We start from the raw sequence: 72089 nt of genomic DNA on the forward strand, positions 1-72089 counted from the left end.
CACCCGCCCCTGTTCCCTTCGGGCTGTTGTTCTTTTGTGTACACATGTTGTTCATGTTGAATTGTTCCTTGGTTCATGGTCTTCAGTTCTCCGAACATCCTTCGGATTGAATTTACCTTAGACCAATTTATAAGTTTCCTCCTTCCTGCTTTGGCACCAAAACTGATGGGCCCGTGATGCACGGGAGGGTGTATAGCAGAGGGGAGGGCCTACACTTTTTAAAGTGTAATACTTTGTGTGGCCTCCGGAGGCAGAAGCTATACACCCAATTGTCTGGGTCTCCCAATAGGAGCTAGAAGAAAAGGAATTTACGGTAAGTAAACAAAATTCCCTTCTTTTTTTCCTGACTGTTTTGTCAAATACCTGCGTATATTTGCAGCAGTTTTAAAAGTGTGAGCATGTCAATTCTTTGCAGCGTTTTTGCATTAAAAAAAATACTTTGTAGAAAAACCATTGCAAAAATGCACCAAAAGTGCAGATGACTCCAAGGAGATTGGCTGTCAGGTTTTGGTCAGGAAAAAAAGCTATGTGCACATGCTGAGTATTTAATTACAGAAATTCTGGCACCAAATCTGCATTTCTTGGCAGAAAAAGTTATTTTTCTATGCATTCTGAGGTGGAAAAACGCTGAAAGGATTTGACATTCTGCAAATCTGCAAGGGGAAAAAATGTGCACAAATTATCGGCATTCTCTACCTTTTGGCATAAGGATTAGCATGCAATTTTGTGACAACTGTACTCAAACATATCAAACACGGTGTGCACATAGCCTAAAACTGCCCCTATGTACAAGAATATGACTACTATAATACTGCTCCCTGTATACAAGAATATAACTACTATAATACTGCCCCTATGTACAAGAATATAACTACTATAATACTGCCCCCTGTGTACAAGAATATAACTACTATAATACTGCCCCTATGTACAAGACTATAACTACTATAATACTGCCCCTATATACAAGAATATAACTACTATAATACTGCCCCTATGTACAAGAATATAACTACTATAATACTGCCCCTATGTACAAGAATATAACTACTATAATACTGCCCCTATGTACAAGAATATAACTACTATAATACTGCCCCTATGTACAAGAATATAACTACTATAATACTGCTCCCTATGTACAAGAATATAACTACTATAATACTGCCCCCTATGTGCAAGAATATAGCTATTATAATACTGCCCCTATATACAAGAATATAACTACTATAATACTGCTCCTATGTACAAGAATATAACTACTATAATACTGCTCCTATATACAAGAATATAACTACTATAATACTGCTCCCTATGTACAAGAATATAACTACTATAATACTGCTCCTATATACAAGAATATAACTACTATAATACTGCCCCCTATGTACAAGAATATAACTACTATAATACTGCCCCCTATGTACAAGAATATAGCTATTATAATACTGCCCCTATATACAAGAATATAACTACTATAATACTGCTCCTATGTACAAGAATATAACTACTATAATACTGCATCCTATGTACAAGAATATAACTACTATAATACTCCTCCTATGCACAAGAATATAACTACTATAATACTGCCCCTATGTACAAGAATATAACTGATCCGTTATCCCCACAGTCTTTTTTTTTTTTTTTTTCTTGCCGTACTGACATATGAAGACATCTAGACAGAGTCCAAAGTGGCTGCAAACCTGAGATTTAATAAAACCATTAACATGTCTGAAAGATGCCAAAAATCTTCGGCTTCTATGACCTAAAATAGATTTTATTTTCCTCTTTCTATAAAACACAAACCTGTTTTGAAAAAAAAAAAAAGTGACAGAAAAGGGAGAAGAGGCTTCAGTAAAATAAATTAAGTAGATATGCACACAGATGCTGACGTTGTATGCAGCAGGAGTAGAGAAGAAAAGTAGGGGGTGCGGGAGTTTGATCAGAAAGGATTGATTTGGGGGGTAACAGCTCCTGTATTGGGGCAGGGGGAGTTCTACAGTCTGGATCCAATGCGCAGCTGATGATATCTGGGTGCAGTGTGTACAGCAGCCACCAGGTGGCAGTGTTTGCATTTTGCTTGTAAATGGGGCTTCTGCAGCTAGTAAGTGTCACACAGCAAATCCAAGCAGGTGCCTGGTATGGAGGGGGGATGCTGGTGCAGCCCTGCACTGGTGGGATAAGACGCTAATCAGGGTATAATCAGGGGCATTGATAAATGGACTGTGAGGGGTGGGAGAGGTGAGTTTAGGGGCCCCTGTCTCCGCTGCATGAAGTATCGTGCAAAAAATTCAGTTCCAGATTTTCAGGAAACTATCCCACGATCCGGTAGCGACCGCCATCCCATCCGAGGTGACGCCGAGGCAGCTGACGCGGTTATCGTGCCCAGAGAGCACTCCTGTAAAATTAGAGAGAGAAAAAAAAAAAGTAGAATTAAGAAGTAATTTAGCGACTTCTTGGTTATACGGTCATGACCGAAAGTGCTAGCACCCTTGAAATTGTTCCAGAAAATGAAGTATTGCTCCCAGAAAATTATTGCAGTTACATCTTTTGTCATACATGTATACTTCTTTGTGTGTATTAGAACAGCACAAAAAAAAACGGAGGGGGGAGGGAGAGGCAAATCGGACACAATTTCACACACAACCCCATAAATGGTCAGAACAAAATTGTTGGCACCTTTCCAAAATTATGCATAAATAACGTTGTTTCAAGCATGTGATGTTCATTCAAACTCAATTGTGGCAAGTAACAAGTGTGGGCAATATGAAAATCACACCTGAATCCAGATAAAAGAGAAGTTGACCCAATCTTTGCATTGTATGTCTGTGTGTCTGAGGACTTGAGAAATAAAATTGTTAAAAAATATCAACAACTAAAGGTTAAAGGTCCATCTCCAGAAATCTTGATGTTCTTTTGTCCACGGTGCGCAACATAATAAAGAAGTTTACAACCCATGGCACTGTAGCTTGTACTCCCTTGATGTGGATGGCAGATAAAAATTGATGAAAGGTTGCAATGCAGGATGGTGGATAAGCCGCCACAATCAAGTTTTAAAGAAATTACACCTGTCCTGCAGCTCAGAGGGCATCAGTGGCAATGCCAACTATTCGTCCACATCTGAATGAAATGAAATGCTATAGAGGAGATCCAGGAGGACCCCACTGCTGACACTGAGACATAAACAAGCAGAACTGTAGATTGCCAAAATGTACGTGAGTACCCATAATCCTGGCAAAGCGTCTTGTGAACAGATGAGACCAAGAAAGAGCTTTTTGGTAAAGAGCATCATTCTACCGAAAATCGAATGATGCCTACAAAGAAAAGAACACGACGCCTACAGTCACATATGGTGGAGGTCAGAGATGTTTTGTGGTTGTTTTACTGCCTCTGGTACTGGGGGTCTTGACTGTGTGCAAAGCATCAAGAAATCTGAAGATTACCAAAGGATTTTGGGTGCCAATGTAGTGTCCATTGTCAGACAGCTGGGTGTGCGTCCTAGATCATGGGTCTTCCAGCAGAACAATGACCCCAAACACTTCCAAGTAGCCCCAGAAATGGATGGAAACAAAGCGCTGGAGAGTTCTGAAGTGGCAGCAATGAGTCTGTATTTATATCCCATTGACCCCTATGGAGAGATCTGAAAATTGCTTTTGGGAGAAGAGAAGAAGCCTTCAAATATGAGAGATCTGGAGCAGTTTATAAAGAAGAGTCCGAGATTCCAGGTGAGAGGAGGAAGAAGCTTGTGGACGGGTATAGGAAGCGACTGATTGCAGTTATTTATTCCAAAAGGTAAAGGTTAAAGGGTGTACAGCCAAATATTAAGTTGAGGAGGACAACAATTCTGTAAGGCTCATTTTTGCAGTTTTGTGTAAAATTATGTCCAATTCCCTTTCCTCATTTTACTTCTGTTTTTTTCCAATACACACAAAGGAAATAAATGTGTATAATAAAACTGTGTAATTGCAATCATTTTGTGGGAGAAATACTTCAATTTCTGGAACAATTTCAAGGGTGCCAATACTTTTTTTCGGCCATGACTTTATATGGTCTAATAATAATGCTGTGGGGGAGACATGGATTACAAAAGGTGAATGGTAATTTAGGCCTTGTACTGCATCTGGCCTCCATTACGGTGGCGTCCGTCCTTTGGCATAGTCCACCATGCTATTGTTTCCACCTTTAAAAATAAGTTAGACTCTGCTGAAGCGGAGGCCGGACGCTGTACAAAGTCTATTTCTAGTGAATGGATCCCGTTTTAGGAGTTACAAATGTCTGAACCAAACGTGAGGTGAACAGGCCCTCATTGCATCATGGTTTCCATTGGCAGCCATATTGGTTTCCCAAAATGAGACAGAACTAGGGGTAACAATGAGTGAGGTAAAGTCGCTGTCGAGTATCTGGTGGGTTCTTATCATTGCTTTTAAGGGGGACGTTAGCTCATTCCTGTCAGATTAGTTGTGAAATTGTTACCTAGCAACAGCTCTGGTAAGAACAAGGCCTATCGTTATTTCCGGCAGCGTTTACCGAGTCTCCAATATGGCTAATTATTCCATAGACTCGGCTAAAGTTTACCCACATTCTCAATGGGTAGCCATTATTGTCGTCAGCGTAAAATGAGCTTGAATAGAATATGGACCTGCCGTCTCCAACAAAACCTCATCGAGGATTGTTACCGAATACGATACGTTCATTATAAGTAGAGAAACCAGTTTATGAAGTAATAGGAGACATTGGTCTTCTCCAAATGAGCCAGGAATGGCGGTCACATACACAATAGGCCTCATATTAAAGATGTCTGACAGAAAATGTTACCCATGGCAACCATCCGGAGTCCACCATTCATCCACTATTTGGGCAGCAGCAGGTTGGATAATGGAGGAACAATCATCGATCGGGTGTTTGTCATTGGCCATTACAGTAGTTGTTAAAATTGATGTTTATGTTGCACCCCATTTTTTTGTTTTTGTTTCTCCCCATTTTGCAAGGGCCATAACTTTTTTTTTTATTTTTCTGTCCACGTAGACATAGGGAAGTTTTAAATTACAGTATTCATGTTACCCTATAATGTACTGAAAATCAGAAAAAATATTCAGTTTCTCTCAAAATAGTTAAATAAAAAAGTTCTTCCGCCATTGTTTTTTTTTATTTTTAGAACATCTATTGTGTGCTAAAAATGACTTGGAATATAATTTTCCAGGTCATTATAATTCTGTAGATTACAAAATTGTATAGTTTTTTCTTTATTTTAGTCATAAAAAAAATAAATAAATCTGAAAAAAAAAATTGCCTTATGTCGCCATTTTAAGAGATCCCGTCACTTTTTTTTTTTCCTGATGATAAGGGGATGTGAGGGCTTGTTTTTATGTGTGTTGTACTTTTTATTGGTACTTCCGCCATTGTTTCTTGTTTTTACGCCCTTTGTTTTGCAGTAAAAGTGACTTGGAGTTTGATTTTCCAGGTCGCTACAATTATGGAGATACCAAACGTGTATATTTTTTTTCTTTAAGTAATAAAATAAAAATCTGAAATTGGTAAAAAAAAAATAAAAAATAATTTTGAGTGCTAAGGTTGTAGTTTTTATTAATAGAATTTTGGATACCTACAATGTTTTATTACTATTAATTGCATTTTTGTTTTCTTTGTCGCTCCATTGGGAGACCCAGACAATTGGGTGTATAGCTCATGCCTCCAGAGGCCACACAAAGTATTACACTAAAAGTGTAAAGCCCCTCCCCTTCTGCCTATACACCCCCCGTGCATCACGGGCTCCTCAGTTTTTATGCTTTGTGCGAAGGAGGCTGACATCCACGCATAGCTCCACAGCTTGGTCAGCAGCAGCTGCTGACTAGGTCGGATGGAAGAAAAGAGGGCCCATAACAGGGCCCCCAGCATGCTCCCTTCTCACCCCACTGTGTCGGCGGTGCTGTTAAGGTTGAGGTACCCATTGCGGGTACACAGGCAGGAGCCACATGCTGTTTTCCTTCCCCATCCCTTACTGGGCTCTGGGTGAAGTGGGATCCTAATCGGTCTCCAGGCACAGGGACCGTGCTCCCTCCGCAGCACCTGGGAATCTGCTGGATAGGAGCCGGGTATCGTCAGGGACAAGGCCCTGCTACTGTGAGGTACTCTGTGTCCCCGTGGGGACCGCGCATGGAGCGCTTGTGCCATACACATTACAGCACTGCTGGGTGTGTTAGTGCGCCGGGGACTACCGCGCATGGAGCGCTTGTGCCACACACATTGCAGCACTGCTGGGTGTGTTAGTGCGCCGGGGACTACCGCGCATGGAGCGCTTGTGCCATACACATTGCAGCACTGCTGGGTGTGTTAGTGCGCCGGGGACTACCGCGCGGCCGCGCTTATTGCCGGCCGCGCTTATAACTTTAGTCCCCGGCTTCTGCGGCCTAGTGTCGTATATTCCCGCCCACAGGCCTGCCAGTCAGGGGAAGGGCGGGACGCTGCACAGATCGTCAGCGCTGAGGGCTGGAGCATACATTAGTATCCTCCTCCCTCCTCACTCAGTACACTGGGGCACTAGATTCCCGCACTTTTCTTGGGCACGCCCACGGTCCCCTCCTCCCCACAGAACGCCGGCAGCCATTCCTGTCAGCGATTCAGACGCTGGAGAGGAGAGACAACACAGGGAGACCCAGGCAGGGAATCTGGTGATCACGCAACCGCTCTGAGCGGTCGGTAAGCAGCACCTGTGGTGCTGGCCCCACTGAGTGCCGAAGTGTATATATATATATATATATAGGCTTTTAGGCTATACATTTGCACTGTACGGTCGTTCTGTTGTCTTTTGGCTATATACCCTCCTGGATTGTTCTCAGAGGAGACAACAGCATGTCGTCCGCAAAAAGCAAGGGTGCCAAAGCACAGGCGTACTTTGCAACCTGTACATCATGTACGGCTGTACTGCCGGCAGGTTCCACTGACCCTCATTGTGTGCAATGCTCGGCCCCTGTGGCACTTACTCAGCCGGAGCCTCCGCTACAGGTGGCCCAGGTGGAACCACCTGCTACCACTGTCCAGGTGACAGGGACGGAGTTTGCAGCTTTTGCTGACAAACTGTCTGAGAGTATGGATAAATGGTCTGCTAAAATACTAGAAGCCCTACAGTCCAGACCGGTGACTCAGGCCCCGGGCACTGTTCAATCTTTGACCCCTGGTCCCCCTCAATTGGAACAGCAAAGTGCCCCTGGGATGACCCATAGGTCCCAGGGTGAGGTCTCTGACACGGACCGCAGTCCCAGACCGCCTAAGCGGGCTCGCTGGGAAATTCCCTCCACCTCATCACACTGTTCAGGGTCTCAGCAGGACTCTCTGGAGGATGAAGCGGAGGTAACAGATCAGGATTCTGATCCTGAAGCCGCTCTCAACCTAGATACACCTGAAGGTGACGCCGTAGTGAATGACCTTATAGCAACCATCAATCAGGTGTTGGATATTTCTCCCCCAGCTCCTACAATTGAGGAGTCAGCTTCTCAGGAGAAATTCCGTTTCAGGTTTCCCAAGCGTACATTGAATACGTTTCTGGATCACTCTGACTTCAGGGAGGCAGTCCAGAAAAACCGAGACTGTCCAGACAAGCGTTTTTCCAAGCGCCTTAAGGATACACGTTATCCCTTCCCCCTGATGTTGTCAAGGGCTGGACTCAGTGTCCTAAGGTGGATCCTCCAATCTCCAGACTGGCGGCTAGATCCATAGTTGCAGTGGAAGATGGGGCTTCACTCAAAGATGCCACTGACAGACAGATGGAACTATGGTTGAAATCCATCTATGAAGCTATCGGTGCGTCGTTTGCTCCAGCATTCGCAGCCGTATGGGCACTCCAAGCTATCTCAGCTTGTCAGGCGCAGATTAATGCAGTAACACGTACATCTGCCCCGCAAGTGGTGTCCTTAACCACTCAGGCGTCGGCGTTTGCGTCCTACGCCATTAATGCTATCCTGGACTCTGCGAGCCGTACGGCGGTAGCATCCGCCAATTCGGTGGTAGTCCGCAGGGCCATGTGGCTACGTGAATGGAAGGCAGATTCTGCTTCCAAAAAGTTCTTAACCGGTTTGCCATTGTCTGGCGACCGCTTGTTTGGTGAGCGATTGGATGAAATCATTAAACAATCCAAGGGAAAGGACTCATCCTTACCCCAGTCCAGACCAAACAGACCTCAACCACGGAAGGTACAATCGAGGTTTCGGTCCTTTCGGACCGCGGGCAGGTCTCAATTCTCCTCGTCCAAACGGCCTCAGAAAGATCAGAGGAACTCCGATTCATGGAGGTCTAAGTCACGTCCTAAAAAGACCGCTGGAGGAACCGCTCCCAAAGCGGCCTCCTCATGACTTTCGGCCTCCTCAAACCGCATCCTCGGTCGGTGGCAGGCTCTCCCGCTTTTGCGACGCCTGGCTGCCACAGGTAAAAGACCGATGGGTGAGAGACATTCTGTCTCACGGTTACAGGATAGAGTTCAGCTCTCATCCTCCGACTCGTTTCTTCAGAACATCTCCGCCCCCCGAAAGAGCCGATGCTCTTCTGCAGGCGGTGGGCACTCTGAAGGCGGAGGAAGTGGTGATCCCTGTTCCTCTTCAGCAACGGGGTCACGGTTTTTACTCCAACCTGTTCGTGGTGCCAAAAAAGGACGGATCCTTCCGTCCTGTTCTGGACCTAAAACTGCTCAACAAGCATGTGAAAACCAGGCGGTTCCGGATGGAATCACTCCGCTCCGTCATCGCCTCAATGTCCCAAGGAGATTTCCTAGCATCAATCGACATCAAAGATGCTTATCTCCACGTACCGATTGCACCAGAGCATCAGCGCTTCCTGCGTTTCGCCATAGGGGACGAACACCTTCAGTTCGTGGCACTGCCTTTTGGCCTGGCGACAGCCCCACGGGTCTTCACCAAGGTTATGGCAACAGTGGTGGCAATCCTACACTCTCAGGGACACTCGGTGATCCCTTACTTAGACGATCTACTTGTCAAGGCACCCTCTCAAGGGGCATGCCAACACAGCCTGAACATTGCTCTGGAGACTCTCCAGAGTTTCGGGTGGATCATCAACTTTCCAAAGTCAAATCTGACACCGGCCCAATCACTGACATATCTTGGCATGGAGTTTCATACTCTCTCAGCGATAGTGAAGCTTCCGCTGAACAAACAGCGTTCACTACAGACAGGGGTGCAATCTCTCCTTCAAGGCCAGTCACACCCCCTGAGGCGCCTCATGCACTTCCTAGGGAAGATGGTAGCAGCAATGGAGGCAGTTCCTTTTGCGCAGTTTCACCTGCGCCCACTTCAATGGGACATTCTCCGCAAATGGGACAGGAAGTCGACGTCCCCCGACAGGAACGTCTCCCTTTCTCGGGCAGCCAAGGCTTCCCTTCAGTGGTGGCTTCTCCCCACTTCTCTGTCGAAGGGGAAATCCTTCCTGCCCCCATCCTGGGCGGTGGTCACGACGGACGCGAGCCTGTCAGGGTGGGGAGCGGTTTTTCTCCACCACAGGGCTCAGGGTACTTGGACTCAGACAGAGTCCTCCCTTCAGATCAATGTTCTGGAGATAAGGGCAGTGTATCTTGCCCTAAAGGCGTTCCAGCCGTGGCTGGAAGGCAAACAGATCTGAATTCAGTCGGACAACTCCACAGCGGTGGCATACATCAACCACCAAGGCGGGACACGCAGTCGGCAAGCCTTCCAGGAAGTCCGGCGGATTCTGCTGTGGGTGGAAGCCACAGCCTCCACCATATCCGCAGTTCACATCCCGGGCGTAGAAAACTGGGAAGCAGACTTTCTCAGTCGCCAGGGCATGGACGCAGGGGAATGGTCCCTTCACCCGGACGTGTTTCAGGAGATCTGTTGCCGCTGGGTCATGCCGGACGCCGACCTAATGGCGTCCCGGCACAACAACAAGGTCCCGACATTCATGGCACGGTCTCAAGATCACAGAGCTCTGGCGGCAGACGCCTTAGTTCAGGATTGGTCGCAGTTTCAACTCCCTTATGTGTTTCCTCCTCTGGCACTGTTGCCCAGAGTGTTGCGCAAGATCAGGGCCGACTGCCGCCGCGCCATCCTCGTCGCTCCAGACTGGCCGAGGAGGTCGTGGTACCCGGATCTGTGGCATCTCACGGTCGGCCAACCGTGGGCACTACCAGACCGACCAGACTTGCTGTCTCAAGGGCCGTTTTTCCATCTGAATTCTGCGGCCCTCAACCTGACTGTGTGGCCATTGAGTCCTGGATCCTAGCGTCTTCAGGGTTATCTCAAGAGGTCATTGCCACTATGAGACAGGCTAGGAAGCCAACGTCCGCCAAGATCTACCATAGGACGTGGAAGATATTCCTGTCGTGGTGCTCTGCTCAGGGTTTTTCTCCCTGGCCATTTACCTTGCCCACTTTTCTGTCCTTCCTTCAATCCGGATTGGAAAAGGGTTTGTCGCTCGGCTCCCTTAAGGGACAAGTCTCTGCGCTCTCTGTGTTTTTTCAGAAGCGCCTAGCCAGACTTCCACAGGTACGCACGTTCCTGCAGGGGGTTTGTCACATCGTCCCTCCTTACAAGCGTCCGTTAGAACCCTGGGATCTGAACAGGGTGCTGATGGCTCTTCAGAAACCACCGTTCGAGCCAATAAGGGATATTTCTCTCTCACTCCTTTCGCAGAAGGTGGTCTTCCTAGTAGCAGTCACTTCACTTCGGAGAGTGTCTGAGCTAGCAGCATTGTCGTGCAAAGCCCCTTTCCTGGTGTTTCACCAGGACAAGGTGGTTCTGCGTCCGGTTCCGGATTTTCTCCCTAAGGTGGTATCCCCCTTTCATCTCAATCAGGATATCTCCTTACCCTCTTTTTGTCCTCATCCAGTTCACCAATGTGAAAAGGATTTGCACTTGTTAGATCTGGTGAGAGCACTCAGATTCTACATTTCTCGTACGGCGCCCCTGCGCCGCTCGGATGCATTCTTTGTCCTTGTCGCTGGCCAGCGTAAAGGGTCACAGGCTTCCAAATCAACCCTGGCTCGGTGGATCAAGGAACCAATTCTCGAAGCTTATCGTTCCTCGGGGCTTCCGGTTCCCTCAGGGCTGAAGGCCCATTCTACCAGGGCCGTGGGGGCGTCCTGGGCCTTGCGGCACCAGGCTACGGCTCAGCAGGTGTGTCAGGCAGCTACCTGGTCGAGCCTGCACACTTTCACGAAACACTATCAGGTGCATACCTATGCCTCGGCAGATGCCAGCCTAGGTAGGCGAGTCCTTCAGGCGGCGGTTGCCCACCTGTAGGACGGAGCCGTTTACGGCTCTATTACGAGGTATTATTTTACCCACCCAGGGACTGCTTTTGGACGTCCCAATTGTCTGGGTCTCCCAATGGAGCGACAAAGAAGAAGGGAATTTTGTTTACTTACCGTAAATTCCTTTTCTTCTAGCTCCAATTGGGAGACCCAGCACCCGCCCCTGTTCCCTTCGGGCTGTTGTTCTTTGTGTACACATGTTGTTCATGTTGAATGGTTTCAGTTCTCCGATATTCCTTCGGATTGAATTTACTTTAAACCAATTTATAATTTTTTCCTCCTTCTTGCTTTTGCACCAAAACTGAGGAGCCCGTGATGCACGGGGGGTGTATATGCAGAAGGGGAGGGGCTTTACACTTTTAGTGTAATACTTTGTGTGGCCTCCGGAGGCATGAGCTATACACCCAATTGTCTGGGTCTCCCAATTGGAGCTAGAAGAAAAGGAATTTACGGTAAGTAAACAAAATTCCCTTCTTTTTTGAGACGTGTAATGATAAAAAAAGAGTGCGATTATGAAGTTGTTTTTTTTTTTTTTTCTTGACGATCTTCACCCGGCAAGTTTTTTTTTTTGATCAATTGAATATTTGCAGAAACAGCCATTTAAAAAAAATATACAGTGTATGTGTATATATATATATATATATATATATATATATATATGTATATATATATATATATACAGTGTGTGTGTGTGTGTGTGTATATAGATATATATATATATATATATATATATATATATATATGTATATATGTATATACACATACACACACACACACACACACTTTTTTCCTGTAATTTACATTTTTTTTATTTTTGTATTATAAGAGGGGGGGATGTAAACTTTATTTGGCTTTTTCTTTCATAATATTCCTTAATTTATTTTTTAATTGAATTTTACTTAATTCTGCACACGGTGTAAAAAATAATTAGGCAAGTTGTATTTTAGAGGATTTTTTTTATTATTGATCAACACCTATGTTCTCAATCAGCCCAAAAGACTCATAAATATCAAAGCTTAATATTTTTGGAAGTTGGAGTGTTTTTTTTTTAGATTTGGTTATCTTAGGAGGATCTGTTTGTGCAGGTAACTATTACTGTGCAGAATTATTAGGCAACTTAATAAAAACCAATATATTCCCATCTCACTTGTTTGTTTTCACCAGGTAAAGCAATATAACTGCACAAAATTTAGAAATAAACATTTCTGACATGCAAAAACAAAACCCCCAAAAAAGTGACCAATATAGCCCCCTTTCTTTATGATGACACTCAGCAGCCGACCATCCATAGATCCTGTCATTGCTTGATCTGTTTATGATCAACATTGCGTGCAGCAGTCACCACAGCCTCCAGACACTGTTCCGAAAGGTGGACTGTTTTCCCTCCCTGTAGATCTCACATTTTATGAGGGACCACATGTTCTCTCTGGGGTTCAGATCAGGAGAACAAGGGGGCCATGTCATTATTTTTTCATCTTTTAGACCTTTACTGGCCAGCCACGCTGTGGAGTAGTTGGATGCATGTGATGGAGCATTGTCCTGCATGAAAATCATGTTTTTCTTGAACGATACCGACTTCTTCCTGTACCACTGCTTGAAGAAGTTGTCTTCCAGAAACTGGCAGTAGGTCTGGGAGTTGAGCTTCACTCCATCCTCAACCCGAAAAGGTTCCACAAGTTGATCTTTGCTAATCCCAGCCGATACCAGTACCCACCTCCACCTTGCTGGCGTCTGAGTCGGAGTGGAGCTCTCTGCCCTTTACTGATCCAGCCTCTGGCCCATCCATCTGGCCCATCAAGAATCACTCTCATTTCATCAGTCCATAAAACCTTTGAAAAATCAGTCTTAAAATATTTCTTGTCTCAGTCTTGATGTTTCTTGTTCAAAGGTGGTGGCTTTTCAGCCTTCCTTACCTTGGCCAAGTCCCTGAGTATGGCACACCTAGTGCTTTTTGATACTCCAGTAACATTGCAGCTCTGAAATATGGCCAAACTGGTGGCAAATGGCATCTTGGCAGATTCATGCTTGATTTTCCTCAATTCATGGGCCCTGTTTGCCCAGCACGCTTCTTGCAACCCTGTTGGCTATTTGCCATGAAACGCTTGATTGTTCGGTGATCACACTTCAAAAGTTTGGCAATTTCAAGACTGCTGCATCCCTCTGCAAGACATCTCACAATTTTGGACTTTTCAGAGCCCGTCAAATCTCTCTTCTGACCCATTTTGCCAAAGGTAAGGAAGTTGCCTAATAATTAAGCACACCTTATATAGGGTGTTGATGTCATTGCGCCACACCCCTCCTCCTTACAGAGATGCACATCACCTGATTTACTTAATTGGTAGTGTACCGCCCCGCGGGCTCGGCTGCGACCGCCAAGCCGCTCGGATCCGTGCTCGTACGGTGGGTGGCTCGAGCTCCTCACGGACCCGGTGGTCACGTCGCTCTGCAAGGAGGGATGGCGCTACACGCAGGGACTTTGGTGGGGAGTTCCATGGCTGGAGCCTCGGTGGTTTGTAAGGGATGTAAGTTCGTGACGCCACCCACGGGTTGTGAATGGATGCCGTTGACTAGGCCTCCCGGGGACGGTGTTGCGCAGCTTGGTGTTGACCCCTCCGTGGGTAGGGGAGTGATGGTCCCGGGGACCCGAGGGAGGTGCTGAGGCGTGGGGACGGGTGCATGCTGGATGCTGGTGCGGTGCGGTGCGCGGCCCGAAGGCACTGGTGTACTCACTATGACACAATACACTGGAGTCTCTGGTAAACCAAACGGGATGATGAACGGGGCCCGCAGCCGGCTGCAGATTCTCCCTTAACAGGTTGGTGGTTTCCGCCTTTCTCCTGCACCTCATTGTGTGAATGTTTTGACTCCTATGCCTAAGCAATGGTAGTCCGCTCCCCGGCTTGCTGGGTGTCAGGAGAGCCCTGTTTTGCCCGCAGACGCTGGCCCTTTGGGTCTCTATGCCTTGGCGGTGGCTTTACCCTGTATGGTTGGGCTGTTGTCTTCTAACGGGTCTTGTGTGGGAAAGGTCCTTAAGTCCAGTCCTCAATCAGTTGATTTGACTCGGCCCTGTTGGTTTGGGGCTTCGTACTGGGTCTGAGTACCCCTCCTGGTGCTCCGGTTTCCAATCTGTTCCCCGGTTCGGTACCGGCAGGCCACTGCCCGACCCCGGTCCCTACGATTTCACCGGCTGTAATCCCAGCTCCTGCAGGCGGCCACCACCGTCTGCCTCCTTGCCAGAGGTGACTGGGCTCCAACCCAGACACCTGAGTATACTATGGCAGGCCTGGTCACAGGTCTGCCCTTGAACTTGACCTCACTCCTTCACTGTCAAAACTCATCTACCCTAGAACTTGTGTCTTTTCCCGCGTCCAAGCCTGTGAACTCCTCGGTGGGCGGAGCCAACTGCCTGGCTCCACCCACCCTGGTATGGACATCAAACCTGGAGGGTGGTGACAAGGCTTTGAAGTTTGGCTGCTGTCACCTTTTTAGGGAGGGGGTGTGTGTGCATAGGACTACCTGGGACGACCTGACTAGTCCAGGGCATCACAGTAGTTGGCTCTCAAGCCTATACAGCTTGGAGTAGGACAACATGTATAAAAAGAAAGTATCATGAGATCAAAATACTCATTTGCTTAATAATTCTGCACACAGTTTAGTTCTCACCAGGGTGATTCAATTTTTATTTTTTAAGTTTCTTTTTTTATATATATATATTGTGAGACTGTGACCGGGGTTATCTATGACGGCCGGTATGTCTCGCCCCGGTTGTGCTCACTCCATGATAGAAAGTAACTCCACTCCAGGGTTAATCCTGTTTCCCTACAGGCTGAAGGAAGGGTTAAAAGGAAACAGGAACAAGGGCGGGTGTGCTGGGTGTGAGGGAGTGAACACAACTCCCTGAGTTCTCTGCCGGAGAGGCACATGTGTACTGTTGTGGACTTTTGTTTGGATATTAAACCGTGTGCTGTGACCCTTGGTGCCTGGATCCCGTGTCTTCTGCTGCGCAGCCGACCACGCTACCTCACATATGGTGGAGAATGCGGGCATGCCAGCCCGGTGAGGTGTAGCTTCCATTTCTGGTGACCCGGTAGCACATGTCCTGGATTCAAGCGGCTATACTACAGCCCAAACCCGGCGACGCCATGGAGGAAATACTAAAGCAGCAGCAACAGATCAATGCACACCTGCTCCGGTCGTTAGATCATCAGCAGCAATCTTTGAAATTGCAGGAACAAAGGCACCAAGAACAGATGGTTCTCCTGGCCAAGTCGATCCGTGCCGGACCGGCAGCAACAACCCCGGGACCGGGTGACGACGGCAGCGTCCGGAAAGCGGTGAGACAAGCGTTGCAAAAGATGATCCCGGGGGATGATGTGGAAGCGTTCCTGGCGGTGTTTGAGCGGGTGGCCGAGCGGGAAAAGCTGCCGACCCCCCAGTGGGCTGAGGTATTGTCGCCCTATCTGACGGGGGAACCCCAAAAAGCGTACCTGGACCTCTGTACCGAGGACGCCATAGAATATGCGACTTTGAAAGCCGAAATACTGGCTCGGTTGGGGGTGAATACCTATGTACGGGCTCAGCGGGTAAATCAGTGGTTCTATGAGGAAGCCAAACCCGTACGCTCCCAGGCCTATGACTTGTTGCATCTCGTAAAAAAGTGGTTGCAGCCTGACACTCTGAGCCCGGCGCAAATGGTGGAAAGGGTAGTAGTTGATCGTTTTGTGCGCACTTTACCCGTCACCATTCAACGGTGGGTAGGACAGGGCGACCCGAGTACCCTGGACCAATTAGTGTCCCTGGTAGAGCGGCATGTGGCTACGCAGGACTTGATACGGGACACTGAGACTTTGCGTACCGCCCGTCGGTCCGGCCCCTCCAAGCCTAGGGCCAAGGACCCACCGCTGACACCGGTGCAGGAGTCCGCTACCGTCCCGTCTGAGGCTGCGCCCGCCGTCCCTGAGGTCCGGAAGGTTCTGTACCCTAAACGACAACTCGTCAAGGGGGTTTCCTTCCCTATTAGATGTTGGTGGTGCCAGCGGGTGGGACATATGGAAGCCCAGTGTCCACTCACCACGGAGCCCATGGATTGTGGAGTTACCCGGCGGGGTTCAATGTATGCTCAGGTGGTGTGTACCGCTGACCTGGTCTCCCCAGAGACTGAGCCCCACTTGTGCCAAATACAGGTTAATGGATGTCCGGTTACAGGATTGTTGGATTCCGACAGCTTAGTGACCCTTGTGCGATCAACCTTGAGGGCTAAAGTAAAGGCCACAGGACGTACCGTGGGGGTGGTTTGCATACATGGGGACCGCCGAGACTATCCCACGGGGATTGTCACCATCACAGCACCTTGCGGTCAGGTGCAACATGAGGTGGGACTTATTAACACTCTTCCCTATGACGTGATCCTAGGAAGGGATCTGCCCTATTTTTGAACTTTATGGAAGGGACCTCCTAAGTCCCCTCAGATATTGGTCAGTCCGGGACCTGAGCCCTACAATCCTGAATCCGGGACGCCTGCCGTAGGGGTCCCCATGATAGGGACAGAATGTGAACCCGATAGGTCGCCCCTAGAGGTATTGGCAGGAGAGGCTGAGACGGTCGAGCCCATCCCGGAGTTGGAGGCGTCCCCGGATACATTTGGGACAGCCCAACTCCAGGACCCTACATTAATACATGCCCGGAGTCGGGTGACAGTAGTTGACGGGGTGGCACAGCTGCCCGGTGCCCAGGTAAGGTACCCCCATTTCGCTCTTAAGCAGGATTTACTCTACCGGGTACATGAAATACGGGGCGTGGGAGTAGAGCAGTTGGTGGTGCCCCAGCCGTATCGCCGGCGGGTCCTCGACTTGGCTCATAAACACCTGATGAGTGGCCACCTAGGGGTCAAGAAAACGCAGGAGCGAATATTGCAAAGGTTCTATTGGCCCGGGGTCTTTGGGGAGGTAAAACGGTTCTGCGAAACCTGCCCGGAGTGTCAGCTTACCGCACCCCTGACCCACTTTCGCAGTCCGTTGGTACCGTTACCCATTATAGAAGTCCCTTTTGAATGGATAGGGATGGATCTGGTGGGGCCCCTCGTAAAGTCTGCTCGAGGGCACCAACACATCCTAGTGATCGTTGACTATGCCACCCGGTATCCAGAGGCGATACCTCTCAGACATACTGCGGCGAAGCTTATAGCTCGGGAGTTGTTTGCTGTGTTCTGCCGGGTGGGGTTGCCCAAGGAGATCCTTACGGATCAGGGGACCCCATTCATGTCTAAAGTGACCAAAGAGCTATGCCGGCTACTCCAGATCAAGCAGTTGCGCACGTCTGTGTATCATCCTCAGACGGATGGGTTAGTAGAACGATTCAATAAAACCCTGAAAACCATGCTCAAAAGGGTGATCTCCAAAGACGGGAAAGACTGGGATATGATGCTTCCCTATTTGATGTTTGCCATACGAGAGGTGCCACAGGCATCCACGGGGTTTTCGCCTTTTGAATTGTTATACGGGCGACATCCCCGGGGATTGTTGGACCTGGCAAAGGAAACATGGGAGCAAGAGCCCACCCCCCATAAAAGTGTGATTGAACACATTTTGGGTATGCAGAACCGCATAAGCGCGGTCATGCCAATTGTGAAGGAGCATTTACAGGAGGCTCAGGCCGCGCAAAGCGGCCGCTACAATAGACAAGCCACCGTGCGGACCTTTAAACCCGGGGATCGGGTGTTGGTTTTAATCCCCACGGCGGAGAGTAAATTCCTGGCTCAGTGGCAAGGCCCCTACGAGATAAAGGAAAGAGTCGGGGTGGTCAACTATAAAGTATTGCAGCCCGGTAGGCGGAAACCTGAACAAATATACCATGTCAACCTATTAAAACCTTGGCAGGAACGGGAAAGCCTGATGGTTGTTTTTTCCCCATCTCCCTCCTCTTCGGGTCGTTCACATCCGGCTCCAGCGACCTCCGGAGAGGACGAACCGGAAGTAAGGATTGGAGAAGCCCTCACCAAGACACAGAGGCGAGAGGCCAGACGGCTGGTTCAGCAGAACCCCGATGTCTTCTCCGAGCTGCCTGGTAGGACCAGTCTGATACGACATGATATTGTCACCGAGCCCCACCTGAAGGTACGCCTGAAGTCATACCGCGTGCCGGAGGCTCGAAGACAAGCCATATCAGAGGAAGTGAAGACAATGCTACGCCTGGGGGTCATTGAAAAATCCCGGAGTGAATGGGCTAGTCCCATTGTCCTAATACCAAAACCCGATGGCTCCTTAAGGTTCTGCAATGACTTTAGGAGATTGAACGAAATATCCAAGTTCGATCTCTACCCCATGCCCCGAGTGGATGAGCTGATTGATAGGCTGGGACAGGCGCGATATTTTACCACGCTCGACCTGACCAAGGGGTACTGGCAGGTGCCACTGACGGAGTCCGCCAAGGAGAAAACCGCTTTTGTTACGCCGGAGGGTCTCTTCCACTATGTTGTCTTGCCTTTTGGGTTACATGGCGCTCCAGCCACGTTCCAGAGGTTGATGGACTTGGTACTGGAACCCCACCAGGCGTATGCATCAGCGTACCTTGATGACATCATTATTTACAGCTCCGAGTGGCAGATCCACTTGGAACAGGTACAAGCGGTGGTCGACGCGCTTCGAACAGCCGGATTGACAGCCAATCCCAAGAAATGTGCGTTGGGTCTCACGGAAGCCCGCTACTTGGGCTACGTGATAGGCCAAGGAGTTAAGCCCCAAATTAACAAGGTTGAGGCGATCCAGAAGTGGCCTAGACCCCTGACCACGAAGCAGGTTAGGGCCTTCCTGGGTATCGTGGGGTACTACTGGAGGTTTGTAAAAGATTTTGCGGGACTATCAGCCCCCTTGACGGACCTTCTCAAAGGCAAGAAGTCCGTCATGGTGCGCTGGACTCCGCAGGCCGAGGACTCCTTCCGGGCCCTGAAGGGGGTCCTGTGCGGACAGCCCGTTCTTGTAAACCCTGATTTCCGGAAGGAGTTCATAGTACAGACTGACGCCTCTGAGGTCGGCCTGGGGGCAGTGCTGTCTCAGGTGGTTCAGGGGGAGGAACACCCCGTCACCTTCTTAAGTAGGAAGCTCACCCCTCCCGAGCGGAATTATAGCGTAGTGAAGAAAGAGTGCCTGGCGATCAAGTGGGCCTTGGAGTCCCTACGCTATTACCTGCTGGGACGGCAGTTTCGCTTGGTGACGGATCACTCTCCACTGGTCTGGATGAGGTCCGCCAAGGAACGGAATGCCCGGGTTACCCGGTGGTTCCTTTCTCTGCAGAACTTCCGGTTTATGGTTGAACACCGGGCCGGTGGGTTGCAGGGCAACGCCGATGCCTTGTCCCGCGGCCCGTGTTTGATGGCGGGAGTTCAACCCCGCACGCTTGAACTGAGGGGGGGGGGTATGTGAGACTGTGACCGGGGTTATCTATGACGGCCGGTATGTCTCGCCCTGGTTGTGCTCACTCCATGATAGAAAGTAACTCCACTCCAGGGTTAATCCTGTTTCCCTACAGGCTGAAGGAAGGGTTAAAAGGAAACAGGAACAAGGGCAGGTGTGCCGGGTGTGAGGGTGTGAACACAACTCCCTGAGTTCTCTGCCGGAGAGGCACATGTGTACTGTTGTGGACTTTTGTTTGGATATTAAACCGTGTGCTGTGACCCTTGGTGCCTGGATCCCGTGTCTTCTGCTGCGCAGCCGACCACGCTACCTCACAATATATATATATATATTATATTTAAATTGTTTTATTCCATCTTTCTTTACGTTTTAGGCCTTCTGGGGGAAATTGAACATCTCTTGTGAAGATTTGGCTTATGCCTGGGCTTTATAGGAGTACTAAGATGGCTGCAATGGGGGTCTTCAGCAAGCTGCTGACTGCTATAACAGCCATAGGGAACCTGCAATCGCATTTCAGCAGCTATCCTATTGTAATTCATTGCAAAAATCAAGCAAATACTACAGAAAGTTGCCTATCCCTTTCAGTAAGCCAAAGCAAACTAGAGTGGTCACCAAAAAGATATTTTGACTGGCAAGTAAGTTGTCCTATTAATATGGAGGACTCATTCAACTCAACTAATGGCATCAATACAGATCAATCAGTTAAGCATTTCCCTGGTGCCACTAATCTCAGCGGAAACTCTCATTTTTGGTTATTTTTGATGCTGACGAGATGTTAGTTGATGGGATTGTCTATCCATGTGCATTAAATATCCATTGGGCATCCCAAGATACTACTTTCAGGATTCCAATCACCTGGCAACCCTGATTTGGTGCAGACCATCGGTAGTTCTGAACTATTAGGAACCCATGAAATTATAGGGTACTAATGGGACTCACCAACTCTTTCACACTTTAGACAGTCCCATATGTTGCAGTTGAAGTCATCGTATCCTGCCAGGAGGAGGCGGCCGCTGCGGGAGAACGCCACCGAGGTGATGCCGCAGATGATGCTGTCTTGAGAGTAGACGCTGATCTCCTGGTCAGCACGTAGATCAAACAAGCGACACGTGGCGTCATCAGAACCCGTGCAGATGGCCTGGCCACTGGGGAAAAACTGCAGGGGAAGGGGGTTAGACCACCTTATTTTTTTTTAATATTACCTTGCACCTTTACATGACTCCCCGTAACTATACTCACACAGATGGCGTTGATGTCTGACTCGTGCCCGATAAATGTCTGTCTGCATTCACCCTGTCGAACGTCCCACAGTTTGGCGCTTGCGTCACAAGCCCCAGAAATGAAGAGGTTAAAGTCGGGAGACACAGCCAGGCTCATACAGTCTCCTGTGTGGCCTATAAACACCGTCTTCTGCTGCCCAGTCTCAATGTCCCACAAAGCACTGAGGAAAGCAAAGAGGGGGACAATTACAATGTGGAGGGCTCGGGTATGGGTCACAGGGGTTGTGATTGGACAAAATCCCTAATATAAAAACACTGCAGCTGTCTCTGCTTTGGGGGTACTGGGACTAGATGGACCCCCATTACTGTTCCTTTTTGAGGAACTAGGCCCCTTACTGGCAGGCTGATTTCTTGGGGCACTAGGGTTGTCAATGTATCTTTCTCTGGAGTCACTAGGGTTTGACTATTCTGATATAAGGGCATTAGGACTTTCACTGTTATGATGGCACTGGGTTTGTTAATGTACAAAATTCTTAATATAAAAGCACTACAGCTGTCTCCGCTGTGGGGGCACCAGGACTAGATGGACCCCCATTACTGTTCCTTTTTTAGAGGAACTAGGTCCCTTAGTAGAAGGCTGATTTTTGGAGGCACTAATTGTGTCAATATATCCTTCTCTGGAGTCACTGGGGTTGTTATTGATATGGAGGCACTCACTATTTCTGAAATGAGGGCTTTACGGTTTTCATTGTTATGGTGGCACTGGGGCTGTGAATGTACAAAATCCCTAATATAAAAGCACTGCAGCTGTCTCTGCTGTGGGGGCACTGGAACCAGTTGGACCCCAATTACTGTTCCCTTTTTGAGAAACTAGCTCCCTTCCTGGTAGGCTGATTTTTTGGTGCAGTAGGGTTGTCAATGTATCTTTCTCTGGAGTCACTAGAGTTGTTATTGCTATGGAGGCACTGACTATTCTGATATAAGGGCATTAGGGCTTTTATTGCTATGAGGGCACTGGGGTTGTGAATGGACAAAATTCCTAATATAAAAGCACTGCAGCTGTCTCTGCTGTGGGGGCACTGGGACTTGTTGGAACCCCATTACTGTTCCATTTTTTTGAGGAACTAGCCCCCTTCCTGGCAGGCTGAATTTTGGGGGGCGCTAAGGTATTTAGGCCCCTGTTACTGTTTCCTTTTGTGAGGAACTAGCTCCCGTCCTGTCAGGCAGATTTTTTTGAGCACTAGAGTTGTTAATGTATCTTTCTCTTGAGTCACTGGAGTTGTAATTGCTATGGCGGTACTGACTATTTCTTGTTGTGGGGTCACTGGGGTTGTAAATGTGCAAAATTCCTATTATAAAAGCACCTCAGCTGTCCATTGTGATGGCACTGGGACTAGTTGAACCCCCATTACTGTTCCCTTTTTTGAGGAACTAGCCACCTTCCTGGCATTGTAATTTTTTGGGGGGGCACTGAAGCATTTTAGGCCCCCATTACTGTTCCCTTTTCAGTTTCTTGTGTCCTTCATTGAGGACCTCATTAATAACATATTTATGGGGGCATTGGGGCTGTCAATGTCCCTTTCTCTGTAATGGAGTCATTGGGTTGTTATTGCTATGGAGGTACTGTGACTGTTTCTGATATAAGTGCACTGCGACTTTCATAGTAATGGAGATATTTCAGTTATTACTGTTATGGGGACACTATCATTTTTATGGGTTACTTATAGCTGACATGATTATTGGGCCCCTGTGTCTGTTACACATAGCTGTTGTGATGGTGGCAGTGTGGATTTTACGGTTTTATGTGCCTTGTAGATGTCATGATTAAGAAGGAACTGGGGATTTGATCATTATGGGGACACCGTTGTCAATGTAATGAGGTTCTGCAGCAGTCACTGCTCCTGAAGACCCTATAGCTGTCTCTTTTTTGGGGCAACTGGAGTTGTCGCTATTGTAGATGTTGCTGTTATTTCTATACTTTAGGATATATATGGCTGTCACTGTTATAGGGACACTATAGCAGTGTCTGACATGGGGGGCACAGAAGCTGCCACTTAGAGCATTGTGGATGTCACTATTTTAGGAGCCCAAGCTCTCGAATGGGGTCACTGCGGCTCTCAATGTTATGGGGGAAGAAGGGAAAGGGTTTGACCGACCCTCAGCACTTACCAGGTGGTGTCTCCTGAGCTGGTTACAATCTGGTTATCATCCAAGAATCTACAGCAGGAGAGATAACCTGCGGATGACAGCAAGAAAGGAGTGACGATAATCTGCATCACTAAAACCTAAAATAACTGCAATTCAAGAACTTTCCCATTCATTGGGATCAAGCAAAGATTTTGTAACTGGTGAGATATTGAGAAAATGAAATGCAGAGTTACAGAAGTGTTTTGGTGGTCTGGATAGGCGCTACATTTTTCGATTTTGGGAACACCCCTTTAATAATCTAGTACATGGAGTATAATGGGGGGGGCACTGACCTGTGTGAGCCGCCAGCTCCCTGCTGACCCGAACGTTTCCCTCGCGCGTCTTCAAATTGTAGATAGAGCACATGTTATCTAAACCACCGCAGGCGACAAAGTTACCGGAGGGTGCATAGGAGCAGGTCATCACCCAGGAAGATCGCAGGGGGATAGCGTGGACCTAGAAGAGGGCGGAAGCCGTGATGAGGTTTGGGACGGGCGCAGCTCAGATGGAGCAGAATGGATGGAGGTGCACGAAAAAACATCAACATTTACGGTAAAATACCGTTCCAATCAGAATGACAACATTTGGAAAGTTCCCCAACTTTGGTATTTACTTTGTTTTAATTCTTCATTGGATCTGCCTGGGACTGGCGTAAAATCTCCAAAAGTTGTACAGTTTGTGAATTTCACAAGCTTTTTTGTGACTTTTTAAGCAGTTTTATGCCAAATCTTCTGAATTTTTTTGTTTTACAGGACACATGGTCTAGTAGAGAAAGTATAGACCCTAGCACCCTAGCCTTTCTACACATATGGTCTAGTAGAAAGGCTGGGCGTAGTCTGTTGTGAGACCGCGCTCCAAAATCGTGGTGGAAATTTCTGGTCCGTAAGTAAGTAAGTAAGCCAACTAATAAGTGTAGGGATAAATATGCACCAAAGTATAATAGACAGTTTAAGGACTTATTTATATACTGATTAAACTTTATTAACCGAAAATTGGAAAATCCTTTAAGCTTTTTTCCTCTTCTAGGAGGATCGCTGCGATAATCTGGAACATCTGAAAATCCATCAAATATCAGGTCCCGTGAGTTATAAATTAAAACGTTATTCCCGTCTTCTCAGATCGGAGAGCTTGTAAAAACAAGCACATTTGCAATTTACTGCTTATTAAAATTTTGAGCCATTCTTGTGTTTACATTTCGTTACCTTGGAGACCGACCGCTGTTGCTAGACCGCAGAACATGCACAGCGCTTACTAGCTATTTTCTACCGAGCTTGTAGCACTGTTTTTAAGCTGGCCAGGATCGGTGTGGTGCTTACAAGCTAAACAGAGGTGGTCGGTCTCCTTGGCTACGAGCAGTAAATAAAAGTGTTATTTCATTAAAGATTGAAAAGTAAAAAATTTTGATTCTGACCCCATAGTAAGGACTTTGGCCCACAAGGGTCTATGAGGTCCACCAGAAGCCTCCTTTGAAGCTCATCACTTGTCATCTGCCATCTTTCAGTTTAATTGTAGAGGATGGCACCTATCCCAGACTCACCTTGTTTGTTGTGTATGTGTCCCAGACAATAAGTTTTCCATCCTGGGAGGCGCTGACCAGGAGCCTGTGTGACACAACAGACCATATAGTCATATATAGGAACTGAAACAAATCTATTATCCCCTCTTTATATAGAATACTACAACCCCCAACACGCGCTGACCACTAGAAATGACCATTAGTCAGTACCTTGAGTCAGTCGACCAATGCATTGCATAGATTTTCGCCAGGTGACCACGCAGCGTTCTTCTAGTGCGTAACTGTATACGTCCAACCACCTCCAACCCGGATGTGATCTGAGGGGAGAAGTTGTAAGAGTTCAGTACTTTTTACTAGGGGAACACAACAGAAATGGGTTTTCCCGACCCAGAAAGGACTGACCTGTTCCAGGGTGGTGTCTGCACATTGTTTTCTAGCATCCTGAAAGCAAATAATAAAGCTCTATGAGGACAACGGAGACAGAAGAACGACCTTACTATTGCAAGTTGTAAGACTTTAGGCAGAAGATTAGTGTCCTTCTACGGATCCAAATAGTGTTATCCCATATGGTGATGTACTTGTAAGCACAGGTCTAGTGTTGGCCAAGATCCTCCATCAGATGAGCTAATGAGTAGTCACTACCATGCTCAGGTGCTCGGTACTTGTAACTAGTGATGAGCGGGCACTACCATGCTCGGGTGCTCAGTACTCGTAACTAGTGATGAGCGAGCACTACCATGCTCGGGTGCTCAGTACTGGTAACTAGTGATGAGCGGGCACTACCATGCTCGGGTGCTCAGTACTCGTAACTAGTGATGAGCGAGCACTACCATGCTCGGGTGCTCAGTACTGGTAACTAGTGATGAGCGGGCACTACCATGCTCGGGTGCTCAGTACTCGTAACTAGTGATGAGCGAGCACTACCATGCTCGGGTGCTCAGTACTCGTAATTAGTGATGAGCGAGCACTACCATGCTCGGGTGCTCAGTACTCGTAACTAGTGATGAGTGAGCACTACCATGATCGGGTGCTCAGTACTGGTAACTAGTGATGAGCGGGCACTACCATGCTCGGGTGCTCGGTACTTGTTACTAGTGATGAGTGAGCACTACCATGCTCGGGTGCTTAGTACTCGTAACTAGTGATGAGCGGGCACTACCATGCTCGGGTGCTCGGTACTTGTAACTAGTGATGAGCGGGCACTACCATGCTCAGGTGATCGGTACTGGTAACTAGTGATGAGCGGGCACTACCATGCTCGGGTGCTCAGTACTCGTAACTAGTGATGAGCGAGCACTACCATGCTCGGGTGCTCAGTACTTGTAACTAGTGATGAGCGGGCACTACCATGCTCAGGTGATCGGTACTGGTAACTAGTGATGAGCGGGCACTACCATGCTCGGGTGCTCAGTACTCGTAACTAGTGATGAGCGAGCACTACCATGCTCAGGTGCTCTGTACTGGTAACTAGTGATGAGTGAGCACTACCATGCTCGGGTGCTTGGTACTTGTAACTAGTGATGAGTGAGCACTGCCCGATCATTGTAGTGCTCGCTCATCACTACTAATGAATACCCTACTTAGTGTAAGCCCACAGATCTTAGAAGGAGGATTTAGTTACACGTTCTAGATATGGCCAAGTAGACAGGGTGAGAACCATGCAGGACAGGGGCAGACACAGACAGAACAGGACCTGATATTATATGGGTCCTTTGCAGTCCAATAGCGCATCACAATGCACAAACCTTTACCTCTTAGGCCAATGTGCGGCTACACAGGATGTATCAATGGTGTCTCTACCCCTGAGATAGGACATGGAATTGTTGGGAAAAAGTCTTAAGGCCCTGTCACACACACAGATAAATCTGTGGCAGATCTGTGGCAGATCTGTGGCAGATCTGTGGCAGATCTGTGGCAGATCTGTGGCAGATCTGTGGCAGATCTGTGGCAGATCTGTGGCAGATCTGTGGCAGATCTGTGGTTGCAGTGAAATTGTGGACAATCAGTGGCAGGTTTGTGGCTGTGTACAAATGGAACAATATGTCCATGATTTCACTGCAACCACAGATCTGCCAAAGATTTTTCTCTGTGTGTGACGGGGCCTTTAGACTTGTCATGTTTGGGAATAATTTGGTATCTAAAAAAGTCAAAATTTAACTTCAGCCGAGACCATTTAATCATTTTTATGCTGCACTGATCCAGAATAAAATATTTGACTAAAAGGGAATAAAAAAATATTTATTTTTTTTTTACATATCACATTCTTTCTAAAAAACAAATACATAATAAAAATCTTGTAGTTTTCAGACTGGCCACTGGGGCTTTTATAAACTCTAACTTCCTGTTGTTTTAGGAAACAACACATGTGCATTAGCAGAAATAGACTGACCCCCTGATCCTATCTGTTGCATTGCAGCATCTAATGTGCATGTGCAGATGTCATTGTGATGGGAGGGGGAGGAGGTAAGCTGTGATATTGCCTTCTGAGATCGGTAATCCCAATATACACACTCTTAAATTTATTTTTTAGACTGTCTTGTCCCTTCCCTCCACTAATCTAACTCTTCCCTGTTCTTGCTTAATAGGTTTTCCTGCGAATCTGGTCCCTTTTATCATTTGCTCCTACACCCTCCATGCACTCGGTAGCACTTTGCATCTTTTCTTATAGATCCCGGCTGATGGCCATTGTTATGTGAATGCCCCTATATAGTATAATAATGGCCGGACCGTACACAACAAGCACTTTTTTAATCTTTTTGTCTTCCCCTATTTCCTCAGACTTTCCGCTTGCGAGCTGGAGCCTCACTCCTCTTCTAATTATGTAATTATGTTTACTCTGTAATGTCTTATTTTGCTTTGCCCCTGAATTGTAAATTACTGCAGAATATGTCGGCACTATAAACAAAGATATTATTATAGTTACACAAAGTTTTGCACAATCTTTGCCGATTGTCATGGCCGCATTGGTCTCTGTTCAGATTGCAGATTCTGACACTCTGTTCGATAGTTTCTCTGGTGCCTGGGATCTACACAGGCAGACTCAGGCGTCGACCGGCTGTGTGCTGATTCATAGGCAGGCTAGCAAGAGTTAATCTGTGCAGGTCTGCTTGCTCCTTTAATCACATGTTGTGGGAAGACGTCTCACATCTCCTTCCCTCCTATTTATGCTGGCTGAATCCTTCTACCCATGCCAGCTATAGTTTATTTTATATCAGTCTGTGAGATGTCCCAGACTCTCTGTTGAAAGTTGTGCTTAATTGTGCCTATTGTTCGGAGCTGTTGTGGCGTTTACTCATGTTGTATGGTGACTTCTTGCTCTTGTTATTCCTCCTAATCCTCTTATTGTCTTTACCTTTGTGTGTGCCTGCTGTGTTTTCCCTTGTTTGCCTTTATCTGTGGTTTTCAACTCACTCCAGTCCCATCCCTTCCTGGGGGGAGGGGAAATCAGATCAGGACTGGTCAGAAACAGGGCCATGAAGGAGACTCAGGCTTCTCCACCATCAGGAGTATCCTTGAGGTTAGGGATAGCATAGGGCACCTTAGCTTGAGGGTTAGCTTAGGTTAGCTATCCCATAGTGATTGTAGTGCCGGCATTACTTCAGGCACCCCGACTTATTCACAGCCCCGGCTAGGTCGCGTCCGCCCCCACACTCCCCGGCCGTCCACGTGTGTTGCTGTCATCTCCTCTCCCTGGGGCTGTGCACACGGCACAGGCTCTCCAGGAACGTGCCTTGTACGTGTGCACTGACCCTCCTCTTAAAGGACAGGCACGCTATTTCCAGGAAAGGCCCCTTATCTTATGGCTGAGAGGCACTGTGTATTTAAGGCATCCTCCCATTAGGGAAGGTGCCTGTGTAACGTTCCCAGTTAGTCAATGTCCTGTCTGTCTAACTAGTTGTCAAGACCCATTACCCTTGTGTCACTGTCCTGTACTTGAGTCTGCCTTCATATACCCCACTGTCCCTGCTGTGCCCACCATACCTGTCCGTGTGCCCCGGTTACCTTACCGGTAACCGCCTGCGCCTGTGTCCGTACCTGAGTCCGTCTCCTAACCAGGGGGTCAGCTTCCACAGTCCCGGTCACTACCACTACCCTAATACTTCGCCTCTCGGTAGGCATTAAGTTAAGCCCCTCCCACTGAATGGTAAGCCCGGGTCCCCTCATGGGTCAGTAATCCCGCTCGCTGCCCTTACGCCGGCCGCAAGCGTTACAGTGATTGTCACAATTATTATGATTATTATTATCAGTGGATCTTGTGTTTTCAGCTGTGAATAGAGGTGTTGTCTATTATTGTAATCCTGCCTCTGATGATAACGAGCATGCTGTAAACTCTTCCTGAAAAGACAGTTTGTATGAGACTAAAAAAGCCCTAGTTTGAAGGAAAAACAAACAAAACAAAAGCGATGTAGCCTCAGACAAGGCGGGTGACCTACCGCAATTTGCTTCTTCAGAGCTTCTGCTTCCTGACGTAGCTCCTCAAGCTCCCCCATCTTGACAACTCTGCGGAGACAAAGAGGGAAGGAGACTGAAAATATTGAGAGGTCAGGGAAGGTGGTGACAGCAGGCCTCCGCGAGGAAGCAAAGCTCTCATCAGGCCTGTCACGAACCACCGGGGGGGTCACTCAGAAATCCCCCGCGCTGGCTACCAGTACGTCACAATCGGGGGGTAACAAGTGGGGGTCACCCCTCCTTTATACCTCCCGACCGACAGACAGAGCACGTGACGCGCTCTCTAGCGCCCCTCTTATAGTCAGGCCAATTATGGAATTGCCCGACAATAAGCAAGGAGGCCGCTATACTACTTATGCCGATTATTGAAGGGTCCCCGGTGAGAGTAGGGTATATATTCCCCCGACCTCCGCGGGCGGAATATATAAAACCTCCCCGAATCTCACTGGCCTCCCCACAATAATCCTTGGCACAAACTCGCTGCCACCAACCGCTTCACGGTAACTATTAGCCGAACACACAGACGTGGGATTCAAGATCGAGATAACAGAACAGCCCAAGATTAATTATATAATTTAATCAGCCTAAAGCACACTAGAAACTACAATATATACAATAGGGAATCTACAGAATATACATATGTCAGAGTACAGTTACAAGCAAAGCATGGGTTACAAACAGGCATACACAGTTCCAGCAGTTACCTTGTGCGTCTGGCCACAGGGGGGCGCTGTAGGCCAGGTTTCTAGGATCCTTCCCACAGATGTTTCCTACACGTGACCCCCAGCGAAAGAACACTGGAAAATGGCCGAAGTAGGGTTATCAACCTGGGCAAATCCAGGTCCCCTCCTACCTTAGTGACCTCAGAGGGAGCACTGCTCCACCCCTGGCTGGAGTTATGGACAAAATCCACAACATGGAATATGGCCATAACTTGGCCTGGGAGCGTCGTAGGCGGACGCCGATGCTCTCATTGTGACAGCTATGAATTTAGCTACGGAACGAGAGGACTCATGACTTGTCTACTAGTTCCCCATTGGCTGATATCACGCCTGGGGTATTTCCCCAGGTCCTGCTCCCATAAAAAGGGTGTGCCAGCATCGTCCGCATGCGGAGACACCATTTTTATGGTTGCCATATTTATCGGAAATATGGCTTGCGAGATATGAACCATTTTTTACTGGAGTCGTTCTGTCTGGATACTTCCATAGCCTTGCTAATTAGATAGCAGCCCCTACTACAGGGTCACGGCAGGGAGTCATCCTGTGTCCATTGTTCCCACATCATCTCATTTCCATATCACAGGAGATGGCTGTTGGAGGTGTAAGTGGGATGTGACACCTTCCCAGATGGTGGACATTGAGAACAAGAAGGGAGGGGGCACTGCCATGGAGTGATGAGAGATTATGACTGGAAGTCATAATTCATCTTCATATCCCGGGATTTGCCTCACACCTCCCCCCTTTTGAGGGCGCTAGGGGGCAGCACACTCCGGTGTTCCCCCGTGCGCCCGTCCGCGACCTCTCCTTGTCGGGACAGCCCGTCTGCGTTACCGTGGTCACGGCCCCTTTTGTGGCGAATGGTGAAGTTGTATTGCTGGAGCGCAAGGCTCCATCGCAACAATCGCCCATTCGTCCCAGAGACGGTGTGCAACCAGCTGAGGGGATTGTGGTCCGTCTCCACGATGAAGTGGCGCCCGTATAGATAGGGTTGCAGACGCTGCAGGGCCCACACTATGGCCAGGCACTCCTTCTCCATCGTGGAATAGGCCACTTCCCTTGGTAACAGCTTCCTGCTCAGGTACAAGACTGGGTGCTCTTGGCTCGCAGAGTCCACCTGGCTGAGTACCGCACCGAGGCCGAAGTCACTGGCGTCGGTCTGTACTACAAACGGCCGCGTGAAGTCGGCTGCCTGTAGCACGGGCGGGCTGGACAGGGCGTCCTTTAGGGCCCGGAAGGCTGTCTCGCAGTCCACTGTCCAATCGACTGCAGAGGGCAGCTTCTTCTTGGTGAGGTCCGTCAAGGGCTTTGCCAGGCTACTATAGCATGGAACAAACCTCCTATAGTACCCAGCGGTCCCCAAGAAGGACATCACCTGCTTCTTGGTCCTGGGGGTGGGCCAGGATGCGATGGCCTCCACTTTCTCAGGCTCGGGCTTCAGTGTTCTCCCACCTACCCGGTGACCGAGGTACTGGACCTCGCTCATGGCCAGCTGACACTTTCTCGGCTTGATGGTCAAACCTGCCCGGTGGATCCGCCTGAGCACCTGTGCTAGATGCTCTAGGTGGTCCTCCCAGGTGGGACTGAAGACGGCAATGTCATCCAGGTACGCGGCCGCGTACCCTTCAAGTCCCTTGAGCAGGGTGTTGACCATCCGCTGGAAGGTGGCAGGGGCATTCCTCATCCCGAATGGCATCACCGTGGACTCGTACAGTCCAAATGGGGTAACAAAGGCAGAGCGTTCCCTGGCCTTGCGAGTCAGGGGGATCTGCCAATATCCCCGGCTCAGGTCCATGATGGTCAGGTACTGAGCCCCGGCCAACTGATCGAGCAGGTCATCGATGCGTGGCATTGGGTACGCATCGGCGACCGTGACAGCATTGAGCCCCCTGTAGTCCACGCAGAACCGAGTGGTTCTGTCCTTCTTAGGGACGAGGACTACAGGCGAGGCCCAAGCGCTGTTGGATGCCTGGATCACCCCCAGCTTCAGCATCTCGTCAATCTCCTGGCGCATGTGTTGCTGCACCTCCAGGGAGACCCGATATGCTGAACGCCGGATCGGGGGATGATCCCCAGTGTCCACGTGATGGACAGCCAAGTTAGTCCTTCCGGGCTGGTTGGTAAACAACCCCCGGAAGGGGTGTAGGGTGGCCCACAGCTGGGACCGTTGGTCCTCCAAGAGCTGGTGGCCAACCTCCACATCCTCAATGGATCCGCCTGCCCTAACCTGGGCTAGCATATCCAAGAGGGTTTCCGCTTCTCCCTCCTCGGGCAGGTTGCACACGGGGAGCGCACATGCCTCCCGCTCATGATGTGCCTTCATCATGTTCACATGGAAGGGCTTCCGCCTTCCACGGGCAGGGTCCAGGGTGACCAGGTACGTCACAGGGTTGAGCTGCTGGTACACGAGGTATGGGCCTTCCCAGGCTGCCTGAAGCTTGTCCTGTGGTACGGGGACCAGTACCCACACCTTTTGACCCACTTGGTAGGTCCTCTCACAAGCGTTCTGGTCGTACCAACGCTTCTGATCGGCCTGGGCTTGAGCCATATTGTCGTGTACCAGTTGCGTCAAGGCCTGCATTTTGTCCCGGAAGCGCATGACATACTCGATAACCGACACTCCAGGGGTGGCCAAATCCCCTTCCCAAGCCTCTTTCACCAGAGCCAGGGGGCCCCGCACACGTCGCCCGTACAGGAGCTCAAACGGTGAGAATCCTGTTGAGGCCTGTGGAACCTCCCGGTAAGCAAATAACAGGTGTGGGAGATACCGCTCCCAGTCACGCCCATGGGAGTCGACCAACATCTTAAGCATCTGCTTTAAGGTGCCATTAAACCGCTCGCACAGGCCATTAGTCTGTGGATGGTACGGGCTGGCCACCAGATGTCGCACCTGGACTTGCTTACAGAGGGCCTCCATCAGCTGGGACATGAATTGGGTCCCCCGGTCAGTGAGCATTTCCTGGGGAAAACCCACTCGGGAGAAAATCTCCAGCAATGCGGTGGCCACCTTGTCAGCCCGAATGGACGACAAGGCCACTGCTTCCGGGTACCGGGTGGCATAGTCCACTACCGTCAGTATGAAGCGTTTCCCGGAGCTGCTGGGGATGGCCAGCGGGCCGACCAGATCCACAGCCACCCTCCTGAAAGGCTCATCGATGATTGGCAGAGATACCAGTGGGGCTTTGGGGTGTGGCCCCGCCTTCCCCACTCTCTGACAGGTTTCACACGAACGGCAGTAGGCAGCCACATCGGCCCCCATTTTTGGCCAGTAGAAATGCTGGTTTAACCTGGCCTTGGTCTTAGCGATCCCTAGGTGTCCGGCCATCGGAATCTCATGTGCGATCCGCAACAACTCCGTCCGGAACGGATAGGGTACCACCAACTGTCGGTCCCTGGGCCACGCCTCCGGTGAACCCTGCTGGACCGTGGCCCGGTACAGCCGTCCTTGGTCCCAGACCACTCGCTCCGGGTCCGAGTCCGAGGGAGGCTGTGCCGCCTGCTCCTTAAGAGCTTTCAGGCTGTCGTCAGCTTCTAACGCTGCCTGAAACCCCTGACTAGATGTGGCCAGAATCGACGAGACTGTCACATCTTCGGTCAGTACCCCGGGACCTGTGTCCTGGCCTCCACCTGACTCGGCTGCCACTGGGTCAGAAGGGGAAGAGCTATCGGACCTCTGGGAGGCCCCTTGGCTTCCAGCACTCCCACTGCGGGTGACAGCGGCCACAGCCGCTGCGACCGTGGGTCGTGCCTGCTCCTCCTCCGTTCCTGACCAAGTCGCCGGTTCAGGCAGACCTACCTGGCTTCCTGACACCCCGGTTGTGGGGGAACCATGCACCGAGATCTTACCTGGGAGCACTTCCGCTCCTGGACCGGCCCCAATCTCACCTGCCTGTTCCCCTCCTGCAGCAACAGAACCCCGCTGTGAAATCTCTGGGGACCCCACATTTGCTGTGGTAGCCCCCACCCCACACACTGGTCCTCCCCCTGCAGCACCCTGCTCTCTGCTTATCCCTGCAGAGGGCAACAGATCCCAGCTCACTGGCTGATTACTTGTAGAGGCATTGTCACACCTTTCTCTGACCCCCTCCCCTGTCACAGCTGCAGCTGTGTGTGTGTCTATGGTGTCTATGCAAGCAGAAATATCAGAGTTCACTCCCTCCTCCCTTACATCATTCATAGATAACACATTAACATTGTCCGGAGGCATGTCAGTACTGGCTGAAGGTTCAGCCCTTGGTTGGGGCCCAAACTGGGAGGTTATCTGCCCCAAATCTGTCCCAAGTAGCACGTTTGCGGGGATCCGATCAGTTACCCCCACCTCCCTCACCCCTCGCCCTGCGCCCCAGTCCACATAAATGTCAGCAACAGGCAGCGCCGGGTCAATGCCTCCAATCCCGGAGACAGCGAGGGTTTTTCCAGGGATCAAGTCTTGGGGGGACACCATCTCAGGCCGCACCAGAGTCACCTCCGAGGCGCTGTCTCGCAGTCCCATGGTCACAGACCGGCCGACGGTGACAGGTTGGAAGCTGTCCAGGGACCTACCACCACCCCCACCCACACAATACACCTTGGGCGGCCCTTGGGACGGGGACGGAGCCGGGGCCTTGGGACGCTGAGGGCACATGGCCTTGAAGTGTCCAGGTAGGTTGCACTGGTGGCACCGTCTTGGTTCTGCCACGGGCCTGGAGAGGGGAGTTGAGGGGGACACCCCCTGCAGTCTAGGGGCAGGTGGGGCAGTCGCAGAGTTCATCTTACCCCCTCTCCAGGTGCTGCTGGTGGCTGCTCTCCTGGCCTCAGGAGCCCGATTGTTGGTGTAGTCATCGGCCAGGGCAGCTGTAGCCGTGGACCCCTTTGGCTTCTGGTCTCGGATGAACTGGCGGAGATCCTCAGGGCAGTTCCACAAGAGTTGCTCCGTGATGAACAAGTCCAGGATCTCCGGTCCGGTGGAAAGCTGCAGGCCTTGGGTCCAGTGGTCGGCAGCTCGGGCAAGTGCCCGCCGGTGGTCAGCCCAGGAGTCCTTTGGTCCCTTCTGTAGGCTCCGGAACTTCTTGCGGTAGGACTCTGGAGTGAGGTTGTACTGTTGGATCAGGGCCCGCTTGATGGTGTCGTAGCCCTGATCTGCCTCAGCAGGCAAGTCCCCAAGGATATCCAGGGCCTTACCCCTTAAACGGGGGGTCAGGTATTTGGCCCACTGGTCCTTGTCCAGATGGTGCTGCAGGCAAGTCCGTTCAAAAGCAGTCAAGAAAGAGTCCAAGTCTCCGTCCTTCTCCAGCACTGGGAAGTCCTCAACACGGACCTTTGGAAGTTTGGTGTCTTGAAGGTCACGTGTGGCTGATGAGGGCCGGAGCTGAGCTAGCTGCAGCTGGTAGTCACGCTCTGCCTGGCGCTCTTCACGTGCTGCTTGCCGCTCCGCAGCCTCACGCACTGCTTGCCGCTCCGCAGCCTCAGCGTCACGCGCTGCCTGTCGCTCACGCTCGGCCATGAGTATCTCGTAGGTATCCCGGTCTCCAGCCTGGAGAAGGGCCATAGCCATTTGAAGAAGGCTATCCGAGCCTCCCAGGCTCGGTGGAATGGCACGTGGTGATCTGCGGCCCGCTGCGGAGCCTGGTGCTTCACTGTCCATTGCAGAGCGGAGGGCTGGCATCTGGCTCGTTGAGGACCCTTGGGTGAGCTGCTCCTCATCTTGTCCATAATTGCCAGGTTGGGCGCTGTCCTCTGCAGAACGGTTTTCTGGCGTCGAGCTCCTGGAGGGCTCGTGGACAACCTCCTCATCGTCTCTGGCCTGAGCATCGGCCATTCCTTTGGCTTTGCTCCTGGTGCTCTCAGCCATTGTTGCAGACTTTGGTCACTGATACAGAACTGACACCTGATGCCTCCACACACCTTACAGTATCTGCACTCTGACACTCTAGTGTTGGTCTGGTCTGAAGACCCCAGCAGCCACAGCTGCTGCAGGCAGTCTTTAGTGTCTGGGAGTATGGGTCTCACACTCACACACACTATTATCTCGATCCCACCGCTTGCCACCAATATGTCACAAACCACCGGGGGGGTCACTCAGAAATCCCCGCGCTGGCTACCAGTACGTCACAATCGGGGGGTAACAAGTGGGGGTCACCCCTCCTTTATACCTCCCGACCGACAGACAGAGCACGTGACGCGCTCTCTAGCGCCCCTCTTATAGTCAGGCCAATTATGGAATTGCCCGACAATAAGCAAGGAGGCCGCTATACTACTTATGCCGATTATTGAAGGGTCCCCGGTGAGAGTAGGGTATATATTCCCCCGACCTCCGCGGGCGGAATATATAAAACCTCCCCGAATCTCACTGGCCTCCCCACAATAATCCTTGGCACAAACTCGCTGCCACCAACCGCTTCACGGTAACTATTAGCCGAACACACAGACGTGGGATTCAAGATCGAGATAACAGAACAGCCCAAGATTAATTATATAATTTAATCAGCCTAAAGCACACTAGAAACTACAATATATACAATAGGGAATCTACAGAATATACATATGTCAGAGTACAGTTACAAGCAAAGCATGGGTTACAAACAGGCATACACAGTTCCAGCAGTTACCTTGTGCGTCTGGCCACAGGGGGGCGCTGTAGGCCAGGTTTCTAGGATCCTTCCCACAGATGTTTCCTACACGTGACCCCCAGCGAAAGAACACTGGAAAATGGCCGAAGTAGGGTTATCAACCTGGGCAAATCCAGGTCCCCTCCTACCTTAGTGACCTCAGAGGGAGCACTGCTCCACCCCTGGCTGGAGTTATGGACAAAATCCACAACATGGAATATGGCCATAACTTGGCCTGGGAGCGTCGTAGGCGGACGCCGACGCTCTCATTGTGACAGCTATAAATTTAGCTACGGAACGAGAGGACTCATGACTTGTCTACTAGTTCCCCATTGGCTGATATCACGCCTGGGGTATTTCCCCAGGTCCTGCTCCCATAAAAAAGGGTGTGCCAGCATCGTCCGCATGCGGAGACACCATTTTTATGGTTGCCATATTTATCGGAAATATGGCTTGCGAGATATGAACCATTTTTTACTGGAGTCGTTCTGTCTGGATACTTCCATAGCCTTGCTAATTAGATAGCAGCCCCTACTACAGGGTCACGGCAGGGAGTCATCCTGTGTCCATTGTTCCCACATCATCTCATTTCCATATCACAGGAGATGGCTGTTGGAGGTGTAAGTGGGATGTGACACCTTCCCAGATGGTGGACATTGAGAACAAGAAGGGAGGGGGCACTGCCATGGAGTGATGAGAGATTATGACTGGAAGTCATAATTCATCTTCATATCCCGGGATTTGCCTCACAAGGCCCATGACACAGACAGGGTAACATCCCGACATTGTAAAATTAATTTCCTGATTTTGTGAGTGACAAATAATTTTTCAAGCTTGGCTCAGAAATACACACGACCTCCACCTGTTCCAGAGAATAATATTTAGGGGTCTTCTGAGGGAAACAGTAGAGGGTCTCTGGTGGGTCCAACCAAGAAGATATGGTAATGGCTCTAAGCGGAACACCTAAGGGTGTACAAATCCCTGAATCATGGGCCTAGAATTAATGATGCCCTATTCTATGGTCAATGGTTAGTACCCTTGTTACTAAGGTCCATAAGACTAGTACCATAGTCCCTGGTGGCCAGTGTTTGTTTTAAACTCAGTGGTTTGGTGCTTTAGGGGTACTTTACACGCTGCAACATCACTAGTGATTGCTAGCGATGTCGAGCGTGATAGCACCCGCCCCCATCGCACTTGCGATATGTGGTGATTGCTGCCATAGCGAACATTATCAGTACAGCAGCTTCACACGCACTTACCTGGTCGGCGACGTTGCGGTGACTGACAAACAATCCCTCCTTCAAGGGGGAGGTGCGTTCGGCGTCACCGCAACGTCACTAAGCGGCCGGCCAATAGGAGCGGATGGGAGGAGATGAGCGGCCGGAAAATCCCGCCCACTTTCTCTCTTCCGCATTGCCGGTGGACGCAGGTAAGGAGATGTTCCTCGCTCCTGCGGCGTCACGCACAGCGATGTGTGGTGCTGCAGGAACGCCGAACAACATCGTACCGGCAGCAGCAACGACATTATGCAATGGAGCGACGTGTCACCGATCAACGATTTTTGACGTTTTTGCGATCGGTGATCGTCGCTCCTAGGGTTTACACGCTGCGATGTCGGTAACGGCGCCGGATGTGCGTCACTAATGACGTGACCCCGACGATATACCGTTACCGATGTCGCAACGTGTAAAGCCCGCCTCAGCCTATGGCATCCAGTGATTTCATACAACCCCAGTTGCCAAAAGGTTGTATCGCTGTGTAAATTGTAAAGAAAACCAGAATGTGATTATTTGGAGATCTCTTATCTCTATATTTTATTCACAGCAAAACACAGAACAGATCAGAAGTTGAACGTTGGACATTTTTCCCTTTTATTTCAAAAAAATAACTTGTGTTGATGGCAACGACATATCTAAGAATTGTTGTGTCCGGGCCTCGTCACCATTGTGCATCATCTCCTCCTCGTCTTAGGTCATGTTCACACGTTGCGTTTTTACCTGCGTTTCCGCAGCGTTTTCTACTGCAGCGTTTTAATGTCAAAATGCATGCGTTTTGATTTCCAAGCAAAGTCTATGGGAAATAGGGATTTCTTGTGCGCACTTTGCTGTTCAAAACGCTGCTTTTAATTTGCATATTTTTGGGCAAAAACCCAGCGTTTAAAGAAGCAGCATGTAATTGTTTTTGCCCTTTGAGCTGCGTTTTGATAACATTAGAGTCAATGAGAAGATGCAAAACGCATTCTACATCAAATTCCTAGCGTTTTACATGCTTTTTGGATGCAGAAAACAAGCGTTTTTGACAATTTAATTGCCTGCGTTTTTGACATTATATTAAAGGCATGATATGTCCCTTTACACACACACATAGTCCAACAATTAAAATTAAGAAAAACATTAATTTAACATTATTTTATACATAAATATTAACAAACATTTATCATTTTAATAAAATTAGCTATTTTGTGTATGATTATAATCTTGATATTTGTTATCATTTTTTTCCCATTTTTTCATAGTGTTTGAATGTTATAACTTTATTTAGCAGTGTATTTGTCATCAAAACGCATCTGACTTTTAACAATGAAAAAGCATGTAAATCGCGGCAAAAACGCGGCAAAAACGCAAGCGTATTTATAGCGTTTTTGTGGTCAAAAGCAACTTTGGCAAATACCATTTCTGCCAGAGGATGCATTTAGAACTGAAAATACCTCGACGCAACGTGGGCACATAGCCTTACAACAGTCTATAGACTTGGGGAAGTGAGGAGACACTTGCTGGAGTTTTCGTCCCTTTCTTCTCTGGTATCGGATTAACGCTGCTCCACAGTTCAGGGTCTTTTTTGCTGGATTTTTCATTTCACAATGTGCCAAATATTTTTTATTGGTGAAAGGTCCGGACTGTAGGCGGCCGGTTCATCAGCAGAACTCTTCTTCTGCGGAGCCGTGCTGCTGTGATGGACGCAGTATGTGGTTCCCCATTATCGTGCTGAAATATACAAGGTCTTCTCTGAAATAGACATTGTCTGCATGGAGCAAATGTTGTTCTAACACCTCTATGTAATGCTCAGCATTGTTTGTGTCCTTCATGTGTAATCTGCTCATGTTATAGACACTAATGCAGCCCCGACCATCAGAGATACAGAACTGTGCACTGATAACAAGCTGGATGGTCCCTCTCCTCCTGAGTCTGCAGGACATAAAGTTTCCTTATAGAATTTCACATTTGATTTAATTCGACCACAGAACAGTTTTCCATTTTTCCTCACTCCATTATAAATTATCTTTGGCCCAGAGAAGATGGCAGTGTTTCTGGATTGTGTTGATATTTGGCTTTTTCTTTACATCATATAAATCTGTAAAATGCATTTGTGGATCACACGACAACCTGTGATCACAGACAATGATTTCCCAAAATTTTCCTGAGCTCATGCAGAGATTTGCACGTTCAAATTATACCTGGATTTAATGTAGTGACACCTGGGGCCCGAGATCACAAGCACCCAATACTGACTTGTTCCTTGCGCACATGAATTTCTCCAAAATCTTTGATTATATCATGTCCTGTAGATGGAGAATATTCAAAGTCTTTGCAATTGAAGTTGATGAATATTTTTCTGAAATTGTTCCACAATTTGTAGTCGCAGTTGTTCACAGATTGGTGACCTCTGACCATCTTTGCTTCTGGGAGACTATGTCTCTCTATCATGCTCTTTTTATACACAGTCATGTGACTTAATTGAAAATTGACCCTCCAGCTGTTTTTCATTAGCATCATTTTTTTTTTTCCTGAAATGAGTTGCTGCCATCAATTTCTAAACCAATGCGTTAGTTAATGGGCCAATGAGTACATTTTTGCAAATGAAATGGAAAAATATCCAGCGTTCAACTTCTGATCTGTTCTATGTTCTGCGGTGAATAAAATATTGTAATAAGAGATTTCCAAACCATTGGATTGTTGTCTTCTTTATATTTTACACATTGTCATAACTTTTCTTGGCATTTAGGGTTGTACTTTCGTGCCTGTTACTGCTGTCTAATGTCTTAGTGCCATAGTCCCTGGTTTTTAGTGGTTTTTTATAATATTCTGTTCCTGGTGTCTATAGGTCTAGAGCTTTAGCCCAGGGTGTCCCATCATGTCCCATCATGTGTTACCCTTTTGTTTTAGTGCCATAGTCCCTGATGCCAGGTGGTTTAGTACTTTAGTCCCTGGTGTACAATGGTTTATTAACCCATTGGTTTAGTACTATCTTAGGGCGGCTTTGCACACTACGACATCGCAGGTGTGATGTCGGTGGGGTCAAATTGAAAGTGACGCACATCCGGCATCGCATGCGACATCGTAGTGTGTAAAGCCTAGATGATACGATTAACGAGCGCAAAATCTTCGTAATCGTATCATCGGTGTAGCGTCGGCGAATTCCATAATTACGCTGACACGATGGTCCGATGTTGTTCCTCGCTCCTGCGGCAGCACACATCGCTGTGTGTGAAGCCGCAGGAGCGAGGAACATCTCCTACCGGCGTCACTGCGGCTTCCGTAGGATATGCGGAAGGAAGGAGATGGGCAGGATGTTTACATCCTGCTCATCTCCGCCCCTCCGCCGCTATTGGCCGCCTGTCGTGTGACGTCGCTATGACGCCGCACGACCCGCCCCCTTAGGAAGGAGGCGGGTCGCCGGCCAGAGCGACGGTCGCAGGGCGGGTGAGTGCGCGTGAAGCTGGCGTAGCGATAATGTTCGCTACGCCAGCTATCACACGATATCGTACCTGCGACGGGGGCGGGGACAATCGCGTGCGACATCGCAGCATCGGCTTGCGATGTCGCAACGTGCAAAGCCCGCCTATGTCCTTGGTTTCTAGTGGTTGAGTACCTTATACCCTGGTGTCCAGGTGTTTAGTGCCTGAGTCGTCCCTGGTGTCCTGTGGTTCACTACACGATTTTAGTGGCCTAGTTTCTGATGTCTAGTGATTTAGTGCCTAAAATCTTGGTGTCCATTGGTATGGTTTCTTACTGATTTAATTCCTTAGTGCCTGTGTGGCGCCCCTGACCTGGTCAGGCACCACTGAGTACTGCACCCATGCTGGGGACAGTACAACACAGGTAATCCAGAAGGCTGACCGGGGTGTGGAACACAGGCGCATAGTGATCAGGTCTCACACATGTACCCATGAGAGGACCCCTGGGGATCCCAGGAGGGGGAAAAGCCTTCACCTTCACTGGAATAGTGGAGGGGGCCAAAAGCCTCCATCTCCTCTCAAGGGGTGTGGTAAGAGAGTCTGGTTGCTAGGTGGCGTAGGCAGGCACAAAAGGGAAAATAGAAGGAGGAGTAAACAGTCTAGAGTCTGCAGCAGAGTGTGGAGGAGTGAGGAGCAGGAAAGTGAAGCTCTGACAGGAGCAGCAGTGAAGGTCCCGGATGTGAGCCGGTGCAGTGCAGAGTCCAGGGAGCTCGAGTGAGGAGCAGATCCCGTGGGCTGCTGTAGTCTGACAGCGTCCGCGCAGTGGCTACCGACGGGGGAGAACGGTCAACTAGGAGTGCTACCCGAAATCCATCTTCAGCTAGAGAGAGAGCAACGGAGTGGGAAGTAAGGAGACTGCTAGAGAGTACCAGGCCCAAACGGGCGGCAGATCCCGAAGCGGAGATAGATCCAGCTTTCTTTTGCTAAACCTGCCGGTGTGGGGCTCTCAAAGCCCACGCCATAATACCACAAAAGCCGCAGCCACGTAGCCACAGTTAGGGCCCATAGGTCACAGGAGGCAAGCAGCTGGAGTGGCCTGGTCCAGGCGACAAGCAAACGGCAAACGAAGGGGAGAGAGGCTGCAGCATCTTCCCTGGGTGACCCCCATAGGGACTCAAAGTCGGGGTTACCCCAAACCACCAAGGGCTAAGGAAGGCGAGTTAGTAGTCACCCTCACAAGTCAGCCTGAAGGACACCTGGTTCCCACTTGGTTCATCCCAGCTACGCCCGGGTCACTCACCCTGCCATCAACTGTGAGTAAAAACCCTGAAAGACATCCTGCCTGTGTTGAGTCATTCTGCGCCTTGTAGTTCTACACATCTACACAGGGCCCTGGGGCTTGCCTCACTCTCAGGAGGCTACTACAACTGGCTGCACCCACCATCAGCCCCAGGCATCCCTTAACCTGCAGTGGCGGTCCCCCACTGACCGCAAATCTGAGAGTGGCGTCACGACAAACTACAAAGAAGGTTTCCTACCTGTGACCAGACAGATCCATCTACGTGGAGTCCCTGAAGGTAATGCACCGACACAGCGTCCCCGGGGCTTCACACCTGATTTACAGTAGTTTAGTGCCCTAGCTAGCCATGGATGTCCTATAGTTTACCAGTCCATTGGTTTAGTGTCATAGTCACTGATATCCTGATATTCAGTACCTTAATCCCTGGCTTCCATTGGGCTTCTGAAGAACCATCCAATGGGTAAGTCCTGCCCTTGACTACTAAGGTATTTGTGGACCCTTTTATCCTAAGGACCCCATACAGTTTGCACATTAGAGTGTCCATTAAAGATCAAACTACTTGGCTCCATCAGATAGAGACCTTGACTCATCAAGAACAGGATTTTGAGACTCACCAGTACCTTAAGTGATAGCTATTATCAGGGAGGTCAATTTTTGAAGACCAACAATTTGGTGGACGCCACTGTTTTATTAGAACATGGATCCTCTAACTTTCATCAGTCACAGATCTTCTGAGACCACCATCTATAGCTTCATAGATATGAGGCTATACATGTCGATGATCTGACCTAGGCGGTCTGGTCCATCTTTGTGTCCATGTCAGCTTCATTTTTGGACGCACAGCCCCAGTTCATCCGATTCAGTCAAAGCAAGTAAAATGAGCAGTAGAGGACGGCACGCAACGACAGGCCGCTCCATTAATACTATGCAAATCGTGCACTTTGAATCCTCCTGGATTTGCCTAGCTTAGCCATTAAATTTGAGCTTTGGGCACTGGAGACATGTTTTATTCCCACAGAGACAAATCAGAGGCCGTCCTAGTACATTTGGCAGTCAGGACATATATACCAGCGAACCTGTGGCTTCCATGGGGCCCCTGAGCAGAGGCTTGGCACGCTCTGGTTCTGCATGGGTGGGGTACAGGTTCAAGGGTGAAATCATATGGTCCAAGAAGGGTTGGAAACTTTTGAGCCTCTTTCTCCTTATTTCTGTCCTAATCTTTACACCAGGATATGTCAAAGCAAGATAGTGGGTAGAGATCCAGAGACAGAAGGGACCCCCTTGTCATGTCTCCTGCACCAGGATGCTTCCGGCCATCTGTTCTGCGCGGTATCTCTACATAACGCCATTCATTATCGGCAGGGTCCCGAAAGTTGGAACCTGATTGTGAAGTGATTCAAGATCACTTTTAGGCCATGCGCACATGTTGCTTTTTGTGTTCTTCTTTTCTGCACATGAAAAGCAATGTTTTGGCAGCAAAAAAAGCAGCTGAAAAAATGTGTATTTTTTATTGTATTTGCACTTTTTCCCCCTTTTTTTTTTTTTTTTCTTTAGTCATGCCTATTGAGGGGCTTCAGACACTGTACCCCCGTACACTGGGTCTCCAGCTGATGTTACAGCCGGGAGGCAGCTGTCACTGCCAGGAAAGTTGCCCGAGCCGCTCCCAGCTGTTTAACTCCCTGAATGCTGCGATCAGTGCGATCGCAGACTTCAGGAGGCAGGGAGAGGAATCGCTTACCTCTCGCTGGCGATCAGGTCCCTGTAATGGGATCACAGGGACCCGATCACTGCCATGGTAACCCTGAGTCGTCATAATGATGACCCCAGGTAACTGAGCTACAGAGAGCCTCACACACCATGCTGTATGCACGGTGTGAGGCAAAGTGCTGCGATGTAATTCATTGTCGTGACAAAGTATTACAGGGGATTATAGAAACGCAGGAAAAAAACAGAAACATTTGACAGGCTGTTTCTTTTCTCAGCAACAAAATCTGTAAAGAAAAAAGAAGCAGCGTGTGCACAGCAGGTCAGGATTCTCATAGACTTTGCTGGGATGCATTTTTCCTTGCAGTACTGATTAAAATCTGCAATAAAAAAACGTGAAAAAAAACATGTGTGGACATAGCCATACCCTATAAAGGGATATACAGTTGAAAACCTTAGTTTCCATCTGCTCTCTATAAAGACACATCTGCAGGTTTTTCCCTCCCCTCTCTATAAAATCACATCTGCAGGTTTTTCCCTCCGCTCGCTATAAAGACACATCTGCAGGTTTTCCTCTCCCTCTCTATACAGACACATCTGCAGGTTTTCCCCTCCGCTCTCTATACAGACATATCTGCAGGCTTTCCCCTCTGCTCTCTATAAGGACACCTCTGCAGGTCTTTCCCTCTGCTCTCTATATAGACACATCTGCAGGTCTTTCCCTTCGCTCTCTATATAGACACATCTGCAGGTCTTTCCCTCCGCTCTCTATATAGACACATCTGCAGGTCTTTCCCTCCGCTCTCTATATAGACACATCTGCAGGTCTTTCCCTCCGCTTTCTATGTAGACACATCTGCAGGTCTTTCCCTCCGCTCTCTATATAGAAACATCTGCAGGTCTTTCCCTCCAATTTCTATATAGACACATCTGCAGGTTTTTCCCTTCGCTTTCTATATAGACACATCTGCAGGTTTTCCCTCCGCTTTCTATATAGACACATCTGCAGGTTTTTCCCTTCGCTTTCTATATAGACACATCTGCAAGTTTTCCCTCCGTTTTCTATATAGACACATCTGCAGGTCTTTCCCTCCACTTTCTATATAGACATATCTGCAAGTTTTTCCCTTCGCTTTCTATATAGACACATCTGCAGGTTTTCCCTCCGCTTTCTATATAGACACATCTGCAGGTCTTTCCCTTTGCTCTCTATATAGACACATCTGCAGGTCTTTCCCTCCGCTCTCTATATAGACACATCTGCAGGTCTTTCCCTCCGCTTTCTATGTAGACACATCTGCAGGTCTTTCCCTCCGCTCTCTATATAGAAACATCTGCAGGTCTTTCCCTCCAATTTCTATATAGACACATCTGCAGGTTTTTCCCTTCGCTTTCTATATAGACACATCTGCAGGTTTTCCCTCCGCTTTCTATATAGACACATCTGCAGGTTTTTCCCTTCGCTTTCTATATAGACACATCTGCAAGTTTTCCCTCCACTTTCTATATAGACATATCTGCAAGTTTTTCCCTTCGATTTCTATATAGACACATTTGCAGGTTTTCCCTCCGCTTTCTATATAGACACATCTGCAGGTTTTCCCTCCGCTTTCTATATAGACACATCTGCAGGTTTTCCCTCCGCTTTCTATATAGACACATCTGCAGGTTTTCCCTCCGCTTTCTATATAGACACATCTACAGGTTTTTCTCTCCGCTATCTATAGAGACACATATGCAGGTTTTTCTCACTATCTAACATGAAATCAGAATAAACCTTTCCCGTTTTTGGTCAATTTTGAACCAAAATTATTTCTATTTGCCAAATGCCAGAATAATGAGAGAGAGAATGTGTTCGGGAATTTTTATTCCTTTCTGCATAGTGAAGTTTCCTCCATGTCATTATTATTCGGTGGTATTGCCCTTACACTGTTGTGTGACTTGGGTGAAACGTTTTAGATCTCCTTCCACAATAGTTGGTAAGAATTTGGGCTGATTCCTCCTGACAGATCTGGTGTAGCTGAGCCATGGTTGGAGGTCGCCGCTCGCACCGGCCTTTTCAGCTTTGCCCATAAAGTTTCCATAGGATTGAGATCAGGGCTTTGTGATGGCCACTCCAAAACATTGACTTTGTTATCCTTAAACCACTTTGTAACCAGTTTGGCAGTAGCTTCAGGTTATTGTCCATTTAATAATAATAATAATAATAATAATAATAATTTCTATTTATATAACACCAACATATTCCGCAGCGCTTTACAATTCAGAGGGGACATGTACAGACAATATGAGACAATACAAATAAAATACAGATACCAAGAGGAGTGAGGACCCTGCTCGTAACCGTACAGTCTATGAGGAAATAGGGGAGCATTTGGAAGACCCATTTCTGCCCTAGCTTTAAGTTCCTGGCTGATGTCTTGAGATGTTCTTCAGTATGGCCACATAATCTTCTTTCCTCATGATGCCATCTATTTTGTGAAGTTACCAGTCCCTCCTGCAGCAAAACAACCCCATAACATGAAGCTGCCGCCCCCGTGTGTCACAGTTGGGATGGTTTCTTATGCTTCAAAGCTTCTCCCTTTTTCCTCCAAACATAATGATGGTCATTATGGCCCTACTGTTTAATTTTAGTTTTGTCAGACCACAGGACACCTTCAAAAATTAAGGTCTTTGTTCCTGTGTGTATTTACAAACATTAATCTGGCTTTTTTCTGTTTCTTTTGGAGTAATGGCTTCTTCCTGGCAGAGTGGCCTTTCAGCCCATGTTGATACAGGACTCGTTTCACTGTGGATAATGACACAATCTTACCAGCTTCCGCCAGCATCTTCACAAGATCTTTTGCTTTTGTTCTTGGGTTGATCTGCACATGTCTGACCAAAGCATATTCACCTCTGGTACACAGAACCCATCTCCTTCCTGAGCGGTATGATGGCTGGAAATTCCCATGTTGTCTGTACTTGCATATAATTGTTTGTACAGATGAGCGAGGCACCTTCAGGTATCTGGAAATTGTACCCAAGGATGAACCAGACTTGTGCAAGTCCACAATTCTCTTCCTGAGATCTTGGCTGATTTCTTTTGACTTTCCCTTGATGCTACACAAAGAAGCCGTGTGTTTCAGGTGTGCATTATAATAGATCCACAGGTGTGTCTCTAATTAACTCAGATGTTGCCAATAAACCTATTAGAAGCTTCCAAAGATATGACATCACCATATGGGCTGATCCGTATTGTTTAAAGGCATAGTACTCTTAGTGTATGTAAAGTTTTGACTTTGCAGAAAGTAATCAAAATTCCTTAAAACATTCTTTATTCTGGCATTTGAAAAATAAAAATAATTTTGGTTCCTAATTGACCTAAAACGGGAAAGATTTATTCTGATTTCATGTCAGATAGTGAGAAAAACCTGCAGATGTGTCTATATAGAGAGCGGATGGAAAACCTGCAGATGTGTCTATATAGCGAGAGGAGGGAAAACCTGCAGATGTGTCTTTATAGAGAGAGGAGGGAAAACCTGCAGATGTGTCTGTATAGAGAGCGGAGGGAAAAACCTACAGATGTGTCTATATAGAGAGCGGATGGAAAAACCTGCAGATGTGTCTGTATAGAGAGTGGAGGGAAAAACCTGCAGATGTGTCTGTATAGAGAGTGGAGGGAAAAACATGCAGATGTGTCTATATAGAGAGCAGAGGGAAAAACCTAAAGATGTGTCTGTATAGAGAGCGGAGGGAAAAACCTACAGATGTGTCTATATAGAGAACGGATGGAAAAACCTGCAGATGTGTCTTTATAGCGAGAGGAGGGAAAACCTGCAGATGTGTCTGTATAGAGAGCGGAGGGAAAAACCTGCAGATGTGTCTGTATAGGGAGCGGAGGGAAAAAGCTGCAGATGTGTCTGTATAGAGAGCAGAGGGGAAAACCTGCAGATGTGTCTGTATAGAGAGAGGAGGGAAAAACCTGCAGATGTGTCTTTATAGAGAGCGGAGGGAAAAACCTGCAGATGTGTCTGTATAGAGAGCGGAGGGAAATGTCTGTTTTTTTGACTGTAGATACATTTGCAATAATCTATTATAGCTGATAGCAGAGAACAAGAGACTGCATTCAGTTACACCACACGTAGCACAAGCCGTGCACACAGTACATAATGCACAACAAGGGTGGGCTCAGAGGGGTCCTCGTGGAATATTAGTCATGGTCCGGGCTGGCTCTAGGTGCACTAAGTCCTTCAGCCCTCGGGCCACCTCATCCTCAGCTTCACAAGCACAATAGTCATTTTATCCTTTATATCAGTCCAATCACTGCTCTCCTGTAATAAAAAAAACTATAATAAATGCATCCCTAGAGCATGATGTGCGCAGAGCCTTAACCCCTTCTTTGATGCCCCTTCTTGCTTCGAAGAACCATATAATTTTTTTTATCTTTCTGCCAATATTTTTCTAACAAAATAGCAGTATGAAGGTTTTTATTTTTTTACTAGTGCAAAAAAAAGTTACAATTTTTTTTAAAGGGGTTTTCTTCTATTGCAAGGGCATCCTAAGACCACCCATTAATATTTAATATGTCTCCAACACCAATTAATGCCATAAAGTGCATTCCTCATAAGCTAAAACTGCTGTTTGTGCACATACGAATCTATATGTACAGGAACTGTCCTGATTCTCATCATTTGTAACTTAGCACTCACTCTTTTTCATTGGGTAGTTCCTCTTGATTAGCATTCTGCCAGCATTATGGGTGCTGGAACTTCCTTTCTTTTCACTTAGGGGTACTTCTCACATAGCGAGATTGCTGCTGAGTCATAGATTTTGTGACGCACCAGTGACCTCATCAGCAATGTTGCTGTGTGTGACACTGAGCAGCGATCTGGCCCACGCTGTGAAATCGCTGATTGTTACACACAGCTCTGGACCATTATTTGGTTGTTGCTCTCCCGCTGTGAAGCACACATCGCTGTGTTTGACAGCGAGAGAGCAACGATCTGAATGTGCAGGGAGCAGGGAGCCGGCTTCAGCGGACGCTGGTAACCAAGGTACACATTGGGTAACCAAGCAAAGGTTTTGCTTGATTACCCGATATTTACCTTGGTTACCAGCGTCCGTAGCTTCTAGAAGCCGGCTCCCTGCTCCCTGCACACGTAGCCAAGGTACACATAGGGTAACTAAGCGAAGCGCTTTGCTTGGTTACCCAATATTTACCTTGGTTACTAGCGTCCGCAGAAGCCGGCTCCCTGCTCCCTGCACACGTAGCCAAGGTACACATCGGGTAACTAAGCGAAGCGCTTTGCTTTGTTACCTGATATTTACCTTAGTTACTAGCGTACGCTGCTCTCAGGCTGCCAGTACTGGCTCCCTGCACGTAGCCAGAGTACACATCGGGTAACTAAGCGAAGCGCTTTGCTTAGTAACCCGATGTGTACCCTGGCTACGAGTGCAGGGAGCCAGCGCTAAGCGGTAGCGGTATGCGCTGGTAACCAGTGTAAATATCGGGTAACCAAGCAAAGCATTTTGCTTAGTTACCCGATATTTACCTTGGTTACCAAGCGCAGCATCGTTTCCACGAGTCGCTGCTGGCTGGGGGCCGGTCACTGGTCGCTGGTGAGATCTGCCTGATTGACAGCTCACCAGCGACCATGAAGCAATGCACCAGCGATCTTGACCAGGTCATATCGTGGTCGGAATCGCTGGTACGTTGTTTAGTGAGACGCTACCCTTACTTGCACCCATAGCATAAAAGCAGGAGCAGACAGTGGAAGAACCGGTCTCCACCTTCTTACAGAGATAAAGACCCGGACATATTTCTTGTAATCTGTCTTGGTGTCTCTGCTGTTGTAGATAAATTAGACTTGACAATAGGCAGTGAACAGCCACAGAGGGGAGACCCCCAGAGGATGATTTTCAGGGGTAAGAAAACGTAAGTTTTACATCAATCGATTAGTCTATTTATAATATTGTCAAATCAATTGAGATCAACTCCCAGACATTACTCCCCTCAATACCAAAATCACAGATTAGGAAACTGAGATTTAAGGCGCTGTTTGTAATTTTTTTTGTACTGCAGGGACTGCTAATCTATGATGGGCAAACTCTGTAGAGAGACACTGGAATAGGGAGCGCCAGATTTGTCACAGGTTTTGGAGTATAAGGCTCTGTGCCCACACTGCATTTTTTGCGGATTTGCTGCTGTTTTTGCAGCAGAATTGGTGCAGTTTTTTGTTCATAAGCTTCATGCAGTTTTTCCCCAGCAAAATCTATAAGAAGTCCAAAATGCTGTGCACACGTTGCATCTTTTTTCCTTACAAGTTTTGCTGCAGAATTTTTGCAGCAAAAAGAAGTAGCATGTCACTTCTTTTCTGCGTTTTTCTGCTTTTTTTTCCCCTGTGTTTTGCCATTGACAAGGTTAAAAAACTGCAGGAGTAAAACCTCAGTCAAAAACGTTGTAAATCCGCACCAAAAATGCACTAAAACCGTATGCATTTTTAGTGCGGTTTTCCGCAAGTAGGTGCGTTTTTCTGCCAGAAGGTGCGTTTTTCGCTGGAGAAACAAGTCCTTAGTGTGTGCACATAGCCTAATTCAGGATATATCTCATGATCAGTGCAGGATCAGGAATGTATGTACACAGTGACTGCACCAGCAGAATAGTGAGTGCAGCTCTGGAGTATAATACAGGAGGTATCTCAGGATCAGTAATATAATGTATGTACACAGTGACTGCACCAGCAGAATAGTGAGTGCAGCTCTGGAGTATAATACAGGAGGTAACTCAGGATCAGTAATGTATGTATTGTACACAGTGACTGCACCAGCAGAGTAGTGAGTGCAGCTCTGGGGTATAATACAGGATGTAACTCAGGATCAGTACAGGATTAATAATGTAATGTATGTACACAGCGACTGCACCAGCAGAATAGTGAGTGCAGCTCTGGGGTACATACAATACAGGATGTAACTCAGGATCAGTAATGTAATGTATGTACACAGTGACTGCACCAGCAGAATAGTGAGTGCAGCTCTGGAGTATAATACAGGAGGTAACTCAGGATCAGTACAGGATCACTAATGTAATGTATGTACACAGTGACTGCACCAGCAGAATAGTGAGTGCAGCTCTGTAGTATAATACAGGATGTAACTCAGGATTAGTACAGGATCAGTAATGTAATGTATGTACACAGTGACTGCACCAGCAGAATAGTGAGTGCAGCTCTGGAGTATAATACATGATGTAACTCACGATCAGTACAGGATCAGTAATGTAATGTATGTACACAGTGACTGCACCAGCAGAGTAGTGAGTGCAGCTCTGGGGTATAATACAGGATGTAACTCAGGATCAGTACAGGATTAGTAATGTAATGTATGTACACAGTGACTGCACCAGCAGAATAGTGAGTGCAGCTCTGGAATATAATACAGGCTGTCACCCAGGAACTGCTAGGTGTGAAGCTCTAGTTGGTGTAACGATAGCAATTGATGCAAACTGTATGTAACTCTCAACACAGGCCAGCAGCATAAAATATTCTGAAGGTGTATAATTGCAGTCTAAACATCCAAGCGCCAAAGTGATGTAAAATACAAAAAAGGGCCGTGGTCCACTGTATCTGCAGACGCCATCCTTACACTGGTAGCCAGAACAGTCCAGAAGGGAGTAAAATAAAATGGGACCGCCAAATCCCTTCTTACAACATAACACAGGAGATAATTTTGCAAATAGTCTACACAAAGAAACATTTCTACCGTTATGTGTATGCAGCTCCTGTGCAGACTTGTTTGTTTCCACATTTGAAGTGTACAAATAATCTCATTTTTTCTTATGTTTTCAAATTTTCTAATCTCTCTTCAGGTAGCCAAGAAGAGCGCGAGGGAGAAGGATCAGACTACACAAATGGTTTGTTTGTAGTCTGTTACCATGGGGACGCATAGGTTGACACAGTAACTGTATACAATATTGTAATTTAAAAAAATAAGAATTTAATAGGATTTTTTTATTATTATTATTTTAGGTACATGGAAACAATGAATCCCCTTCCCCTTGGTGGTCCCTAGACCTTTCCCATGCTTGCCCCTTTAATCTTTAGTTTTTGAGCCTCTTAATTTCTCTTTTTAATTTTTCCTGGAAGTGGCCGTCCGGATGGCATCAGTTGCTCCCGGATAACGGTGTAAATCCTCCATTAATTACCAAATCCCTCTCCTGTCAATCACTCGTGATTTTCTTCTAATGATTTTGCTGCGGCCGCCGTCACTTTCCTCCCGTGTCGCCGCCTCTTCTCGCCATTTGGAGGCAGCTTATTTTTACAAAAAAATAAATCTGCGGTTTCTCCAGCGTCGCCAGCTTTATAAACTTTCTCTGTGACGCTCACAAGACCCGACAGATGGTGGCCTCTCTGCCTCTTTAAGCAGATAAATGAATTTCGCAATTTCCTAAAGCTGCAAATGTAGGGACTGGTGTGATATGAAGACGTGTATCTGATGCCAGACGTCACGGAGCAGTGAGACAAAGACTAATCTGCCGCGGAGGACGAGGGGGACCGGTGGGAGGATCAGGGGCTGATAGCGATGTACCAGAGCTCAATTTGGCGCTTAATTCTCCGGGGTTGCGTGACGCAAGGATTGACCAGCAGTCCTATGTAAAATTATAGCGATCACAAGGCAAAGTGTGTCTAACTATCTCAGCTCAGGTACATCTGTAATAGCACTGTATGGTGGGGACATAGATCTGGATGACAAAGTTGTGCCTATTTTATGGGGAAAAATGGCGGAAAAGCGCTGTAGTCGGCATAGGATGTGGGTAGAAGCACAGGGATGACCTTTCAAAATGGAAGCCATTGGGGAAAAGGTCAGATTACAGTGGCCATTTTTACTTATGGCCGTCCATCTAATAGAAGGATGGCTCCCAAGTGAGGGTCTACCCTCCATGATGTCCACATTCCCCAATAGAGCACATGACCAGGGGTCTTCATGAGGTAACGGCTTTAACCAACTTTTATTCATATCCATCCTGGAAGCTGAGATATAGGGATCTGTTTGATGGCTTCTCTTCACAGGTGACATGACCCATGGAGATAGTGTGAGGTCCTTACAAATAACGCCTCATATCTCTCCTTCCTCCTTCTCATTGTGACATGATGATAAAATGGCGGCCCCTCAGGATCACTAGATTTTTCCTATTTTTCACAGTTTTGTCAGGGATAGCTAATATGGTGTGTCAGGACAAGAATGGCGCAGACAGCAGCCTAGATCTCAGCTTGTTGTGAGCCAATGGTCGAATTCAGACAACCGTCAAGCAGAATCTGAATATGGGCCATGGGCCTCCTGCCTCAGAGGCCTATATGAGGGTACTGAGTCTGGAGAAGCGCGGCCAGGCCATAAATCACAGTTCACACTCGGATCAAGTTCCACCGATGTCTGAATTTCGTCTTTTGTGATTGTGAGTATCAAAAGACATGAGATATGTTTTAAACAGAGCGTATAGGAATATATATATATATATAGAATATATATATATATATATATATATATATATATATATATACTAAACAAAAACATAAGTGCCACACTTTTGTGTTTGGTCCCAAGCAAAGATCTAAGACTCTTTCTATGTACATAAAAGGCCCTTTTCTCTCAAATAGTGTTCACAATTTTTTGTAAATCTATGTTAGTGATCTCTTCTCCTTCGCAGAGATAATCCATCCACCTCACAGGTGCGGCATATCATGATATTGATTAAATAAAATGATTATTACACAGGTGTGCCTTATTATTGCACAGCTGTGCCTTATTATTGCACAGATGTGCCTTAGGCTGGCCAGCATGATTATTGCACAGGTGTGCCTTAGGCTGGACATAATAAAAGGCCACTTTAAAATGTGCAGTTTTATCACACAGCACAATGTCACAGATGTCACAAGTTTTGAGGGAGCGTGCAATGGACTTACTGACTGTAGGAATGTCACCAGAGCTGTTACCTGTGAATTGAATGTTCATTTCTCTACCATAAACCATCTCCAAAGGTGCGTCAGAGAATTTGGCAGAACATGCAACCGGCCATACAACCGCAGGCCACGTGGGACCACGCCAGCCAAGGATCGCAACATCCAGAGTCTTCATTTCCAAGATCATCGGAGACCGCCCCCCCGGACAGCAGCTGCAACAATCGGTGCAAAACCAAAGAATTTCTCTGCAAATTGTCAGAACCCGTCTCAGGGAAGCTCATCTGCTGCTCGTCCTCCTCATCTCCACCTGACTGCAGTTCATTGTCGTAACCTTCTTCAGTGGGCAAATGCTCAGATTCAATGGCGTCTGGCACATTGGAGAGGTTTCTCTTCACGGATGAATCCTTGTTTTTACTGTACAAGACAGATGGTAAACTGGCAAATGGTGGTCACACCAGATATTGACTGTTTTTTTGACCCCTTCGAATACTGTTAAACAGAACATTTTAGAATGGCCTTTTATTATGGCACACCTGTGCAATAATCATGCTGCCCAGCCTTAGGCACACCTGTGCAATAATCATGCTGGCCAGCCTTAGGCACACCTGTGCAATAATCATGCTGGCCAGTCTAATACAAAGTGTGTAATAATCATGATGGCCAGCCTAAGGCACACCTGTGAGGTGGATGGATTATCTCCGCACAGGTGAAGTGCTCACTAACACAGATTTAGACAAATATATGAACAATATTTGAGAGAAAAAGGCATTTTTTGTAGATAGAAAAAGTCTTAGATCTTTGCGTTCAGCCCTCATGAGAAATAGGAGCAAAAACAAAAGATGTGAGATAGTGTATGTGTGACATTTCGGCCCTTCAAACTGTGGGGCCTTTCTCAAGCCATCTAGCCATGATATGTTGTGAATAAAGGCCACAGCCTTTATTTTTTGCCATATATATATATATATATATATATATATATATATATATATATATATATATATATATATATATATACAGAGGATAATGGGTTGGTACCCCGAGGCTCGCACTCATTTGCTATGTTAGTTTTGTATAGTGCTGCTTTCTTTTGAGGATGTATATATATATATACACAAGACAAAGAAATGGACAAGGCTGCAGTTGCCCAAGGCAACCAATCACAGCGCAGATTTCATCCTTTAAACAGCTCTGGTAAAAAGAAAGCTGTGCTGTGATTGGTTGCTATGGGCCACTATTCACGAACATGTGTGCTTAGCTACAACGTGGGAGACATCCAAAATGGCCTCCATTTGACACACTTTGAACAATACAGAATGGGGAGCTGCACACCAATTTGCTGTAGTGACAGCCTTTACAGGACAGTAATGGTCGCCCTACTGGTTGTCACTTAGACTTTTCCAGAACTTTAATAATTGGACAAAAGGGCAGAACTAAAAGGAAGAACGTGGCATATGCAAAAGCCTTTCTCTCAACTGATTGGCCAGTAATGATCAGCTGATTGACTGCAGGTCATTTAAGCAGATGGGAAAAGGGGGGGCATCAAGTGCTACTGTACCCCCCAAGAGCACAAATTTTAAGACATATCATTTATATCTTAAGGTTAAATTAAGGATTTTTTTCTTTCAATTCTAGGGAGCAGTGCATTGTGGGAGCTCAGGTGGCAGTCACACAAATAGAACGCTGTTGTTAGGTCACATGACTGACAGAGAGGCGGAGCTAGACTACTGTCTGTTTTCTGGCTACCAAGCAGCTCTGTATACAAGTGACTAAAAAGATCTGGAATAACACAAAATCTGTGCAAAAACAGTACAATGATGTCATTACAAAGGCACTTGTTACAATATATAGAATACAACCGTGAAATATTGGTAAAAAATGGAATTACCCTTTAAGTGTGTGAAAAAATGTATATACTGTATATAGCACAAGGGTCAATAAAATCCACGCGGCTCTTAAAGGTGAGTTCCGTCACTTGGGATGATGTAGCTATTTTCCATTAGACTGTAAGCTCTGGAGGGCAGGGATCTCCAGCAAATATTTGCGTTTTTAGCTTGTGTTTGCCTATGGAGCTCTATCAACACAAGCGGCGGCAATATTTGCGCATATTGTATCCCTGACATCAGCAGTATGGCTGAACGAATCCGACCATTGTGCTGTATGTATTCTGCGCTGACGTTGTCTTGGTGCGCTCATAACACAACAAGTAGAAAATATACAAATACGTCGCAACAACTGCAGGTAAACAACGCCGCCATGACACATCGCACATGCAAAGCAGAGGCACAGGGTGCAGGGGTAATCCCCATGACCAATGCATAGGAAAATGACCGCGGCAGGAGCGTATCCAGAACCGATGACCATTATAGCCATGGAGAATATGGCGCCGACATAAGCTGTAGCGCGATACATGAATCACATACTGGGCTCAAAATATATATATATATATATATATATATATATATGTGTGTGAATCTCATTGAGACCCAGAATGTCTCTGTTAGCATCAAGGAACGATATATTGATGACGTCCATATTCTCAGCTCATGGTGGGGGTTGTAGTGTTCTATGTTTAGTGTTCAGCAAAATTGTATTTGGAACATATTCAGTGGTCGGTCATGATGAGAGTTGTAGTGCTCTATGTATAGAAAATATTAATCATGTATCATGGTCATGTTCATACATCAGGTCATGTATTATAATGGTAAAAGAGGTTGGATCATGTTGGGAGTTGTAGTCTTCTATGTATACAGTATAACAGAATTATATTCTATTCATGTCTAGTGGTTGGATCTAGTTGGGAGTTATCGTCTGAACAGAATATATTAGAATGTTATAATGATCATGTCCAATAGTTGTCTCATGATGAGGGTTGTAGTCGTCTATATATAGAGAATAATAAAATACCATTATAATCATGTTTAGTGGTTGCCTCATGTTGGGAGTTGTAGTGTTCTATGAATAGAATATAACAAATTAGGATTACAATGGTTCAAGCGGTCAGATCATGTTGGGGGTTTTAGTCTTCTATGTATAGAGTATAGCAGAATTATATCATAATCATGTTGGGGGTTGTAGTCTTCTATGTATAGAGTTTAACAGAATTATATTATAAATATGTTGGGGGTTGTAGTCTTCTATGTATAGAGTATAGCAGAATTATATTATAATCATGTTGGGGGTTGTAGTCTTCTATGTATAGAGTATAGCAGAATTATATTATAATCATGTTGGGGGTTTTAGTCTTCCATGTATAGAGTATAGCAGAATTATATTATAATCATGTTGGGGGTTGTAGTCTTCTATGTATAGAGTATAGCAGAATTATATTATAAATATGTTGGGGGTTGTAGTCTTCTATGTATAGAGTATAGCAGAATTATATTATAAATATGTTGGGGGTTGTAGTCTTCTATGTATAGAGTATAGCAGAATTATATTATAAATATGTTGGGGGTTGTAGTCTTTTATGTATAGAGTATAGCAGAATTATATTATAAATATGTTGGGGGTTGTAGTCTTTTATGTATAGAGTATAGCAGAATTATATTCTAATCATGTTGGGGGTTGTAATCTTCTATGTATAGAGTATAGCAGAATTATATTATAAATATGTTGAGGGTTGTAATCTTCTATGTATAGAGTATAGCAGAATTATATTATAAATATGTTGGGGGTTGTAATCTTCTATGTATAGAGTATAGCAGAATTATATTATAAATATGTTGAGGGTTGTAATCTTCTATGTATAGAGTATAGCAGAATTATATTATAAATATGTTGGGGGTTGTAATCTTCTATGTATAGAGTATAGCAGAATTATATTATAAATATGTTGGGGGTTGTAATCTTCTATGTATAGAGTATAGCAGAATTATATTATAAATATGTTGGGGGTTGTAATCTTCTATGTATAGAGTATAGCAGAATTATATTATAAATATGTTGGGGGTTGTAATCTTCTATGTATAGAGTATAGCAGAATTATATTATAAATATGTTGGGGGTTGTAGTCTTTTATGTATAGAGTATAGCAGAATTATATTATAAATATGTTGGGGGTTGTAGTCTTTTATGTATAGAGTATAGCAGAATTATATTATAATCATGTTGGGGGTTGTAGTCTTCTATGTATAGAGTATAGCAGAATTATATTATAATCATGGTGGGGGTTGTAGTCTTCTATGTATAGAGTATAACAGAATTATATTATTATCATCATGTCCAGTGGTTGGTTCATGTTGGGGGTTGTAGTGCTCTATGTATAGAATAGAATATAATAGTATAATTGTATTCAGTGGTCAGATCATGTTGGGAGTTGTAGTCCTTTATGTATAGAGTATTATAATCATGTCTACTAGTTGAATATGCTGGGGGTTGAAGTCTTCTATGTATGGAGTATAACAGAATTTTATTATAATCATGTTCAGTGGTCGGATCATGTTGGGGGTTGTAGTCTTCTATATATAGGGGATAATAGAATATCATTATTATCACATACAGAGGTCGGGTCATGTTGGGGGTTGTAGTGCTCTATGTATAGAATATAATATAATAGTATAATTATGTTCAGTGGTCGGATCATGTTGGGGGTTGTAGTCTTCTATGTATAAAGTATAGTAGGATTATATAATTATCATGTCCAGTGGTTGGTTCACGTTGAGTGTTGTAGTGCTCTATGTATAGGGGAACATAACATATCTTTATAATCACGTCCAGAGGTCGGGTCATGCTGGGGGTTGTAGTGCTCAATGTATAGGGGATCATAACATATCTTTATAATCACGTCCAGAGGTCGGGTCATGCTGGGGGTTGTAGTGCTCTATGTATAGGGGATAATACCATATGTTTATAATCACGTCCAGAGGTCGGGTGATGCTGTAGATTGTGGAATTTGATATATTAAGTACAGTAGAATGATGTGATGGTCTTCCGCACTAGTTGGCTCACAATGGGGGTAGTAGCGCTCTTTGTATAGCGTATAATAGAAATGTTATTTTAATGACGCCCAGGGGTCAGTGATGCTGGGAGGTGTAGTACTGTGTGTGCAGAGTATCATGAAATAGGTCAAGCATGTAGTAGTACTATGAATTCTGATCATGGTGAGGGTTGTAGTCTCCTATATGGAGTATAATAGAATTGTAGTATGGCCATGTCCATTGGTCCGGTCATGTTGGGGAGTGCAGTGATGATCATATTGGGGGCTGTAATACTCATCTGTTCCATTAGTAGATATCCTCTATATATTCCGTATGTAACGTGTTATTATGGGACGTCTTCAGGACATCTTACCTGTGGGTGAAGGATCCCTCTTCTCTAGGCGGCTCTGACTCTGCTCCTCTTCTACTCTTCTATCATGAAACTTTTGGGGTGGTCCTCCTCGCAGGTGGTCCTTCTCCTCCTAGATCTCCGCTCCTTTTTTCCCAGTTGTCTTCTATCTTGTGTATTTTCTCTTTTATACTCCTTTTTTGATTCCTCAATTCTGTCCTCTCTGTTCCTTTCTCCACTTTTGGTCTACACCTCAGACCTTTACGGGGTCGCTTCCTTACCCCAAAGTAGTGGGCTTGCTCCCCTCCACTTGCTTCCCTTCTCCTGGTAATGTAGTGCTCCCACCTGCCCTGTGCACTGCGGAGGTATGAGCGAGCACTCCAGGGGAGGGGGAGACAGACGGAGGGGGCTGGTGTTGGAGGAGGAGAAGGAATGAGGCTAAAAGCCGATTTGGAGTTAAATGCTTAAATGCAAAGCAGTTTGCAAATGGGAGAACAGGAGCCAGGAAATCAAAGGCTGCGTGTATGCATGTGCATGTAGGTGATTAGTGTATGTCTGTATGTGTGTGTGTTTGTATGTACAGTGGATAAAAAAAGTCTACACACCCCTGATAAAAAAAAAATAATAATTTCAGAACTTTTAACACCTTTAATATCACCAATATTCGGTGTAAATCAATAGAAAAAAAACCTGAAATCAATTTGGGATGGAAAATAAGAATAACAAAACTACAATTGGGTTCAAAATTAGCCAATCATGTTACATATTAATCAGTAAACGGCCGCCATCATTAATAGCAATTTTGATTAACCCCATAGAAAGTTTTAGGATTTTTCTGACATTTTTCTAGTTGAATTTTACAATAAAAAGCACGGAATATAAACAGCTGACTACACAGCAAAGGCATCTCATTGTTGAACGTTATCAGTCAGGAGAAGGGTACAATAACATTTCCAAGGCATTAGATATAGCATGGAGCACTGTGAACACGGTCTTCAACAAATGGCTTAAATTTGGCAGAACAGTGACATAGTTTAGAACTGGACGCCCCTCAAAAACTGATAAAAACACAAGAAGAGTATTGGTCTAAGAAGCTGCTAAGAGGCCGACAACAACATTAAAGGAGCTGCAGGAATTTCTGGCAAGCACGGGTTGTGTATTGCATGTGACAACAATCTGTGATATTTTTTATATGTCCGGCCTATTGGTAGGGTGGCAAGTTGGAAGCCTTTTCTTACAAAGAAAATCATCCAAGCCTGGTTTTGTTTCACCAAAACATACTGTCTGCCGAAATCATAGGGAAAACGTGTTCTGGTCTGATGAGACCAAATTTTAACTTTTTGGCCATAACTCCAAAGGATATGTTTGGCGCAAGGCTAACACTGCACATCCCCCAAAGAGCACCATACTCACAGTGAAGCATGGTGGAGGCAGTATTATGCTTTGGGGCTGTTATTCAACAGCTTTAGCTGGAACTTTAGTCTAGGTTGAGGGAATTATGAACAGTTCCAGATATCAATTTTGCATCAAACCCCTCAGGCCTCTGCTAAAAAGCTGAAGATGAAGAGGAATTTCTCCTTTCAGCATGAAAAAGACCCTAAGCGACCTCTAATTCAACAATAGAATGCCTTCACCAGAAGACAATCATATTTTTGGAATGGCCCACCCCGAGCCAAGACCTGAATCTTACTAGCAATCTGTGGAGACCTGAAGAGGGTCCCTGCAATCTGAAGCTGATTAAATATACCATTGACCACACTTAATATGTGAGTGCTAAATACATAAATGATAAATCTGAATAACCAAAAAGAAGAATAAGAAGCCCAAATAGTCAAAATATTAATTTTTATTTAATTTCATTAAAATTGTACAAATAATAGGGAAGAGACCCCAAAAAAGTGCGTAAAAATAGAAAAGAAAAACAGGCGTACGCCTGACATGTAAAAAATAGGTGAAAAAAAAGAAATATATATATAATATGACTTAATAAGTGTTAATAAATATATGGTATGTATTAAGGTAATTATGTATAAAACCCATATATAGATAATAAATATGTAAAAAATTCAGTGTCTAAAGGTAGTAATACATAGCACACCTAATAATAAGGAAGGAGGATATCAAACAAGAGACATATCTCCTAAATACAATATATGTTCAAAAAATAAGTGCAAAATTCAACAAAGGCCAAACCATATATTTAAACCCCATTCAATAAGAATAAGAGTATATCACGTAAAGTAAGTAATTGAAGATGCAGGGTCCCACCTCACTCGACTCCAAGACAAAGCATTTCGATGCGAAACGCGCGTCGAGTGGGGCGGGACCCTGCGTCTTCAATTACTTACTTTACCTTTTACATATTTATTATTTATATATGAGTTTTCTACATATTTACCTTAATACATGCCATATATTTATGAACCCTTATTAATTCATATAATATATATTTTTTCACCTATTTATTACATCTTAGATGTCCGCTTGTTTTCCTTTTCTGTTTTTATGTACTTTTTTGGGGGTCTCTTCCCTATTGTTTGTACAATTTTAATGAAATTGAATAAAAATTAATATTTTTACTATTTGGGCTTGTTATACTTCTTTTGGGTTATTCTGATGTGAAGCTGCTGCAAGTAAGAGAGGGCAAAGATCGCAAATTCTAGATGTGCCATTTAATAAACTCAAAAACATCTTAATTCTGTCATAAATTCAAGGCCTACTTGAACAAAGAATTAGTTTAAGGTAAGGGTGCAAAACGTTTTTTGGTCCTTGAACCACATTACCATACTGATCTAATTCCACAAACATTTTTAAAGGGTTACTTACATGAATACATCACCAGAACCACCATCAGTACATAAATACATCACCAGAACCACCATCAGTACATTAATACATCACCAGAACCACCATCAGTACATTAATACATCTCTAGAAGCAAAAGTTTTATGTATTTTAGGAGGATTTGGAGAGTCTTATGCTATATAAAAATCAGTGTTAACCCATACTAATTTAAACTTAGTTTTTGGAGCAGAAACGCTCAAAACTTAGAGATTTAAGATTACGTTTTGTCACGCTCCCGGGATCCCGGTGCCGCCTGTCACTCACCGCTCCGGTCCCTCTGTCCGCGGCTGCTTCTCCCGCTCCCCCTCCTGTGCGTCCTCCATGCCTTCCGTCCGCCAGTCTCGGCGTCCCGCTGCGACCCGGGACTCTGTGCCTGGCTTCCCTACATCTTCTCCACCTCCCTCTCTGCTTCCTGCACTGGTCTCCGGCACTCGGGCCTCGCGCATGTGCATTAGGTCACGGGCGCGATCACTCACCTCTTCTTAAAGGACCAGCATCACTGGAACAGGATATGGCTGATTTCAGGTACAGGGTATATAAGACTTCCTTTTCCATGTGGGCGGTGCCTGTTCAACGTGTTCTTGTAGCTAGGTGTGCAGGTCCCTCTGTGCTTTGTACCCAGGTTAACCCCGTCTGTTCCACGGTGCCTGTCTGCCGTCCTGAGTGTGTCCAGCTTTCCGGTGTCCCAGGAGTTTCCCCGGTGACTATCAGCTGTGGATCCCGCCATCTTCTGTCAGCCTGTACCCGTCACCTATCCTGGATTCCACCTGGTTACTTTAGCCTGCACTTCTCGCTGAACCTGGACCCCATCTCCTGTTTCCACTCGGCACCTGTACCCGGTTCCGGTCACCCGTCCTGCATACGGTTCCCGTTGGACTTTAAGCCACATCCCGTACAGACTTCTGAAGGACACGAAACCCGAACTCACTTGTGTCCCGGCTGCTGTGCATCTAGGCCCTCTGGGGAGGCCGCCAGACAGTCCCTGTATAGGGGTTCGCTCCTGGTTGTCTCTCTGGGGGAGTCCGGTGCATGGTCCCGTGGATCCACCTCTGGACTGAACGTAACACGTTTTAACATAGCCTTGAAGCAGAATATGGATTGCTACATATAATGCAGATCAAAACCACTGTCAGTATATGTATTTAGCACCAGAACCACCATCAGTAGATGAAGACAGCATCAGGGCCACTGTCATTACACGTATACAGCACCAGAACCACCGTCAGTACATGTATACAGTATCAAACATAATGCAGCAATCAATTGTAAATTCAGGTATAATCTATCTACCTATCCCCTACCATGTCTTTGTGCCCAGTGGGGTCTTGGGGTCCTCAGTGATCAGGTTCAGGGTGCGGCACACTTATAGCTATAGCCCCATCCCCATATTTCAGATCCCATTGTTATATTCCTCGCTACAGCGATGCCTGTGGCTTTTTCTGGCATTATGTGGGTTTGTGGATTTCCCCCATCTCTAATCTGATGACCCTGTAGTAAACACACAATGAAATGCTCTGATATTAGTGAATGAATGTTCTGGATTATACTCCGCGCCCGCCTGTCATGTCAGTGATAATGGGGGCATCCTCCTGCCTGTCATGTCAGTGATAATGGGGGCATCCTGCTGTCTGTCATGTCAGTGATAATGGGGCATCCTCCTGCCTGTCATGTGAGTGATAATGGGGTATCCTCCTGCCTGTCATGTCAGTGATAATGGGGGCATCCTCCTGTCTGTTATGTCAGTGATAATGGGGTATCCTCCTGCCTGTCATGTCAGTGATAATGGAGTATCCTGCCTGTCATGTCAGTGATATTGGGGGCATCCTCCTGCCTGTCATGTCAGTGATAATGGGGTATCCTCCTGTCTGTCATGTCAGTGATAATGGGGGCATCCTCCTGCCTGTCATGTCAGTGATAATGGGGTATCCTCCTGCCTGTCATGTCAGTGATAATGGGGTATCCTCCTGTCTGTTATGTCAGTGATAATGGGGTATCCTCCTGCCTGTCATGTCAGTGATAATGGGGTATCCTCCTGCCTGTCATGTCAGTGATAATGGGGTATCCTCCTGCCTGTCATGTCAGTGATAATGGGGCATCCTCCTGCCTGTCATGTCAGTGATAATGGAGTATCCTCCTGCCTGTCATGTCAGTGATAATGGGGGCATCCTCCTGCCTGTCATGTCAGTGATAATGGGGGCATCCTCCTGCCTGTCATGTCAGTGATAATGGGGTATCCTCCTGTCTGTCATGTCAGTGATAATGGGGTATCCTCCTGCCTGTCATGTCAGTGATAATAGAGCATCCTCCTGCCTGTCATGTCAGTGATAATGGAGTATCCTCCTGCCTGTCATGTCAATGATAATGGAGTATCCTTCTGCCTGTCATGTCAGTGATAATGGGGGCATCCTCCTGCCTGTCATGTCAGTGATAATGGGGGCATCCTCCTGCCTGTCATGTCAGTGATAATGGGGTATCCTCCTGCCTGTCATGTCAGTGATAATGGGGTATCCTCCTGCCTGTCATGTCAGTGATAATGGGGTATCCTTCTGCCTGTCATGTCAGTGATAATGGGGGCATCCTCCTGCCTGTCATGTCAGTGATAATGGGGGCATCCTCCTGCCTGTCATGTCAGTGATAATGGGGGCATCCTCCTGTCTGTCATGTCAGTGATAATGGGGTATCCTCCTGCCTGTCATGTCAGTGATAATGGGGGCATCCTCCTGTCTGTCATGTCAGTGATAATGGGGTATCCTCCTGCCTGTCATGTCAGTGATAATGGGGGCATCCTCCTGCCTGTCATGTCAGTGATAATGGGGTATCCTTCTGCCTGTCATGTCAGTGATAATGGGGGTATCCTCCTGTCTGTCATGTCAGTGATAATGGGGTATCCTCCTGTCTGTCATGTCAGTGATAATGGGGTATCCTCCTGCCTGTGATGTCAATGATAATGGAGTATCCTTCTGCCTGTCATGTCAGTGATAATGGGGTATCCTCCTGCCTGTCATGTCAGTGATAATGGGGGCATCCTCCTGCCTGTCATGTCAGTGATAATGGGGGCATCCTCCTGTCTGTCATGTCAGTGATAATGGGGTATCCTCCTGCCTGTCATGTCAGTGATAATGGGGGCATCCTCCTGTCTGTCATGTCAGTGATAATGGGGTATCCTCCTGCCTGTCATGTCAGTGATAATGGGGGCATCCTCCTGCCTGTCATGTCAGTGATAATGGGGTATCCTCCTGCCTGTCATGTCAGTGATAATGGGGTATCCTCCTGTCTGTCATGTCAGTGATAATGGGGTATCCTCCTGCCTGTCATGTCAGTGATAATGGGGGCATCCTCCTGCCTGTCATGTCAGTGATAATGGGGGTATCCTCCTGCCTGTCATGTCAGTGATAATGGGGTATCCTCTTGCCTGTCATGTCAGTGATAATGGGGTATCCTTCTGCCTGTCATGTCAGTGATAATGGGGGTATCCTCCTGTCTGTCATGTCAGTGATAATGGGGTATCCTCCTGTCTGTCATGTCAGTGATAATGGGGTATCCTCCTGTCTGTCATGTCAGTGATAATGGGGGTATCCTCCTGCCTGTCATGTCAGTGATAATGGGGGTATCCTCCTGCCTGTCATGTCAGTGATAATGGGGGTATCCTCCTGTCTGTCATGTCAGTGATAATGGGGTATCCTCCTGTCTGTCATGTCAGTGATAATGGGGTATCCTCCTGCCTGTCATGTCAGTGATAATGGGGGCATCCTCCTGCCTGTCATGTCAGTGATAATGGGGTATCCTCCTGCCTGTCATGTCAGTGATAATGGGGTATCCTCCTGCCTGTTATGTCAGTGATAATGGGGGCATCCTCCTGCCTGTCATGTCAGTGATAATGGGGTATCCTCCTGCCTGTCATGTCAGTTATAATGGGGGCATCCTCCTGCCTGTCATGTCAGTGATAATGGGGGCATCCTCCTGCCTGTCATGTCAGTGATAATGGGGCATCCTCCTGCCTGTCATGTCAGTGATAATGGGGCATCCTCCTGCCTGTCATGTCAGTGATAATGGGGTATCCTCCTGCCTGTCATGTCAGTGATAATGGGGGCATCCTCCTGTCTGTCATGTCAGTGATAATGGGGTATCCTCCTGCCTGTCATGTCAGTGATAATGGGGTATCCTCCTGCCTGTCATGTCAGTGATAATGGGGCATCCTCCTGCCTGTCATGTCAGTGATAATGGGGTATCCTCCTGCCTGTCATGTCAGTGATAATGGGGGCATCCTCCTGTCTGTCATGTCAGTGATAATGGGGTATCCTCCTGCCTGTCATGTCAGTGATAATGGGGTATCCTCCTGCCTGTCATGTCAGTGATAATGGGGCATCCTCCTGTCTGTCATGTCAGTGATAATGGGGTATCCTCCTGCCTGTCATGTCAGTGATAATGGGGCATCCTCCTGTCTGTCATGTCAGTGATAATGGGGCATCCTCCTGCCTGTCATGTCAGTGATAATGGGGCATCCTCCTGCCTGTCATGTCAGTGATAATGGGGTATCCTCCTGCCTGTCATGTCAGTGATAATGGGGTATCCTCCTGCCTGTCATGTCAGTGATAATGGGGCATCCTCCTGTCTGTCATGTCAGTGATAATGGGGCATCCTCCTGCCTGTCATGTCAGTGATAATGGGGCATCCTCCTGCCTGTCATGTCAGTGATAATGGGGTATCCTCCTGCCTGTCATGTCAGTGATAATGGGGCATCCTCCTGCCTGTCATGTCAGTGATAATGGGGTATCCTCCTGCCTGTCATGTCAGTGATAATGGGGTATCCTCCTGCCTGTCATGTCAGTGATAATGGGGTATCCTCCTGCCTGTCATGTCAGTGATAATGGGGTATCCTCCTGCACCCTGGTGGGGATGGATCAGGGCTGATCTTTGGGGGGCAGTGGTGGGATTGTGGCTCTGGATGTGACAGGAGTGCGGCCATTACTGGGCGGCTGTGTGGACCCGCTCTGCTGTGATTTCTGATTTTAGCTTCTGGTAAATCCTCTTGAGCTGCATCTGTTGAACCTGCTGTTATCCTGAGCAAAGCAGATAATACTCCATAACCCCAGGATTGCCTGCCCTGTCCTACCTCTCCTCTACAAGCGCTTCCTGGCGCTCCATCCAATAATAGCACTGCCTGTCCTACATCCACCAGCACTGCCACCTCTCCTCTGACAACCCTTCTTGGCATCACATCTTCCCTAATAGTACCCCCCATTAATGGTGTCCTGTCACATTTCCTCTATTAATTCTTCCTGGTATCACATCTTCCCTAATAGTACCCCCCATTAATAGTGTCCTGTCACATTTCCTCTATTAATTCTTCCTGGTATCACATCTTCCCTAATAGTACCCCCCATTAATAGTGTCCTGTCACATTTCCTCTATTAATTCTTCCTGGTATCACATCTTCCCTAATAGTACCCCCCATTAATAGTGTCCTGTCACATTTCCTCTATTAATTCTTCCTGGTATCACATCTTCCCTAATAGTACCCCCCATTAATAGTGTCCTGTCACATTTCCTCTATTAATTCTTCCTGGTATCACATCTTCCCTAATAGTACCCCCCATTAATAGTGTCCTGTCATATTTCCTCTATTAATTCTTCCTGGTATCACATCTTTCCTAATAGTACCCCCCTATTAATAGTGTCCTGTCACATTTCCTCTATTAATTCTTCCTGGTATCACATCTTCCCTAATAGTACCCCCCATTAATAGTGTCCTGTCACATTTCCTCTATTAATTCTTCCTGGTATCACATCTTCCCTAATAGTACCCCCCATTAATAGTGTCCTGTCACATTTCCTCTATTAATTCTTCCTGGTATCACATCTTTCCTAATAGTACCCCCCATTAATAGTGTCCTGTCACATTTCCTCTATTAATTCTTCCTGGTATCACATCTTCCCTAATAGTACCCCCCATTAATAGTGTCCTGTCACATTTCCTCTATTAATTCTTCCTGGTATCACATCTTTCCTAATAGTACCCCCCATTAATAGTGTCCTGTCACATTTCCTCTATTAATTCTTCCTGGTATCACATCTTTCCTAATAGTACCCCCCATTAATGGTGTCCTGTCACATTTCCTCTATTAATTCTTCCTGGTATCACATCTTCCCTAATAGTACCCCCCTATTAATAGTGTCCTGTCAAATAACTCTACTAACTCTTCCTGGCATCACATCTTTTCTTATAACATCCCCCATATTACCATCCCTTATCAATAGATTTCTGCCACCTCTCCTCTGTTAACTACTCCTGGCATCACGGCCTCTCTGATTGTACCCCCCATATCACCGCCCCATATAAATTGTGTCCTGTCACTTCTCCTCTGCTAATTCTTTCTGGCATCACATCTTCCCTAATAGCACCACCCATATCACCACCCCATATCAACCTCTCCTCTGACAACTCTTCCTGGCATCACGTCTTCCCCAATATCACCACCCATATCACCACCTGCTAATTACACTGTCCTGTCACCTCTCCTCTGACAACTCTTCCTGGCATCACATGTTCCCTAATACCACCACCCATATCATCACCCCCTAATCACAGTGTCCTGTCGCCTCTCCTCTGATAACTCTTCCTGGCATCATGTCTTCTCTGAGAGCATCCCCCATATCACCCACACTATCAGTAATCTCCTGTCACTTCTCCTCTGACAACTCTTCCTGGCATCAACTCTTCCCTGATAGCAACACCCCACTATATCACCCACCCTATGAATAGTGTCCTGTCACTTTTCATCTGATAACTCTTCCTGGCATCACGTCTTTCCTGATACCACCACCCATATCACCACCCCTATCAATAGTGTCCTGTCACTTCACCTCTGACAACTCTTCCTGGCATCAAATCTTCACTGATAGCAACCCTTGCACTATATCACCCACCCTATCAATAGTGTCCTGTCACTTTTCATCTGATAACTCTTCCTGGCATCACGTCTTTCCTGATACCACCACCCATATCACCACCCCTATGAATAGTGTCCTGTCCCCTCTCCTTTGCTAACTCTTCCTGGCATCACATCTTCTTTAATAGCACCACCGCCACCCCCTGTATCACCACCCCCTATCAATAGTGTCCTGTCACATCTCCTCTGATAACTCTTCCTGGCACTATATCTACCCAAACAATATTGCCTCTGCTTTACAAGTGCACCACATTTTCTATAGTAGCTCTGGCGCTCCGGCCCCTGTGATCAGATATCCCATATCCTACTGATAGAGGATAACTTACTATATTGAGAAATATCTTTTTAAATGGAGCTGAGCCTGCAATACCTGACCCGGCCTACAGACAAGGGGGGCACTGTTTTTAATGTTCTACCCTCTTTTCAGTTATTACGCAGTCATACCACTTTTGCCCCCTTACCATGTAGTATAGTGTGTTCCTATAGGCGCTCTATAGGGGGTTTCAGTATCCTATACAATATTAATATAGAGGTAACACCCAGATCTCACACTTTTGGCTCAATAGAAAATTCCTCAAAATGTGTTTTCTGGGAGTTCGCAGCAAGTCAGAAATAACAGGTTCTTCAAACCGAGTCAGACCTGTCATAAAAGAAGGAAAACCTGTTTAATCAATGGATCCTTTTCTTTTCCGCTCTGGGATGTAGATTCTTCAAAGTGAAAAATAATTAAAGTAAAGGTTAATGGCATTGCCTAAATATTAACACCCCAACATAATGGTATTATTAGTGTCAATAACGACAATGCCCTGCAGAGATGTGACCACAACCACCTGTAACATCCACACAATCACTACAACATACAATAAATAGCATTCTGTATTATACTCCAGAGCTGCATTCACAATTGTGCAGATTTCAGAGCAGAAATCTCCCAGCATTCCCTACTTGTTCCATGTAAGCACAAAGCTTGGTGATTTGTATTTTCAGAACTGTTATCTTTATATCAGACGTCACATAGTTATCTAATGTAGGAAAAATTAACTGCCCTTCTACCCCCATTATTATCCAGTTGTAATGTATGTACACAGTGAGTGCAGCTCTGGAGTATAATACAGGATGTAACTCAGGAGCAGTACAGGATCAGTAATGTTATGTATGTACACTGTGACTGCACCAGCAGAATAGTGAGTGCAGCTCTGGAGTATAATACAGGAGGTAACTCAGGATCAGTACAGGATCAGTAATGTATTGTATGTATACAGGGACTGCACCAGCAGAACAGTGAGTGCAGCTCTGGTGTATAATACAGGAGGTAACTCAGGATCAGTACAGGGTCAGTAATGTAATGTATGTACACAGTGACTGCACCAGCAGAATAGTGAGTGCAGCTCCGGAGTATAATACAGAATGTAACTCAGGATAAGTAATGTAATGTATGTGCACAGTGACTGCACCAGCAGAATAGTGAGTGCAGCTCTGGAGTATAATACAGGAGGTAACTCAGGATCAGTAATGTAATGTATGTACACAGTGACTGCACCAGCAGAATAGTGACTGCAGCTCTGGAGTATAATACAGGAGGTAACTCAGGATCAGTAATGTAATGTATGTGCACAGTGACTGCACCAGCAGAATAGTGAGTGCAGCTCTGGAGTATAATAAAGGATGTAACTCAGGATCAATACAGGATAAGTAATGTAATGTATGTACACAGTGACTGCACCAGCAGAATAGTGAGTGCAGCTCTGGAGTATAATACAAGGTGCAAAGCAACTCAATAAATGTATTTGGTCTCATGTCCTGTAATCATCCATTAGGATGGATCCTGTAGAGATCCACTGGCAAAATGATTTTCCTTTTATTTTTTAACATTGAAGTCTATGGAGAGCGGATCCATTGCTGTCTATCTTCCATTTAAACAGATCCTGTAAGAAAAAACGCATCTGTTATACATGCAAGAAAAATGGACTACTAAATAGCAATGTGTTAACAGATCCGTTCTCCATAGACTTCAATGTTAAACAAACGGATCCGGCAAAAATCAGTTATTTAACAATGGACAAAAAAAAAGTTGTGTTTGCTTTTTCTACCGATTTACATGCACTTAGTGTATAGACCTCCTCTGGGGGTAGGGGCTTTGGGGGGTGCTCAGCCTTTACATACAGTACACACATGTCCCAGAGCCCCATTACTGGGGAGCTATTCTCTGGCAGCCATATTTGTTTCTTCGCATTTTCCCCAGATCCACGCATTTTTAGGACAGAGCTCAGGGGCGGAGCAGGATATTTTGTTAGAGTTTGGTGTCTGATTGTTGTTGCACGTTTTTGCACTCTCTGATCCGCACTGAGATCTTTCCGTGTTGTGCGGCTCTTCTCGTGCCACACAGCGAATATACGGGATTGTGAGGGCTGGAGGGAGGAGGACAAAGCCACAGATTACACTAAAGAGATTAGCAAGGAGAAGGACGGCTCACACCATCAGAGGGCAGAGGAACAAGAAATGTCAAAAACGAGAAGAGACGTCCCTGGAGTCAGGGCCAAACATCAGAGGAGGCATCAGAGGAGACATCAGAGGAGGGATCAGAGGAGGGATCAGAGGAGGCATCAGAGGAGGCATCAGAGGAGGGATCAGAGGAGGCATCAGAGGAGGCATCAGAGGAGGCAGCAGAGGAACCAGCAGAGGAGGCATCAGATGAGGCATCAGAGGAGGTATCAGAGGAGGGATCAGAGGAGGCAGCAGAGGAACCAGCAGAGGAGGCATCAGAGGAGGCATCAGAGGAGGCATCAGAGGAGGCATCAGAGGAGGGATCAGAGGAGGGATCAGAGGAGGCATCAGAGGAGGGATCAGAGGAGGGATCAGAGGAGGCATCAGAGGAGGCATCAGAGGAGGCATCAGAGGAGGGATCAGAGGAGGGATCAGAGGAGGCATCAGAGGAGGGATCAGAGGAGGGATCAGAGGAGGCATCAGAGGAGGCATCAGAGGAGGCATCAGAGGAGGGATCAGAGGAAGGATCAGAGGAGGCATCAGAGGAGGGATCAGAGGAGGGATCAGAGGAGGG

The 72089-nt window shown here is 46.8% G+C and overlaps 1 protein-coding gene across 1 annotated transcript; it reads right to left on the bottom strand.

Moving 5' to 3' along the window:
• Nucleotides 1-1695: 1695 nt before the first annotated feature.
• On the bottom strand, nt 1696-59615 carry GNB3 (G protein subunit beta 3). The gene is made up of 10 exons (XM_075348293.1): nt 59262-59615; nt 29040-29106; nt 25009-25047; nt 24817-24923; nt 24628-24691; nt 23384-23546; nt 23073-23139; nt 20923-21124; nt 20623-20839; nt 1696-2401 (listed from the first exon to the last, which is right to left on the bottom strand). Exons 2-10 carry the CDS (start codon nt 29094-29096, stop codon nt 2295-2297), a joined length of 1023 nt encoding a protein of 340 aa, XP_075204408.1. The 5' UTR covers nt 29097-29106; nt 59262-59615; the 3' UTR covers nt 1696-2294.
• Between the last annotated feature and the right edge of the window lie 12474 nt (nt 59616-72089).

Source organism: Anomaloglossus baeobatrachus, chromosome 5 (assembly GCF_048569485.1).
Source record: "Anomaloglossus baeobatrachus isolate aAnoBae1 chromosome 5, aAnoBae1.hap1, whole genome shotgun sequence".
In the NCBI taxonomy this organism is placed as follows: domain Eukaryota; kingdom Metazoa; phylum Chordata; class Amphibia; order Anura; family Aromobatidae; genus Anomaloglossus; species Anomaloglossus baeobatrachus.

Coding starts and splice junctions, on each gene's coding strand:
- GNB3 (XM_075348293.1), bottom strand. CDS start 29,096: ATGGGGGAGCTTGAGGAGCTACGTCAGGAAGCAGAAGCTCTGAAGAAG. Junction 24,692..24,816: donor CATTGGTCGACTGACTCAAG/GTACTGACTAAT, acceptor TGTGTCACACAG/GCTCCTGGTCAGCGCCTCCC. Junction 20,840..20,922: donor CAGACATCAACGCCATCTGT/GTGAGTATAGTT, acceptor CTTCCCCTGCAG/TTTTTCCCCAGTGGCCAGGC.